Raw genomic sequence first — 72,089 nt, forward strand, 5'->3', positions numbered from 1 at the left:
TCCAGAGAATGCCAGACTTCGATGACGAAGTTTGATGACAAAATATACCCACAAGAAGGACTGCCGCGCCACCTTCCTGTTCAAGTGAGCACAGCACAACAAGTTGAGTCCAAAAATGTATTGTATGCTGCTGCATAAATGATGTAATATTTTATTGCATGACATAAGTATTTGATACATCAGAAAAGCAGAATTTAATATTTGGTACAGAAACCTTTGTTTGCAATTACAGAGATCATACGTTTCCTGTAGGTCTTGACCAGGTTTGCACACACTGCAGCAGGGATTTTGGCCCACTCCTCCATACAGACCTTCTCCAGATCCTTCAGGTTTCGGGGCTGTCGCTGGGCAATACGGACTTTCAGCTCCCTCCAAAGATTTTCTATTGGGTTCAGGTCTGGAGACTGGCTAGACCACTCCAGGACCTTGAGATGCTTCTTACGGAGCCACTCCTTAGTTGCCCTGGCTGTGTGTTTCGGGTCGTTGTCATGCTGGAAGACCCAGCCACGACCCATCTTCAATGCTCTTACTGAGGGAAGGAGGTTGATGGCCAAGATCTCGCAATACATGGCCCCATCTATCCTCCCCTCAATTCGGTGCAGTTGTCCTGTCCCCTTTGCAGAAAAGCATCCCCAAAGAATGATGTTTCCACCTCCATGCTTCACGGTTGGGATGGTGTTCTTGGGGTTGTACTCATCCTTCTTCTTCCTCCAAACACGGCGAGTGGAGTTTAGACCAAAAAGCTATATTTTTGTCTCATCAGACCACATGACCTTCTCCTATTCCTCCTCTGGATCATCCAGATAGTCATTGGCAAACTTCAGATGGGCCTGGACATGCGCTGGCTTGAGCAGGGGGACCTTGCATGCGCTACAGGATTTTAATCCATGACGGCGTAGTGTGTTACTAATGGTTTTCTTTGAGACTGTGGTCCCAGCTCTCTTCAGGTCATTGACCAGGTCCTGCCATGTAGTTCTGGGCTGACCCCTCACCTTCCTCATGATCATTGATGCCCCACGAGGTGAGATCTTGCATGGAGCCCCAGACCGAGGGTGATTGACCGTCATCTTGAACTTCTTCCATTTTCTAATAATTGCGCCAACAGTTGTTGCCTTCTCACCAAGCTGCTTGCCTATTGTCCTGTAGCCCATCCCAGCCTTTTGCAGGTCTACAATTTTATCCCTGATGTCCTTACACAGCTCTCTGGTCTTGGCCATTGTGGAGAGGTTGGAGTCTGTTTGATTGAGTGTGTGGACAGGTGTCTTTTATACAGGTAACGAGTTCAAACAGGTGCAGTTAATACAGGTAATGAGTGGAGAACAGGAGGGCTTCTTAAAGAAAAACTAACAGGTCTGTGAGAGCCGGAATTCTTACTGGTTGGTAGGTGATCAAATACTTATGTCATGCAATAAAATGCAAATTAATTACTTAAAAATCATACAATGTGATTTTCTGGATTTTTGTTTTAGATTCCGTCTCTCACAGTTGAAGTGTACCTTTGATAAAAATTACAGACCTCTACATGCTTTGGAAGTAGGAAAACCTGCAAAATCGGCAGTGTATCAAATACTTGTTCTCCCCACTGTATACTGTAGCTAAGAAAGTAATATTAAGTGTATGTTGTGTAGTAAGCTGTTAGTAGGCCATGTGCCTCATTCTAATAATTTGGTCCCTTTCCCCCTGTTTTGGTCCCTTTCTTACTGTTCTGACTTGGTGGTGCACATGTAGCCTATAGCCTGTTTTAGAGAAATGTAGTCATTGAATATTGTAAGAGCTTTCATTTTCTGCTTATATGCCCCCTTTATTTATCCTACGGTTCTGACTTTGTGTACAGGGAGAATACTGTAAGAACGGCCCATGTTCTGAATTCTGTCGCTGTACATTTCAAAAGTGCTGAACAAATAGTTATATTGACTACGTCCATCCTAGCTCGCTTATGAATTTCTTAATTGAAATTATGGATTGCCTGTTATCCGCTCGTCATCCCCTTATACCGTAGTTTGTACATCTTAATTGTCAGCCATATCAGCTGTTTTTGAAAAGGCAGTAAATGAGGCTGAATTAACAGACAGGATCCGCTGATAGCCAGGTGTAGCAGTGGTAAGGATTCACTCCATGGTGCTGAAAAAAAAGCTCTGCTGTTGGGACAGCTTTATGTAGGCCTTAACAGTTTGTGGGCACCGTTTGTCACCATTATAGTGCAATGAATGTATTGTTTAGTGTTGTGTTATGGCTTTGCTGGCATGCATCTAAAACATTTTTTAAAAATGTGCCCCACCAAGGTTGACATGCTAAAATCGCCACTGGTCAACGTTATAGTGCATTTAATGTATTGTTTAGTGGTAGAGAGACTGTTTGTCTTGGTCATGTGGCCCTCCGAGTATGTAGAGAGTCTCTCTGGCCCGAGTCCGAGGTACGGACCTGCTCATAGACCAGCTAGTACGGAAATTGTAATTAAGTTTACAGATAAATTTGTCTCGCGGGTCAGACCCTTTGAGCCTGGTGAGCAGATCAGTGATGTAGGGCAGAGACAGGCTCTCTGGACGCACCAGCTCCACCAACTCCATGAAGTCCTACTCCCGACTGGGGTCAAAGGTTGCCCAGCGTAAAGTCCAAGGCTTGATCCTCCCTGGGTACAAACAGGTCATCACTGGCAAGGAGGTCTGCCAAACTCTCCTTGGACAGGTACATGAAGTCCTCCTCTGTGGCGATAGCAGGTAAGTGGGTGAGTGCCATCTCACGTGCTGCTGTGTAGAGCTCTCGGCAGCCCAGCTGCCTAGCGTAGGCCATCATGCCCAAGCAGTTGCTCAGATGCAACTCTCTCTCCAGGAACTTGCGCATAGGATCCTGGGTCTCTCCAGCTTGAAGGAGTCTGCAGTCTCTAGGATCCTCAGTACATTCTCTCTGCTGAAAGGTAGCTTGGATGTCTGAGTGTATTCCATCAGGACACAGAACTGGTCCACACCCACACCTTTGATCTCAACGTGGCACTTGTTCTGGTGATGGAAACACATTGAAATAGATTTTTTTATTCGGTAGGCCTACATGAAAACTGAAGTGAAAAAGTAAATTTTGTGTGCATTATGTCAACACGCGCTGACTTTTATCAGCAACAAGTCAATGTGGTGGAAACACCACTGGTGGGAAAATTGGCATATTTTCTTTATGCAGATTTGAGAATATTTGCATGAAAATCTGTTGCCAATTGGATGGAAACCTAGCTACTGACCATGTTAAAGATGCTTAATATGTATCATTTTATTTAAACATCACTCCTATTAATAATATCCATCGTCTAGTGAAATTGATTGTGCATGTTTACTTCCAGGAAATTGCTTGTTTTTTTCTGCATTATTGTCAATGGCCTAGTTTGTAGTGATGTGCAGTTCGCTCAAACGATTAGTTAGTTATTTTTGAACAACTCTTTTTACTGACTCGAGAGTCATGATTTGTTTTTCTGAGTGACTCGTTGATTTTAGTCATTCGTTTGACCTGCTGGCTGGCCACAATTAATTCTACAACAGGATTAAAAGCAAATTTATGCTTGATCCGTAAATGTGGTCGGAGGCTTCATATGGAGGGTGTGACGCAATTGCAGAGCCTCCGGAGGCATGCAGAGGCCAAATCAAGGAGGCATGTAGAGGCCAAATCAAGATCTGTACCGGAGGCATGCAGAGGCCAAATCAAGATCAGTACCTCAAATTTTGTAACAATGTTGAGGGTATTGACATGATTGGTTGATGGTAGGTGGGGGCGGTATGTCCTGTATAAACACAAACTCACTTCCTTCACAATAACGCTCCACTAAGCGCAAGAAGTATGAAAGCCTTGACATCTGCAGAGGCTGCATTGCATTGTAGGGCCACTTAAGATGTCAGATTGACCATGTAGAGCCTTTAATACAAGCTCCTCCGTCTCCAGAGATGTGCTCTGACCAACAGCTGTCTGTCATATACACTCTCCAGCCAGTTTATTAGGTACACCACCGCATTCACGGAAATGGATCACTCCTACAGGCAGTGAGTCACGTGGCTTGCTATATATAGCAGGCAGACAGGCATCGAGGCATTCAGTTACCGTTCCGTTGAACGTTAGAATGGCCAAAACTAGTGACCTAAGTGACTTTGAGCGTGGTATGATCGTCAGTGCCAGGCGTGCCAGATCCAGTATCTCAGAAATGGCCGCCCTCCTGGGCTTTCACACACGACAATGTCTAGGGTTTCCCGAGAATGGTGCGACAAACAAAAAACATCCAGTCAGGGCAGTCCTGTGGGCGAAAACAGCTCGTTGATGAGAGAGGTTGAAGGAGAATGGCAAGAATCGTGCAAACTAACAGGCGGGCCACAAACAGTAACGGCGTAGTACAACAGTGGTGTGCAGAACGGCATCTCGGAACGCACAACTCGTTGATCCTTGTCACAGATGGGCTATTGCAGCAGACGAACACAACGGGTTCCACTCCTATCAGCTAAAAACAAGAAGAAGCGGCTCCAGTGGGCACGCGATCACCAAAACTGGACAATTGAGGAGTGGAAAAACATTGCCTGGTCCGACGAATCCCGGTTCCTGTTGCGTCATGCTGATGGCAGAGTCAGGATTTGGCATAAGCAGCATGAGTCCATGGACCCATCCTGCCTGGTGTCAACGGTACAGGCTGGTGGCGGTGGTGTCCCGCCGTCCAAACTGCAGCAACTGCATGATGCCATCACGTCAGCATGAACCAACATCCCTGTGGAACGTTTCCGACTTGTAGAATCCATGCCCTGAAGAATTCAGGCTGTTCTGGAGGAAAAGGGGGGTCCGACCCGGTACTAGATGGATGTACCTAATAAACTGGCCGGTGAGTGTATGTACGCAGGCAGGAAAATAGATCATGCTGCAGGCAGTCTAGAAAATAAAAATACATGTATAGAACTGATTATTGATCCTAAAAGCTCTCACAGTCTCACGGCAGAATTAGATGATCATCTCAAACGTCACATTTTGAAGTTGTTCAAAATGTCAAATTTCAAAGTGTTTACCATTAAGTTTAGGCATTAACTCCCAATTTTGACAGTTAGGGTTAAGTTTAGGCATTAACTCTGAATGGTTAAGGTAAGGGTTAAGTTTTGGGATAGGCTTAAAACAAAAATATCAACAACAAAAAAATCATATCGCTGGATTTGAACATGCAACCTTTGAAATCAGGGTCAGATGCTTACGCCCATCCACTGTCCCCATCCGCAACACTGCAACAAAACGGAGACCTACTTGAAGATAACAGCGCTCACTGTTGTGGCCGGTTTCCACGTCATCTCCCAATGTCCTCAGACACAGATGGACGTCGAATACGGACTTAAATCACATGTGACCTGCCTGAATTGATCGCATGGTGCAAGAATGAATGCAATTATTTGAATATTGAATGTTATGATGGACACAGCTTTGTAGAACCAAAACATACATACAGCCTTTGCTCAACAAACTCGAACTCGAGAACGAATCGCAAATCACCCTCAAGGCAGTCAAGCAATGCATTCTGCTAAGAGTCGTTCACAATCTAGCCCGGTTGCGGCCACAACTAGACCTCGTTTCAAATGCATCAAGAAATAATCTTATTTGAATGCATAGCAATCAACAAATGTACATTTTTACAAGTCACAAATGACAGCTCCAATAAACCCCATACGGTGAACGGCTTGTAGAATCATGACTCTTTCGAGTTTTTAGGTCATCGTTCGCCGGTAGGGGGTCCTGCGTGCTCTGGGCATTACTGACTCAAATTAACGAAATGAGTCAAAATGAGAAAAAATCTGTCAGTAAAAAGAGCCAAACTTCCCATCACTACAAGTTGGATGGAATATTTGGTTTCATGGTGGTTTATTTCTACTGATGGATTAACATTGGATGGGGACCCGTCTTTTTCTTTCCATGAGAGCCGCACCCATCATTGTTAAAAGTAATTGTGTGTAAAATATCCCCTCAGGTGATGACCTTAACAGTTATGAAATGTGAACATTATCTGGTCAAAAATAGACATCTGATGTAACTAAATACCACCACAAGTCTTAGTATTGTTGGGAGATAATGGTCAACCAGTAGAGTGTCGTATCGAGTGAGTGGTGGCAATTATTGCTGATAAACAAAGGAGTCCGCTCATACTGAATCCTTGATCATAAGTTTATTCAGATCACAAACTTCAGCATAAGTGACAGGTGACATGACACCCGGAGAACGGCGCCTCAGATTGGAATGGCCGTTCTGCCCTTTCTGTAGTCTAGCCCCTATTTATAAACAATGCAAAAAGATGGGTGGCTCCCTCTTCTGGCCAATCACCAGTCTCCCCTGGGACGTCACCCTCCAAACGGCTATATTTGACCTAACATAAACAACATTCAATTTCTTCAAGAAAAACATTTAACAAAGGCATAATCCGAATACACGACATATCCCCCCTTCGAGACGAACAGTCTTGAAAACAAACAGAATAGGATTATGACAAGTAACAATTTATCTTATTTAGTATCTTTAACCTTAAACCAAAAAACATTCTCCTCTAGAGTGTATATACCTTTCTATGAAATATGAATAACTGTTTATGAAGTATGAATACATTACTATCTTTATGAAGTGTGAATACATTACTATGAAATATGAACAAATCTCTATGGAGTGTAAGAGCGAAAAACTGTTTGGCAACCTTCCATCCATCAATCAAGACAGTAACATTCTCTCACGGTCCCTCTGCCCCAGGCAACCACCTCGGTACTCCAGATAACCTCATAAACAATGTAAATGCATTTGAAACTATGATGCACTTAAATACACATGTAAGCCCCTGCAAACAAAATCCTATCCAAAAACATCCACTAAGGCTGGTCAACCCATTGGACCCTAAAGTGGAACTCTCCCTGCTTAAACTCCCTGTCCCTAAGCATTCACGAAATAAACAAAAACATCTAAGATCCTCACATGTATTCAATAACATCAAACATCATTCTACAAAAATTAATACCTAAGAATATGACACAATTATGTATTACACATGTCTATATTTCATTGCAGACACTGGAATGTAGTCCACTACACTTCATCTCCCCGTAGTCTCCTCTTCCAATGGACTGTTGATGATGGAATCGGCCACACCCTCCTTGTTTCATCTCCTCCAGTCATATTGTCCCTTCATATTGTCGTTGTTTGAGTATTTCAATCTCCATATGTTCCCCCAAATGCTTCTGAAAGAAAAGGAAAGACCAAACAGTATCTTTTGCAAAACAACACTTTCAAATTGACCATCAATATCAACTAAGAATATAAAAATGATATATAAATGATATATGAATCACATTATCCTCTTCCCCCCCTTGATTCATAAAATCATACTAAAATCACCCCAATATTGAATTTTTTTTTTGAAAAATGATCAAAACATCAAAAATGATATTTATCCATTCAGTTCCACTTGTCCATCTTCATCCAGATCAGGAACAGTCAACACCGGCATCTGAGTGTTGTCTCCAGGCATCACTCTCCAACCTATCTCAATATCATAGCTTTCTCAAAGGTCAGTAACAAATTACAAACATCACACACAGTGCTATCAAAGCTGCAACTAAAATGTAACCCATCACTGCCCCTACTGGCCTACCTGATCTTGCAACCAAGTCTTCGCTGACTTCTGCTCCCTCATATCTCCCAAATGCATCCCTTATATTCTTCAATGCATATATAACTATCTGAACTATCTGGACTCAAAGTATAACTATTATCATCAATAGGATCTTCCCAAATGTTACACCATACCATGGAAAAAGTCCCCCCTTCTCCCTTAGATTCATCCTTCAATGATAGACTTGAAGACTATGACATGTAGCCATGTCTCTTTTCATCCAATTTCAAATATAGCTTCAGATTTCTGTGTCCGGTGCTACCCCTCTTATAATGGTAGAAACCTCATATGGAAGCTTCAACGTTGACATGTAACAAAATCCTATCCATCCATAGGGTAAGAATATATACGCTTTATCACCACAAACCCTCCAAATATCTCTAAAATTCCCCATAGTCACATTGTCAGGCAAAAGCTAATCTTTTAACCATCAAAGTCCTGCTGTTCTTACTACCTGGTACATAAAAAATAACATATTTCTCATTACTACCCTTAAGGTCATGCCTACCCAAAGTTATCATATAACATCACAATCTGATATTCCCATAAACATACCCCTTACCTCATATGTTTTATTAGAACAAAAACAACTTTTAGCCCTCAATGGTTACACCTCAAATGCTCCAGGGTTTGCTGTTACCTGAGTTTTCTTCCCATCTAACAAATTCACACAAGTTAATTCACTTAACCTAATAACACCTAACCCTAGGCTTAAACAAATGTTTTGACAATGACATTATTTTATCTGTTACTGACTGTTGCTGATACCACAGTCATGACAACGCATAAGATTGACACATACTTGATAGAGGTCGAGCGACCGTCTCTAACATGTTTGTTGCTGGAATTCTCAACAGACATGGACCCTCAAGATTCCTCACTGATCTTACAGAATGAGCTGCGGGAACCTGCCCATCTATCTCTAATTTTCACAACAGAAGAATCAAACCCATCCATTTAGTTTCTCTCTTCCCTAACGAGCGGTACTGCAGATACCTCTCCTTGTCTGTCATTAAAATCAAAGACCTCATCCTGTACCTCCATGATGAATCTATATTCTCTCTACTACTATCTGTTCTCCTATTTTAATCCTATTTGTCTTGCTACCCCCTTTAATTTCAGAAAAGTTGTTGTCGGTGTCATACTTCCTACATTTGCTATTGCCATCGTATCATTAATCCCTTCCAAAGTTACCATTAAAGTAGTTGATGTAGTTGATGTATTAACCTTAATTATTTCTAGTGGCAAAGCTACCGATATCCTATGTGTATTATTCACTGTTGGAGTGACTACTGTAACATATTCTTCCTGAACTCCCTCAATGACTGTGGAGGCTACAACAGACCTCAACTCTTCCATTATAAGCGTTACTTTATGAATTACATAGCCTTTTAACCCATAATTCTTAACCGGAACAAATTCTAATGCTTGCACTAGATAAGTATACTTCTTCTCCATAATTATCTCTCCATGTGGGAGGAACGTCCCCATCCTAACCCCAATAAGTATTTTTTCCCCTAAAATTGGTGCTGGAGCTATTGGTTCCCTTATAATCAAATGCGATATATTTATGGCTTTAATAACTATCAATGTTGAAAGAGTTAAATTGCTTCTCACTGTTGTTTTAATAGACTGAAGTGTTAATGTCATTATTGTTAATTCATCCATTTTCCCCAAAGAAAAGTTGTCTTTGCTTGTACTTCCATCTATCACCACTAGTGTCACTTTTTCCCAACTCTCAGTCCTATCTCTAATCCCTGACTTTCAAACTTTTGATTATAAAAAATACACCTATAATTACCTTGATCTCCCTGCTGGGAACTGTAACTATAGATACTCAATCACCCTCAATCTTCTCTTATCATTCAGCAACACATACTTTCTCAATGCATCTGCTCCTAACAGATCTAAACTCCTACCATATCTTCCCACTAAACTTTAAAATGTCCTTCACTACTGTTCTCTCTCTCTTACTACTAACTTTGAAACTTAGCTTACTGTCTTAGAGTTCCTTCAACCTAGTTCTCCTAACTTATTTTAATCTAATCTTTTCCTCCTAACCTTTTAAAAATCTTTTCCACTGATTTATTCACAAAATCCCTTTACCACCAATTTTTAGAATATGTGATTGGGAAAGTCCCCACCTGTTTCTGACTTTTTTACACACAGACTTGGCAAATGACTAAACACCTTTTAGCCTAGCCTGAAATCTCTTGGTGTAAGAATGTAACCCAGAATAACAGTCACCCCTTTTAACTTTATTTTTCAGACAGATTGTCTAATAGGCAGTCTAATATATTATCATCCTTCCTATGATATTATCTTTTTAAGCAAATGATTCCCAAAAACCCTACTTTTTTAAAATCTTCTACCAGACAGTCGTCTAGTGTACATCTTATTGTACAATTCAATTTACACCATGCATCTCTTCCCAACACTGCAACAGATTTATGTCCTAATATTAGTATGTCTATTTTAATTTCTCTTTGATTTTTATAGCAGAGCTCCATTGGTTCCCTAAGAGTAATTAACTGTTTTACTACCTCCAATCCCTATCCTAATTAGTTAATTTTACATAGTGATATGTTTAACCTCTTTAGGCTGAACACAGATAAGTTTTTCCACTATTCACCATCACTTCTAATGGTCGGTTGTTTTTACTTCAATTGTTGGATATTTTGTCTTCTTCTCTAATCGGTGCTATCAGCTGGCACCCCCCTTTGTATCTTCTAGGCACTAACAGGTGATCTTCACTTGCTCCTTTATCTTCCTCTGTTGTTTTCTCCTGGCGCATTTCCATCACAGGTAAAGTGACCAACCTGTCCATAATTATAACAGTCTTCTGAAAGTTGCTGGAAGTGTAGCTGAAATCTTCCTCCTCCTTCTAAGCCTTCTCGTCCTCTTCCTCTCCAATTCTGTGTCTGTCCAGAAACTGGCTGTGGATATGGAACACCTGGTACCCCCCTTGACTGGTACAATTGCATTTGATATTGTTCAGTTGAAGCTGTAACAGTGATTGTTGATTTGGTTCACTCTGATTCTTCATAACCAAAGCTTCTCTTCTCCACCAGTTGTATGATTGAGTTTTCTCAGAGTTTCTTCGTCCTGTTCTTTCTTGCTGTTGACATATCAGGATTCTTCAAAAGCTTATATTCTAAGTTCTGTCCTCAAAATATCATCTTCCATCATCTTCTTACTTCTCTTCTGTGCCAGTCCTTGTAGGACAAACTCCTTTTGAATACACAGCACCTTCAGTCTCCTCTTTCTCGCTGTCTTCATCTGAACTCTAATCTCTTGTATCCTTCTTCCTTCAACTTTCATCAGAGATCAAATCTCTAGTATCCTTCTTCTTTCCTCTCTTGCCAACTTCCTTCTGATCACAGAGTCATATCCACCCATGACCTCTTCTCGATCACTCTCATCTTCATCATCCTCGTCCTCTTTAACCTCACTCTTCTCTTCCAGACATCTCATTTTCTTCCTTCTGGAGTTTTGGATTCACCTTTATCGTCGTTTCTGCTTGTCCTCTATCTATTATTCATCTTCATCTCTGATGCAACAATCACCCTCCTGGATGATCCCTGGAAGCTGAGGATAAACATCCCTAAGCTCTACTTCCCTTAGCCTTATCTCTATAGCTTTGTTTATGTTATCGCTGGAATCTTTTATCAGTTTTTGTTTGAGAATGAAGGGCAACTTTTGTTTCACTTGCCGGATAACCTCGCAATACTTTAGTTAAAGGGTCACTATTTTGTACTATATCAATCGGTGTAATCACCTTCATATAGCCTTGCTGTCCTTTCTCCCCATTGTAACTACTCTTTTATATTCCTTTATTATGAATTATCTTATTTTAGCCTATATAGTCTATGGCTTTTTTTTAATTTTTTTTTTTTATAAATCAATTAAAAATCATGAATAATTAAAACCAATTTTTATTCCTATATCCTATGTCACCAATTTATCAATTAGTGTTGGCTATCTTACCACAACCCATCAAATGCAAGTAAATGTAAGTTAGTCAACTTCAAAGCAATCCCAAAAACAAAGCCTGTAACCCCTTGCTCTATAAGCCCTTGCTCTATAAGCACCTAATTATCTTAAATTTACAGAATAATGTCAGTCCTTGATTCCCAACACAATTCCAATCAAACCCCAGTGATGCACAGAGCCTCCCAAATGCAATTTTTAATGAATCATTTGCCAAGTCTATGTAAAATTGTCATAACATCAAATATTTTGTAAGGGATGATTTTGTGAACTAGCCTGATATCTGATCCTCTGCCTCTGCCGCGTCACGTGATGTCACGTCATCACTTCCTGTATCTCCTCTCTCCCCTCGCTTATCGTTCCTCTCATATGACAGAAGAACAGAGACACAGAATAACATTTTAGTAGTTAATGCAATCACTGAGTATTTCCAACCATTCAATATTCATTCGTTCTACATTATTCACTTTAAGACTTAATTTAATTCATTACGTATTTTATTTTAATCCGTCATTTAACTCAGGACTAAATAGATCGCTCAAAAACATTTTATTTAATTTTAATCGTCTTCTAATTCAATTTATTATAATCCGTCAACATATCTCTCTCATTTATCAATTCAATAGGTCACAAAACAAGTTTCATCTTTAACCAACCGCCGCTTTAAACTATAAGATTCGCGTTAAAATCTCTCTTCTTTGTTCCCACGTCTGTGTCTCTTCCTGCAGCACGCAGCCCCCCAGAAATATGACACGTTACCCACAATCCCGTTTTTGTAGTTTTACTATACCCTCGTGTTGTAGTTTAGTGCCGTAAACCAAAACGTGTCCTAATCTCGTGCCATAAACTCCCCCTTTCTGTAGTGTAGTGTCGCAAAATTAAACGCATGCGCATACATTCTAAAATACTTTTTCACCGTGGAAGGGAGATTCTTAGACCTCTCCCCAACCCAAATAGACGGTTAACAGTCCAGCTGTACCTCCCGTTTCCCCCTCATAGTCAAACAACATTTAACAGCGCTCACAAAACATATAACCTGACTTACACACACAGAGACAAGTTTAAGAGACTTTAATCCATCGCAATGGGGTCTCTAAGGATATCCGTTAGCATGTAGCACGCAACACAATTAGCATTAGCATTATCATTAGCCGCTATGTACCATGTAGCATGACCCACACTCCAGCATTTAGAATTAGCCTTAGCCGCTATGTACCATGTGGCCTGAAACACAATCAAGCACTTAGAATTAGCCTTAGCCTTTAGCTAACTGCGGCCTACCACGCCCTAAGTACCCTGCATTGTGCCCAAATCATTATCCATATATCTCCGTCTAACTTTATGCTGCCGTGAATGATGAATATCATATCGAGAGGTTACCCCCAACCAATATCCCGTCGGCTAGAAGAGGAGTATAACATAAATACAATCGTTCAATTCATGGTTCCCAGAACCAACCTGACAAAGTCTAATACGTCGCCCAGGATTTGTAGCCCACTCCTGCGAGTCGCCTCGTTTCGAGGTCTTTCCAGATTCACAATGCCCTAAATATGTATTCCTGACTTCATTCTGCCAATATCTGCCGTTAATATCTCTACCATCGATTGCTCTAAAATTCCAAGCCTACTCTCCCCCTTTTTGCCCTGTCTACCAGTGCAACAATTGATAATGATTAGCCAGACCCCCAGTAATCAGCAATAACTCCACACGAGGCACGGTCGTATGGTACACCTCTCCAGTGTACACAAGCAGTATCAAAACTAACAATCTCACAAAGCTTGTGAGGAAAAAACTCACCCTTGTCTGGTCATGACTTCAGACCGAGTTAGCTTGAGTTAGCTTGGCGGCTACAAATGAAGCAGAGGAGAGATGCAGACCAGCCCCACGTTGGGCGCCATTTGTCGTATCGAGTGAGTGGTGGCAATTATTGCTGATAAACAAAGGAGTCCGCTCATACTGAATCCTTGATCATAAGTTTATTCAGATCACAAACTTCAGCATAAGTGACAGGTGACATGACACCCGGAGAACGGCGCCTCAGATTGGAATGGCCGTTCTGCCCTTTCTGTAGTCTAGCCCCTATTTATAAACAATGCAAAAAGATGGGTGGCTCCCTCTTCTGGCCAATCACCAGTCTCCCCTGGGACGTCACCCTCCAAACGGCTACATTTGACCTAACATAAACAACATTCCATTTCTTCAAGAAAAACATTTAACAAAGGCATAATCCCAATACACGACAAGAGCTATATTTCCATTGCCCCCACATTTCATACTCATAATACCATTCATTATTCTTTATTATGTTCTGTTAAATGGGGTTTGATATGCTTCGTGTAGATTAGGCTACTATTAAAGGGTTTATTACAAGGTGTACAAGCTACTATTACAAGGTGTGCCAAAAAATGTATTCTCTGAAGTCAATATGGAGGTGAAAAAGGATAATGAGTGGCCACCAGGGGAGCCCCTTCCTACTCCCCCCAACTCTGTCTGCTGTCCTAGTCGTCCTAGTCGTCATCCTAGTCTTCATCATGATTGGGTTTTTGTGGGCCTGTTGATTGAGGAGTCACATAGCTTGCACAATCGTTATTATACATACTGTATTGGCTATTTTCTCTGTATTGTATGGAGCTATTTCAGTGCCAACAGAAATTGTATTTAAATTCCATAATTTATAATTTGTATTAGGATATTGAATTTAAATGGAAAATTTTGCATTTATAATGCACAAATTGAATAATTGAATTCATAAATTGAACTTGTATTTCATGATCTGAAACGGAATGGAATTAATATTGCATTCAGTTTTATAATTCTATTTCAATTTAATTGAATATTCAAATTCAATATTTATACCTGTATATTCAGTTTTAATATGGTATATATTGCATTCATTGTCTGTTTATCAAGTTTTCAAACTATCATTTCAAGTTGATCAAAGACTGATATATTCAACTTCTGAGATGCATTCAGATTCAGTTTCCAAATTAAGTTCTCTAAATTCAGAGTGAAAACCAGAGATAACATCCTAGGCTAACACAGTCTTGTGACAGCAGGAGACCTGGTTCAAACCCAGTCAGTCACAAGAGCAAGATTAAATAGAGAGTGGAAAGGCTATCCTTAGAGTTGCCAGTTCGTCTTGCCTTGTCAGGTCTTACCAGTGTGCTTTCCCGATTTCCTGTTCTCAAGTGTTTATTTCCTAGTTTCCCGGTTCTGACCATTCTGCCTGCCCTGACCCCAAGCCTGCCTGCCGTCCTGTACCTGCTTGACTCTGACCTGATTACGAACCTCTGCCTGCCCTGACCCCGAGCCTGCCTGCCGTCCTGTACCTGCCTGACTCTGACCTGATTACGAACCTCTGCCTGTCCTCAACCTGCCCTTTGCCTGCCCAGTGTTCTAATAAATTATTATTGAGAACTGTACTATCCGCCTCCTGTGTCTGCATCTGGGTCATATCCTCAGTTGTGATAGTACGAACTGGCCATGACTGACCCAGCAGACTCAGACCAGCTCCACAATGCTGTCTCCCAGCAAGGAGCCACCATTGGAAGACAACAGGAGTTACTCCAATGCCTTATGGAGGGACTCCATACCCTGGCAGAACACCATGACCATGCGTTCGATACATTGCTGGAGCAATTCCGTGGATTCCCTACAAGGCAGTAAGCCACACCAGTAATTCCCCAGACTCTCAGCAACCCCGCCACCAGTGGAGCTTCTTCCCAGCCTACCCCAGTGTCCCGAGAACCCCGCTTACCTCCTCTGGAGCGCTACGCTGGAGATTCTGGAATCTGCCGGGCCTTTCTCTTCCAGTGCTCCCTCATCTTCGGCTGAGAGTGTCTGGAACCCGGAAGCATTGTTCGACATGTTCCTTCATGGATTATCAGAGGTGATCAAGGATGAGCTCACAGACCGAGAGCTGCTCATGGACCTCGACTTCCTCATAGCCTTGACCATCTGGATCGATGGGCGGCTACGAGAACTTAGGTGGGAGAGGGAATCTGTTCTCTGTCGCCCTCGATTCCAACCTCGCCTCAGAGGAATCCCGGAAACCCAAAAAGTCATTTCCGAGAGAATCCGATGTTACCTGAGTGCTCACGGGAATCGCCGAGGGCGGGCGACTCACCTCCTCCCGAACCCAAGCTACTGGGAAGGGCTCGATTGTCTCCGGATGAACGTTTATGCAGACTGAACACAAGGAGCTGCCACAGTGAGTGTATGCAGTTCCTGCTCATAGAATCTCCCCATGTACCCGTAGTTTTGGGATATTCATGGCTCCAGAAGCACAATCCCCTGATCGACTGGGCTACTGGTTCTATCGTGGGTTGGAGCCCGTTCTGCCATGCTCATTGTCTTAAGTCGGCCCAGTCTGCCCCGGAACGTCTTCCTGCAGGCTTAAGAGAAGCCTCGGATCTCTCTGCCATTCCCACGGAGTACCTGGACCTCCGGGAGGTCTTCAACAAGGCCCGCGATACGTCTCTGCCTCCACATCAACCCTACGAATACGCCATTGACCTTCTCCCAGGCACTACACCCCATCGGGGGCGGCTTTACTCCCTGTCGGTTCCGGAGACCAAGGCTATGGAGGAGTACATTGAGAACTCTCTCGCTGCAGGGAGTTTTTGTCCATCGGCCTCTCACGCCTCTGCGCCCGTGTATCGACAACAGGGGCCTTAATGACATCACGGTTAAAAACCGTTACCCTCTACCATTCATCTCATCGGCTTTCGAACCTCTTCAGGGAATGACCATCTTCTCCAAGTTGGACCTTCGGAACGCCTACCATCTAGTTCGGATACAGGAAGGAGATGAGTGGAAAACAGCCTTTAATACGGCTAGCGGGCACTATGAGAACTTAGTTATGCCATTCGGACTGACCAACGCTCCCACTGTGTTCCAGGCCCTGGTCAACGAGACAGTGCTCCGGGACATGCTGAACCAGTTCGTGTTTGTCTACCTCGACGACATCCTTGTCTTTTCCCGTTCAGCTCAGGAACATGTCCTCCACATCCGACAAGTCCTTCAGCGTCTCCTGGAGAACCAGCTTTTCGTTAAAGCGGAGAAGTGTGAATTCCATCGCTCCACCATCTCCTTCCTAGGATACGTCATCGCTGCAGGACATATACAGATAGATCCAGACAAGGTGAGAGCGGTGGTGGATTGGCCTCAACCCACATCCAGAGTGCAGCTGCAACGTTTCCTGGGATTTGCTCATTTCTACCTCCGCTTCATCCAGGGTTACAGCATCCTGGCTTTCCCCCCCGTAAGACGGCTGCTATCCACTGCAGCGCCTGAATGCAATATCTACCATATTGAAATTTAATATATAAATATTGAATTTTAATATTGAATTAAATTAAATTTTTTAACTGAATCCAATATTTATTCGATTTAGTTTCAAATCATGTGTGCATTACAAGTTAAAAAATATTTTGAGCAGCAGCGTAAAGTACTTAAGTAAAAATACATTAAAATACTACTTAAGTAGTTTTTTGGGGTATCTGTACTTTACTATTTATATTTTTGACAAATGTTACTTTTACTTCACTACATTCCTAAAGAAAAGAATGTACTTTTTACACCATACATTTTCCCTGACACCAAAAGTACAGTGGGGAAAAAAAGTATTTAGTCAGCCACCAATTGTGCAAGTTCTCCCACTTAAAAAAATGAGAGAGGCCTGTAATTTTCAACACAGGTACACATCAACTAAGACAGACAAATTGAGGATAAAAAATCCAGAAAATCACATTGTAGGATTTTTAAGGAATTTATTTGCAAATTATGGTGGAAAATAAGTATTTGGTCCTCACAGACCTGTAACTTCTTCTTTAAGAGGCTCCTCTGTCACCTGTATTAATGGCACCTGTTTGAACTTGTTATCAGTATAAAAGACACCTGTCCACAACCTCAAACAGTCACACTCCAAACTCCACTATGGCCAAGACCAAAGAGCTGTCAAAGGACACCAGAAACAAAATTGTAGACCTGCACCAGGCTGGGAAGACTGCATCTGCAATAGGTAAGCAGCTTGGTTTGAAGAAATCAACTGTGGGAGCAATTATTAGGAAATGGAAGACATACAAGACCACTGATAATCTCCCTCGATCTGGGGCTCCACGCAAGATCTCACCCCGTGTGGTCAAAATGATCACAAGAACGGTGAGCAAAAATCCCAGAACCACACGGGGGGACCTAGTGAATAACCTGCAGAGAGCTGGGACCAAAGTAACAAAGCCTACCATCAGTAACACACTACGCCGCCAGGGACTCAAATCCTGCAGTGCCAGACGTGTCCCCCTGCTTAAGCCAGTACATGTCCAGGCCCGTCTGAAGTTTGCTAGAGTGCATTTGGATGATCCAGAAGAGGATTGGGAGAATGTCATATGGTCAGATGAAACCAAAATATAACTTTTTGGTAAAAAACTCAACTCAGTCGTGTTTGGAGGACAAAGAATGCTGAGTTGCATCCAAAGAACATCATACCTACTGTGAAGCATGGGGGTGGAAACATCATGCTTTGGGGCTGTTTTTCTCTAAAGGGACCAGGACGACTGATCCGTGTAAAGGAAAGAATGAATGGGGCCATGTATCGTGAGATTTTGAGTGAAAACCTCCTTCCATCAGCAAGGGCATTGAAGATGAAACGTGGCTGGGTCTTTCAGCATGATAATGATCCCAAACACACCGCCCAGGCAACGAAGGAGTGGCTTCGTAAGAAGCATTTCAAGGTCCTGGAGTGGCCTAGCCAGTCTTCAGACCAAATACTTATTTTCCACCATAATTTGCAAATAAATTCATTAAAAATCCTACAATGTGATTTTCCCCCCGTGTGGTTCTGGGATTTCTGCTCACCGTTCTTGTGATCATTTTGACCCCACGGGGTGAGATCTTGCGTGGAGCCCCAGATCGAGGGAGATTATCAGTGGTCTTGTATGTCTTCCATTTCCTAATAATTGCTCCTACAGTTGATTTCTTCAAACCAAGCTGCTTACCTATTGCAGATTCAGTCTTCCCAGCCTGGTGCAGGTCTACAATTTTGTTTCTGGTGTCCTTTGACAGCTCTTTGGTCTTGGCCATAGTGGAGTTTGGAGTGTGACTGTTTGAGGTTGTGGACAGGTGTCTTTTATACTGATAACAAGTTCAAACAGGTGCCATTAATACAGGTAACGAGTGGAGGACAGAGGAGCCTCTTAAAGAAGAAGTTACAGGTCTGTGAGAGCCAGAAATCTTGCTTGTTTGTAGGTGACCAAATACTTATTTTCCACCATAATTTGCAAATAAATTCATTAAAAACCTACAATGTGATTTTCTGGATTTTTTTCCTCAATTTGTCTGTCATAGTTGACGTGTACCTATGATGAAAATTACAGGCCTCTCTCATCTTTTTAAGTGGGAGAACTTGCACAATTGGTGGCTGACTAAATACTTTTTCCCCCCACTGTATACAGTGGGGAGAACAAGTATTTGATACACTGCAGGTTTTCCTACTTACAAAGCATGAAGAGGTCTGTAATTTTTATCATAGGTACACTTTAACTGTTAGAGACGGAATCTAAAACAAAAATCCAGAAAATCACATTGTATGATTTTTAAGTAATTAATTAAAATCCAGAAAACCATTAGTAACACACTATGCCGTCATGGATTAAAATCCTGCAGCGCACGCAAGGTCCCCCTGCTCAAGCCAGCACATGTCCAGGCCCGTCTGAAGTTTGCCAATGACCATCTGGATGATCCAGAGGAGGAATGGGAGAAGGTCATGTGGTCCGATGAGACAAAAATAGAGCTTTTTGGTCTAAACTCCACTCACTGTGTTTGGAGGAAGAAGAAGGATGAGTACAACCCCAAGAACACCATCCCAACCGTGAAGCATGGAGGTGGAAACATCATTCTTTGGGGATGTTTTTCTGCAAAGGGGACAGGACGACTGCACCGTATTGAGGGGAGGATGGATGGGGCCATGTATCGCGAGATCTTGGCCAACAACCTCCTTCCTTCAGTAAGAGCATTGAAGATGGGTCATGGCTGGGTCTTCCAGCATGACAACAACCCGAAACACACAGCCAGGGCAACTAAGGAGTGGCTCCGTAAGAAGCATCTCAAGGTCCTGGAGTGGCCTAGCCAGTCTCCAGACCTGAACCCAATAGAAAATCTTTGGAGGGAGCTGAAATTCCGTATTGCCCAGCGACAGCCCCGAAACCTGAAGGATCTGGAGAAGGTCTGTATGGAGGAGTGGGCCAAAATCCCTGCTGCAGTGTGTGCAAACCTGGTCTAGACCTACAGGAAACATATGAACTCTGTAATTGCAAACAAAGGTTTCTGTTCCAAATATTAAGTTCTGCTTTTCTGATGTATCAAATACTTATGTCATGCAATAAAATGCAAATTAATTACTTAAAAATCATACAATGTGATTTTCTGGATTTCTGATTCTGTCTCTCACAGTTGAAGTGTACCTATGATAAAAATTACAGACCTCTTCATGCTTTGTAAGTAGGAAAACCTGCAAAATCGGCAGTGTATCAAATACTTGTTCTCCCCACTGTATATATATATATATGTGCACTGTCATCACAGTTTTTTTTATCTGCAACAAGTCCGTTTGATGGGAATACACCTCTGGTGGGAAAATGCACACATTGGTCTCATGCAGATTTAGTTCATAGGCACCAATTGGATGGACACCTAGCTACTGTTGACAAATTTACATTTAGTCTGTATGGTGACAAACATGAAAAAATCAGGTGACTTATTTTTGTTCTTATGCTCTTATCGACCTTCCCAGGACCAATGCACATTTTGAATTCTCTACCGCAAAGTTCTCAATCGAGGTCTTTCTCCCTTTCTGAAAACCAGGGAGATTCTGGTGGCCCCCTAACGTGTCATGAAGCCTCTGGCCAGTGGTTTGTTGCCGGGGTGACCAGCTGGGGACATGGCTGCGGATAGACTGGTTTCCCAGGAGCCTACATGTGGGTCACTGCCATCAGGGAATGGATATCCAACTATCTGCCTTTCTGAGGCTATGGAAAAGAGGAGGAATTGAGACATCATACAATACTTGACACAATGGGTTTTCTACTTTGCAGCCACCACTGGTATTTCTTGTGCGCTACTGGTCAAGGATGATGTATGTCCTCTACCATCATGAAACTACCAGGAGATTCAGATGAAATCTTGGACTAATGTGTACAACGATAGTCTGTGGACATTTTACTAAAACATGCATTTGGGATGTTGTGTATTTATTTTATCGTATTTGTTGAGAAAACATCTATACGGTGTAAGCATTTTGATTTCTGTGGGTTCAAAATGCATTATTGTAATTATTCATTTGCAGCCAACCAGCTTTTTAATGTAAATTATGTGGGCTAACTAACTAAAAGTTGGACAAAGCAACATTTTTATAGCAGATGCTCAGGAACTGAGCCTTGCATGAAAGCATCTTTATGTAGTGTAGCTAAATCTACATTTCTGGAAGGAGTTCAGGCCCTACAAGAAATATGACCCAACGACACAGTTTCCACCAGCATGGAAGAATGTATTTTAAATATGCAAGGAATAGAAAACAGGGCACAAATGCTTGATCTGAATTTATTTATTTACGTCTCACAAGTGAAAAAGGCCATTCCAGTCAGTCACAAACACACCTCTGAGCAGGAGCACCCACCTTTAAGCACTCACAGGCCATTTCTTTTTACTTCCCTACACAAGTCAAAGGGATGAATGAAGGAGTGTTGTTCCCAGAAATCTAGCAAACCAAGCCAGCCAGGTTCAATACAAAGTCTGCACCACAGCAGACCCTGTTAAACAGATCCACTAGGGCAGATATTGACAACTGGAACGCAAGTCTGACAATACTGTTTTGTTCTCGACACGTATTCTGATATAGGATTGTTTAGCTGGTCCGAGTGCCTGGTTCACAATTATGAAAACAAAAAAAATTGTTCCTCAATTCTTCCACAGGGAAGAAACTAGGTTTAGGAAGGTGGTAAAAGAAGCCTTGCCTAATCCCCTCAGGGAACTGGTGTTTCACCCACACTCACAGCCAGTAACCAACTGAAGAATAGGTAACTGGCACTGAACTTTTAGGGGACGGTTACAGAGTAGACTTGAAAATGACACATTATAATTGCACAGAATATTTTCTTGTTAACATTCATTCATGTGTCTTTTAATAATAATGAAAAACAATAGAAGATATCCATTTGTTAAAATATCCTTTTAGTGAAAGGAAAATGTCCACCATCATTATTGTTGCCGTTCACAGGATCTCCAAACATGTCCGTTAGGAGTTCTCACAGAAGTTTGTGTGTCATTGTGCTACACATGCTCTTGCAGCCTCAGCCACTAACACCTTCCCTGCCATACGTTTTGGCTTTGCAAAGGTATGGCTGGCAGAGTAGGATGATGTTCATATACGAGCTCTTTCCCTCTGTAGTCTGGAGTTGTAGGCACGGGACACGGTATTCCATGCATCCATATATCGATCCATGCACATAGCGATGCATTTCTGCAATAAACAGAAAAATATATCAGTGAGCATTACCCTGTTCCACAGCATAATATTAGCATTTTCAAATTTGCACCTTATCTGAGGTCTCAAATTAAAAATCACTGACTCAAGGTAGGGGTCACAATTCCTCATATACAGTTGAAGTCGGAAGTTCACATACACCTTGGCCAAATACATTTAAAATCAGTTTTTCACAATTCCTGACACTTAATCCTAGTAAAAATTCCTGTCTTAGGTCAGTTAGGAACACCACTTTATTTTAAGAATGTGAAATGTCAGAATAATAGTATAGAGAATGATTTATTTCAGCTTTTATTTATTTCAATCACATTCCCAGTGGGTCAGAAGTTTATATACACTCAATTAGTATTTCGTAGCATTGCCTTTAAATTGTTTAACTACGGTCAAACATTTTGGGTAGCCTTCCACAAGCTTCCCACAATAAGTTGGGTGAATTTTGGCCCATTCCTCCTGACAGAGCTGGTGTAACGGAGTCAGGTTTGTGGCCTCCTTGCTCACACACACTTTTTTCAGTTCTGCCCACAAATTTTCTATAGGATTGAGGTCAGGGCTTTGTGATAGCCATTCCAATACCTTGACTTTGTTGTCCTTAAGCCATTTTGGCACAACTTTGGAAGTAAGCTTGGGGTCATTGTCCTTTTGGAAGACCCATTTGCGACCAAGCTTTAACTTCCTGACTGATGTCTTGAGATGTTGCTTCAATATATCCACATAATTGTTCTTCCTCATGATGCCATCTATTTTGTGAAGTGCATGATGCTGCCACCCCCGGCCTTCACGGTTGTGATGGTGTTCTTCGGCTTGCAAGTTACCCCCTTTTTCCTCTAAACTTAACGATGGTCATTATGGGCAAACAGTTCTATTTTTGTTTCATCAGACCAGAGGAGATTTCTCCAAAAAGTAAGATCTTTGTCCCCATGTGCAGTTGCAAACCGTAGTTTGTCTTTTTTATGGCGGTTTTGGAGCAGTGGCTTCTTCCTTGCTGAGCGGCCTTTCAGGTTATGTCGATATAGGACTCGCTCTACTGTGGATATAGATACTTTTGTACCTGTTTCCTCCAGCATCTTCACAAGGTCCTTTGCTGTTGTTCTGAGATTGATTTGCACTTTTCACACCAAAGTACATTCATCTCTAGGAGACAGAACGCGTCTCCTTCCTGAGCGGTATGACGGCTGCGTGGTCCCATGGTGTTTATACTTGCGTACTATTGTTTGTACAGATGAACGTGGTACCTTCAGGCGTTTGGAAATTGCTGGCTGATTTCTTTTGATTTTCCCATGATGTCAAGCAAAGAGGCACTGAGTTTGAAGGTAGGCCTTGAAATACATCCACAGGTACACCTCCAATAGACTCAAATGATGTCAATCAGAAGCTTCTAAAGCCATTACATAATTTTCTGGAATTTCTCAAGCTGTTTAAAGGCACAGTCAACTTAATGTATGTAAACTTCTGACCCACTGGAATTGTGATACAGTGAATTATAAGTGAAATAATCTGTCTGTAAACAATTGTTTGAAAAATTACTTGTGTCATGCACAAAGTAGATGTCCTAACCGACTTGCCAAAACTATAGTTTGTTAACAAGAAATTTGTGGAGTGGTTGAAAAATGAGTTTTAATGACTCCAACCTAAGTGCATGTAAACTTCTGACTTCAACTGTACATATACCATCCCATCAATAATCTGGATAACACATCGAGGATAACACAGTGCCACTGACGAGGCCCACTACCAAGGACTGAGGCCTCCTTCTCCATGGCCGACGACGTGATTAAGACATTTAAGCATGTTAACCCCCGCAAGGCTGCCGGCCCAGACGGCATCCCTAGCCGCGTCCTCAGAGCATGCGCAGACCAGCTGGCTGGTGTGTTTATGGACATATTCAAATCTCTCCGTTTCCCAGTCTGCTGTTCCCACATGCTTCAAGATGGCCACCATTGTTCCGGTACCCAAGAAACCAAAGGTAACTGAACTAAATGACTATCGCCCAGTAGCACTCACCTCTGTCATCATGAAGTGCTTTGAGAGACTAGTCAAGGATCATATCACCTCTACCTTCCCTGTCACCCTAGACCCACTTCAATTTGCTTACCGCCCCAATAGAGCCACAGACGATGCAATCGCCATCACACTGCCCTATCCCATCTGGACAAGAGGAATACCTATGTAAGAATGCTGTTCATTGACTATAGCTCAGCATTCAACACCATAGTACCCTCCAAGCTCATCATTAAGCTTGAGGCCCTGGGTCTGAACCCTGCCCTGTGCAACTGGGTCCTGGACTTCCTGACGGGCCGCCCCCAGGTGGTGAAGGTAGGAAACAACATCTCCACTTCGCTGATCCTCAACACTGGGGCCCCACAAGGGTGCGTGCTCAGCCCACTCCTGTACTCCCTGTTCACCCATGACTGCGTGGCCAAGCACACCTCCAACTCAATCATCAAGTTTGCAGATGACACAACAGTAGTAGGCTTGATTACCAACAATGACGAGACCACCTACAGGGAGGAGGTGAGGGCTCTGGGAGTGTGGTGCCAGGAAAATAACCTCTCACTCAACATCAACAAAACAAAGGAGATGATCGTGGACTTCAGGAAACAGCAGAGGGTGCACCCCCCTATCCACATTGATGGGACCGCAGTGGAGAAGGTGGAAAGCTTCAAGTTCCTTGGGGTACACATCACCGACAAACTGAAATGGTCCACCCACGCAGACAGTGTGGTGAAGAAGGCGCAACAGAGCCTCTTCAACCTCAGGAGGCTGAATAAATTTGGCTTAGCACCTAAAACCCTCACAAACTTTTACAGATGCACAATTGAGAGCATCATGTCAGGCTGTATAACCGCCTGGTACGGCAACTGCACCGCCCGCAACGGCAGGGCTCTCCAGAGGGTGGTGCGGTCTGCCGAACGCATTACCGGAGGCAAACTACCCACCCTCCAAGACACATACAGCACCCGATGTCACAGGAAGGCCAAAAAGATCATCAAGGACATCAACCACCTGAGCCACTGCCTGTTCACCCCGCTATCATCCAGAAGGCGAGGTCAGTACAGGTGCATCAAAGCTGGGACAGAGAGAATGAAAAACAGCTTCTATCTCAAGGCCATCAGACTGTTAAATAGCCATCACTAGCACATTAGAGGCTGCTGCTGCCTATTGAAATCACTGGCCACTTTAAGAAATGGAACACTATTCACTTTAATAATGTTTACATATCTTGCACTACTCATCTCATATGTATATACTGCATTCTATTCTATAATATTCTACTGTATCTTAGTCCATGCCGCTCTGTCATTGCTTGTCCCTATATGTATATATTCTTAAATCCCATTTCTTACTAGTTTTGTGTGTATTGGGTATATGTTGTGAAATTGTTAGATATTACTGCACTGTCGGAGCTAGAAGCAAAAGCATTTCGCTACACCCGATATAACATCTGCTAAACACGTGTATGTGACAAATAAAAGGTGATTTGCAAATAAAATACACTGGCATACCTGTTCAGAGTTGTCCAACGTGCCTCCTGGTTTGCCTATGCATTTCTTGAAACATTTGTCTGTCATTCTCTACAACAAAAGAAAAAAGAAAAAGGTTTAACCCACCTTCATTCAGCGAGCTAGATAAAGTAATGATCACCTCAAGGTTCAGGCTCCATGACCTCTGACAGGCAGTTTAGCTAATAACTGCATTGATAATAATAGGCCTGGCCTACCAACCAATCTTGGAGTTTTAAGTTAACTATGATAGAAAAATACAGTAGAAGATAGCAAGTTGAAGGCCAGCAATTACACGCATTAGCTGGATATGCCCAGTTTGGATATGCATATGGCCTATTGAGCTAACTAGCTAGGTAGCTAACTAACTAGTTGTTGCTTTTGCATTAGCTAGCTAGCTATTTCAACTTGCTAGACTCGCCAATTAGCTAACCAGTCAGCTGTATACCTGGATACAAACAATGTCAATATCTCTACTACCTAGCTAGCTTGCTTGCTTGCTTGCTAGCTCAAAACAATTTAACGTTACCTGCAAGAGTTCTTGCGCATTAGCCACCGCAATCTGGACCTTTACTTGCTCCATGATTGTCCCGGTGTCCATTTTACCGGATCCAGCACCTGATGAAAAATCGGAACCAAATCCGTCCATATCTAATTGTGATAATTTTATCCTTAAGAAATTAAACTGTAACTAGTAATTACACGTGTAGCTCATGTAACCAGTTCGAAAAATTGCCCTTGAAACAATATTGTTCGACGACGTGACTTCCTGTAATTGTCTTATTCTTCTTCTTCAGTGGGGTTTATCGGCAGTTGGCATCCAACGTTATGGTGCATTACCGTCACCTACTGTATTGGAGTGTGGGCCAGAGACGGGGAGAAACTAAATCCTACCTGCCAGCCCCGTTGCTCTTAAAAAATATAACAATATATTTTAGACTATTTCTAATGACGTTCTCCTCAATATACTCCTTAAACTAATTTCCTGTATCCCCTTCTCCCTCATACTAGATCTCATCCTCTCTCTTTCCCGCTGATACTGCCCACACTGTAGCAATACCTGCTCCAATGTCTCTGTTTCCTGACAATAATCACACTTTCCTGATCATTTTATCTTGATTCACTTATTGAAATAAAAACATAACAAATAAAATATGTCAGAATTGTGTTTTGGCCCATCTGAAAGTTTTTGAGACACATGGGTGTGTTATATTCCAACACATAGATTTGACTGACACAATGTTTGTTCATTATGCATTATGCAACTATTTCACAATTTCTTCCAGCATACTGCCACACTGGTGTACATCATGTATATGGAATATATAGGGATATTTCAGAGGGAAGCAAAAAAATACAGTTTGCTGGGGATCATGGAAATTGGGACTTCCAATGATAAAAGTAGAATGAAAACACGTTGTACTCCAAATTGTCCCATTATTCCAACTGTTACACCAAGAAGATTGAATAACTGATAAAACTAGCAGTCATTCAATCTTCTAGGTGTAACAATTGGGATAATGGGACAATTCGGAGTACCACACATTTCTCATCCCTGGATTGAGGTAAAGTTTCCGAACCATATCTTGCGGCAGCTGTAAGCAAGCGTTGGGTTTAAATCTATTCTGGCTAGGGCCAGTTAGGTCATTATTTACTGTATTTTTTTTATTGTTCAAGTGTAGCCTGTTCACTGGCTAGCAGATTGTAACCGGCATTTTGAGTAAAGCACCAACCAGGTGAACAGGAAGCAGCAATACTGTCTTCGTTCTCGATTTGGGGAAACATTTATCTTATAAATGTCAGTGTCCAGTTGCAGGTGGTTCTACACAAACCAGAGAAAACTCAGAAAGATATTAAATCCATGTTTTGTACCTCGCGAGGAGGTTCCTCTGCATTTTAGCTGCCACACATCTAGAATTTCCCAGCATCTTTGCAGGAACTAGTCGTTTCTATGAGACGCGGCTGCTGCCACGTGTAGAAGGAGATGACAGAGTCACACAGTGTGACCAAAACAAAGATCTACACAGATGCAAGAGGCATTTCTCACGCAGTACAAAATATGGATTAAATATCTTTCAGAGTTTTCTCTGGTTTGTGTATAACCACCTGCAACTCGACACAGACATTTATAAGATGCAAGTATCGCTGCTTCCTGTTCACCTGGTTGGTGCTTTACTCATAATGCCAAATTACACTTAGGAATGTTGAAATCAATTTATGAATGTTGATATCCATTGTTCTGCAGGAGCTCCACAGAGTTGACTGATGTGTTTGAAGAAGAGGACTGTATTGAGGACGAAGTGTGGAGTCCCCCTGTTGTAGACCTGAAACAGAAAATTGCCACTCAACTAGAAAACTATCTTACCAATGAAAGCCTTTCTGAAGATGTCTTTTTTCTAAAACATGTTCAGAGCAACAAGATGGGCTATGTCAGCGTGAAGTTACTAACCTCGTTTAAAAATGTAGGATTTATAGATGGCTTATGTTGTTGAAAACTATCCTGCTCACAGCACTATGGCCTGCATTGACATTTCTCTTGTTAACAAGTATAACCTTTGTAAATATGACTTAACCTAAACATTCTGAGTTGTAGATTAGGGAGCACACAACGCAATTGGCGAACCACGCTGGCTGCGGCACGCACCACACGGCAGCTGGAAGTCAACGAGGAGGGAACCAAGGTACGACTGAGGGACGCAGTGCCTGACTGGCTGCGGTGTTCCCACCAGCAAGCTGCTGCTGGCCTGGAACCTCCTGGAAGGAGAGGCCAATAATGACGAGGAGGAGAGCATAGCCCTGGGAGTGGAGCAGCCGAGCCTGATGGAGACAGCCATGAGACTGTTTGATTGCCACGGCACCATCACCTCCCTCCGCATTCGCCGCCCAGGGAAGGAGATCCTGCCGAGCTCAAGAGGTACGCCAAGAAGTACACGGAGCTGAGGCATATGGTGTGTGCAGTGGTGGAGTATGAGTAGCTGGAGGAGGCACAGAGGGCCTATGAGGCCCCGCAGGCTGAGGAGTAGCTGCGAGGAACAGGGCAGCGCGTGTGGTGCTCCTAGGCTGCAGGTGTACCAGGAAGCCAGGGGGCAGCCAGGACAGCACAGAGGAGGAGTCTGAGGATGGCATCGAGAGTGTGTGCTCCAGGAAGCCCAACTGCAAGAGCAGGCGCTACCCGCGTTACTCCCTGGAGGACTCTGCCCTCTACAGCTAATTTGAGTCCGACTTTGCCCCCGCCTCGAGAAGGCCCAACCACAGGGTCACCCGGCCTCAGGCTCTGTACTGCAGCCACCTGTCCTTCCCCCGGGTGTCCTCCTTCTGCTCAGACCCTTACAGGAACCCAGTGAGTAGCCCTATGGGGAGCCCCCTCCTGCCTCACAAACTGGTCCCAAGTGGCCACACTCTCTCCCCGCTGGCTGCTCCAGTGTTCAGCAGCAGCCCTGTGACCAGTGGCAACGGGACCTTTGTCAGGAGCAAGTGCTCTGGGGACTATTCCCAGGATAGTGTGGGATCCAGCGCCGGAAGACTGCTGCCCATTCCTTCTTTCCTGACAGAGGTGGGCCCTTCTCGCCTGGCCTGCCCAAGAGGCCACTGGGCGTGGTGGAGATGCTGCGCCAGCCGCTTGGCCCTGATGGTGCTAAATGCTTCTACAGCTGCATTGGCAGGTGGAAGCTAGTACTGCAGCAATGATAAAGCCTGGCCAAAATTATCGCTATTGCCCAAAGCAAATAATTATTGGAATCTTATAATGTAACAAACCATATATTGTGCAAAATGACTTTTTATTGTCTCAATGTTTATCTAAATGAATGGAAAAAAATAAGTCACATTGGTCACGCCTGCTATGAAAATGTTATTTTATATTGATATTAATAAAAATGACTATGTACTTTCAACAGTGTTACATGTTGTTCTTCTTTCCCTTGATATTCCCAGTATGAATTTTTCTAATATCCTTCCCAGAATATACAATATAATCTCAGTACATTAGTATTCTGGGGTAAGAAAATAGGCTCACATTCCTGTCTATAGGTGTCTTGAGCAGTTATCTGAACTTCCCATGCATAACTTCTAATGTATGCATCTCCACAGGGATAATGTTGTCAAAATAACATTGCCACCATAGCCTTTGTGTCAGGCACCATTCCCTGTGCCTGCATGTCTTCACTAGTGGGGTATGTTTGACAAAGATTTAAGTATAGTTTTTCAGTCACATTATCCCTGAAGTAGGAAGAGTAGCTAGTGACACAGCAAAGCTATTAGTAAATATTGTATAAATAAATAATTTATTCATGTAGCAGACTGGTCTGTTGCTAAAAAAACATTCCTCATTGAATCAAAATACCTCTTCTCAGAAAATATTAATTTCTTAAATGAACAGAGCAACACACGTTTGACAGTTCAGAGGCGAAACAGTTCCCGTGCTAAAGCACAGGTACAATGATCACAAGAGGAACAGTTTAAGCTGCACAATCATGCAGTTGTACTTAAAGACATAGCAGACATAACACAATACTTTTAGCCACCTGATGATTTAAGCCAACACAATATATAATATTGCTTATATAATGACTAAGCAAAACAGTATAGTATTATTATAATGAGAGCACAACAAGGCATGATTTCCCCTGCTTTTGACCCTACTGGAATGTGACATTATGTAGCATCTTACGTAATGCAAGAGTGAGTGTACTGTAAGAGTGACACAAACTTCAATATTGCATAGACTTTGCTTCACTGAAGCAAATATTGACGCCAACAAGAGGCAAATGTATGTCTTAGATTAACCATTAAATGTGTCACGTTTACATGGGATACGTGTAGAGTAAGTACACTCACCGAAAATAACCTAAAGCACTTTAAATTGAATTGTCACTTTTAAAAAACGTTGTTAGTGCAGAATGACTGAAACGTGTATACTACAGTCAAATGCATGGGATGGAGTAGAACCTAGCCTTGCATGTGCGACAGATGTACTTTCTGAACTCTGACCATCTCAACACTTTTTGACCTTCTGAACACTTTGAGCTGAACACAAACAGCGGTCATTTTTACACCATTTCCAAATGTTACATATTACAGTACAAAAAAACAGCAGTTAACACAGTAACTTATCTGAAATGTATGGACACCTGGTTATTGTCAGGTTAAGATGTGGAATCAAGGCAGATTAGTTTCCCTCTATTTGGATAAATCAAAGGCTTTATAACATGTCAAGCAGTTCCCCTACGTGACGTCATGTTAACTTGTAAGTTATCTGCTTAACATACAGAACTACTTAGAGCACAAATGTTTCCTTTGAGATAAAAAAAATTAAATAACACAACATGCATGATGTTTTGAAATCTCATGCCTCTACTTCAAGTACCATCCTCTTCACTAACCTAACTCTTCTCAGGGGCCTTGTACTATACAGTTGTTCCAAACACTATCTCATCCAGCTCCTGGTCATCCTCACTGAGAGAGAAGTCTTTGTGGTTAGAGATGCGGTTGGGACTGCAGTTTGACTCCCCGTCTGTGAGGGATGTTTTGGCAGTGGGTTCACCCATCCCCACCACTGGCCCAAGTCTTTCTGCCTCAGCAATATGAAACAGCATACTGTCTAGTAAAGGCCTGCTCTTACAGATGTTGTCCAGGAGCTGGCAGCGATGTTGCAACTGGCCTATCATAGCATCCCTCTCCTTGACCATGTTCTGAAACCTCTGGATGGTCTCATCTGACTTGCACAGCTTCTCGTGGAGGTAGTACATCTCTCTAGAGAAAAAAAATAGATAAAGGTTATCATCGATTTATCTTTTTAAGCACATGTTTCTGCAGTCTCGAGCACACAACGCACATGTGAAACAGCAATATTTGGTAAATGAAAGGGGAGCTTTGGCAATGCCTGAAGAGACAAGACCTCCATCACTTACTTATTCTTGGCCTCGGTGATCTCCTGGGTAGCAGCCCTCAGTTGCTCGTCCTTCCTGATGAGACTCTCTGCTTGCTCCCTCACGGTGTTCTCTGCTACCTCGAGCCGCTGCTCCAGTTCTACTACCCGCCTGTGCACAGCGGCCAGGTGTGCGTTCGCCTCCCGAATTTGGACCGGTGATGGCGAGGACATGTCACATGAGGAATATGACACGACCTAAAAGTCCATTTACACTAACGTTAGCTCACCGTAGAAGAATGATCGTGACGATTGCCTCATTGCTCGTGAACAAGCATTTCACCGGAGGGCTGGTGTTTACTCTACCTGCCATGGCTGCACTTTCTTCAGCGTTTGGTATAGGTCCTCCTAGCTCGGTAAACAACTGTACAATTGCACAAAAACACATTGTTCCGTGTTATGATAGAAACCAAAACAGCTAGTTAAATAACGTTAGTTAGCCAGCTACCGATACGTCATTCTACGATATATCTAATCTCTGAAACTCATGAGAAATGTAACAATATATATAATTCCATGTGATAATTACGAACAACATGACTCGTGCAATATAATCGCTCGTTACCTGCAATGTTTTTATATAAAAGGCTGGATAATTTGAGTGAATTTCGCAACAGCTTTATAACCTGTGGATTAAACTCTGCCCCGGAAAGTGTCACTGGTTATTTTTTCTTCCTCTTTAAAGTTTTTATGGCAGACTACACCTATTGGTGTATTGCCGCCATCTACTGTATGGAGTATTTAAACAAAAAATATTACATTGTATAATACAAAAACAAATCAAACAATAAGCCATTTGGCAGACGCTTTTATCCAAAGCGACTTACAGTCATGTGAGCATAAATTTTTAAGTATGGGTGTTCCCAGGGATCAAACCCACTATCCTGGCATTACAAGCGCCATGCTCTACCAGCTGAGCTACAGAGGACCACAAACAACCTACAAACAACCATCCCACACATTCAAATCACATCACTACACAGGCTCAGGTACCTGTGAGGCCAGAGCATTCATTGACAGGAGTTCTATGCATTGTCACTTGACCTCTACCCACATGTACAGTGGGGGAAAAAAGTATTTAGTCAGCCACCAATTGTGCAAGTTCTCCCACTTAAAAAGATGAGAGAGGCCTGTAATTTTCATCATAGGTACACGTCAACTATGTCAGACAAAATGAGAATTTTTTTCGAGAAAATCACATTGTAGGATTTTTAAGGAATTTATTTGCAAATTATGGTGGAAAATAAGTATTTGGTAAATAACAAAAGTTTCTCAATACTTTGTTATATACCCTTTGTTGGCAATGACACAGGTCAAACGTTTTCTGTAAGTCTTCACAAGGTTTTCACACACTGTTGCTGGTATTTTGGCCCATTCCTCCATGCAGATCTCCTCTAGAGCAGTGATGTTTTGGGGCTGTCGCTGGGCAACACGGACTTTCAACTCCCCTCCAAAGATTTTCTATGGGGTTGAGATCTGGAGACTGGCTAGGCCACTCCAGGACCTTGAAATGCTTCTTACGAAGCCACTCCTTCGTTGCCTGGGCGGTGTGTTTGGGATCATTGTCATGCTGAAAGACCCAGCCACGTTTCATCTTCAATGCCCTTGCTGATGGAAGGAGGTTTTCACTCAAAATCTCACGATACATGGCCCCATTTATTCTTTCCTTTACACGGATCAGTCGTCCTGGTCCCTTTGCAGAAAAACAGCCCCAAAGCATGATGTTTCCACCCCCATGCTTCACAGTAGGTATGGTGTTCTTTGGATGCAACTCAGCATTCTTTGTCCTCCAAACACGACGAGTTGAGTTTTTACCAAAAAGTAATATTTTGGTTTCATCTGACCATATGACATTCTCCCAATCCTCTTCTGGATCATCCAAATGCACTCTAGCAAACTTCAGACAGGCCTGGACATGTACTGGCTTAAGCAGGGCGACACGTCTGGCACTGCAGGATTTGAGTCCCTGGCGGCGTAGTGCGTTACTGATGGTAGGCTTTGTTACTTTGGTCCCAGCTCTCTGCAGGTCATTCACTAGGTGCCCCCGTGTGGTTCTGGGATTTTTGCTCACCGTTCTTGTGATCATATTGACCCCACGGGGTGAGATCTTGCGTGATCGAGGGAGATTATCAGTGGTCTTGTATGTCTTCCATTTCCTAATAATTGCTCCCACAGTTGATTTCTTCAAACCAAGCTGCTTACCTATTGCAGATTCAGTCTTCCCAGCCTGGTGCAGGTCTACAATTTTGTTTCTGGTGTCCTTTGACAGCTCTTTGGTCTTGGCCATAGTGGAGTTTGGAGTGTGACTGTTTGAGGTTGTGGACAGGTGTCTTTTATACTGATAACAAGTTCAAACAGGTGCCATTAATACAGGTAACGAGTGGAGGACAGAGGAGCCTCTTAAAGAAGAAGTTACAGGTCTGTGAGAGCCAGAAATCTCGCTTGTTTGTAGGTGACCAAATACTTATTTTCCACCATAATTTGCAAATAAATTCATAAAAAATCCTACAATGTGATTTTCTGGATTTTTTTCCTCAATTTGTCTGCCATAGTTGACGTGTACCTATGATGAAAATTACAGGCCTCTCTCATCTTTTTAAGTGGGAGAACTTGCACAATTGGTGGCATACAAAGCTCTCCCTCGCATACAAAGGTCTCCCTCGCCCTCCATTTGGCAAATCTGACCATAACTCTATCCTCCTGATTCCTGCTTATAAGCAAAAACTAAAGCAGGAAGCACCAGTGACTCGGTTAATACAAAAGTGGTCAGATGACACAGATGCTAAGCTACAGGACTGTTTTGCTAGCACAGACTGGAACATGTTCCGGGATTCTTCAGATAGCATTGAGGAGTACACCACATCAGTCACTGGCTTCATCAATAAGTGCATCGATGATGTCGTCCCCACAGTGACCATACGTACATACCCCAACCAGAAGCCATGGATTACAGGAAACATCCGCACTGAGCTAAAGGGTAGAGCTGCCGCTTTCAAGGAGCGGGACTCTAACCCGGATGCTTATAAGAAATCCCGCTATGCCCTCCGACGAACCATCAAACAGGCAAAGAGTCAATACAGGACTAAGATTGAATCGTACTACACTGGCTCTGACGCTCGTCGGATGTGGCAGGGCTTGAAAACTATTACAGACTACAAAGGGAAGCACAGCCGCGAGCTGCCCAGTGACACAAGACTTCCAGACGAGCTAAACCACTTCTATGCTCGCTTTGAGGCAAGCAACACTGAAGCATGCATGAGAGCACCAGCTGTTCCGGATGACTATGTGATAACGCTCTCCGTAGCCGATGTGAGTAAGACTTTTAAGCAGGTCAACATTCACAAGGCCGCAGGGCCAGACGGATTACCAGGACGTGTACTCCGAGCATGTGCTGACCAACTGACAAGTGTCTTCACTGACATTTTCAACATGTCCCTGACTGAGTCTGTAATACCAACATGTTTCAAGCAGACCACCATAGTCCCCGTGCCCAAGGACTCTAAGATAACCTGCCTAAATGACTACCGACCCGTAGCACTGACGTCTGTAGCCATGAAGTGCTTTGAAAGGCTGGTCATGGCTCACATCAACAGCATTATCCCAGAAACCCTAGACCCACTCCAATTTGCATACCGCCCCAACAGATCCACAGATGATGCAATCTCTATTGCACTCCACACTGCCCTTTCCCACCTGGACAAGAGGAACACCTACGTGAGAATGCTATTCATTGACTACAGCTCAGCATTCAACACCATAGTGCCCTCAATGCTCATCACTAAGCTAAGGCTCCTGGGATTAAACACCTCCCTCTGCAACTGGATCCTGGACTTCCTGACGGGCCGCCCCCAAGTGTTAAGGGTAGGTAACAACACATCTGCCACACTGATCCTCAACACGGGGGGCCCTCAGGCGTGCGTGCTCAGTCCCCTCCTGTACTCCCTGTTCACCCATGACTGCATGGCCAGGCACGACTCCAACACCATCATTAAGTTTGCCGACGACACAACAGTGGTAGGCCTGATCACCGACAACGATGAGACAGCCTATAGGGAGGAGGTCAGAGACCTGGCCGTGTGGTGCCAGGACAACAACCTCTCCCTCAACGTGACCAAGACAAAGGAGATGATTGTGGACTACAGGAAAAAAAAGAGGACTGAGCACGCCCCCATTCTCATCGACGGGGCTGTAGTGGAACAGGTTGAGAGCTTCAAGTTCCTTGGTGTCCACATCACCAACGAACTATCATGGTCCAAACACACCAAGACAGTCATGAAGAGGGCACGACAAAGCCTATTCCCCCTCAGGAGACTGAAAAGATTTGGCATGGGTCCTCAGATCCTCAAAAGATTCTACAGCTTCACCATCGAGAGCATCCTGACTGGTTGCATCACCGCCTGGTATGGCAACTGCTTGGCCTCCGACCGCAAGGCACTACAGAGGGTAGTGCGTACGGCCCAGTACATCACTGGGGCCAAGCTTCCTGCCATCCAGGACCTCTATACCAGGTGGTGTCAAAGGAAGGCCCTAAAAATTGTCAAAGACTCCAGCCACCCTAGTCATAGACTGTTCTCTCTGCTACCGCACGACAAGCGGTACCGGAGTGCCAAGTCTAGGTCCAAAATACTTCTCAACAGCTTCTACCCCCAAGCCATAAGACTCCTGAACAGCTAATCATGGCTACCCGGACTATTTGCACTGCCCCCCCACCCCATCCTTTTACGCTGCTGCTACTCTGTTAATTATTTATGCATAGTCACTTTAACTCTGCCCACATGTACATATTACTTCAACTACCTCACTAGCCGGTGCCCCCGCACATTGACTCAGCACCGGTACCCCCCTGTATATATAGCCTCCCTACTGTTATTTTATTTTACTTCTGCTCTTTTTTTCTCAACACTTTTTTTGTTGTTGTTTAATTTTTAATTTTTTGTTAAAAATAAATGCACTGTTGGTTAAGGGCTGTAAGTAAGCATTTCACTGTAATGTCTGCACCTGTTGTATTCGGCGCATGTGGCCAATAAAATTTGATTTGATTTTGATTTGATTTGATTTGACTAAATACTTTTTTCCCCCACTGTACATATTACCTAAATTACCTCGACTAACCTGTGCTCCCGCACATTGACTCTGTACCGGTACCCCCTGTATATAGCCTCACTACTGTTATTTTACTGCTGCTCTTTAATTATTTTAAATGTTTCTATTTTTCTTCTTTTTTTAATTTTTACTTATCTCTTTTTTACTCAACACTTATTTTTCTTAAAACTGCATTGTTGGTTAAGGGCTTATAAGTAAGCATTTCACTGTAAGGTCTACACCTGTTGTATTCGGCACATGTGACAAATACAATTTGATTTGATTTGTAATGCCACTGCAGAAAAATCCCTGAGTCCCAAAAAACGCTAAGCCACACTCACATTGATGCCTGTTTTCTCAGATTTCTTCTCCGTTTGCACTGTGCAGTTGATAACCAAAGTAATAAATGCTACAAAGTCCATCTTCTTAACATGCAACATGTCAGGAGCCCTCTGTTGACAATGAATATCATTTTGTGCTACTCCTGCTACCATTACTTCTTCAACTTCACTCCTTTCTTACACTGTTCTCAACGCTTCCGGATAGGAGACATTCTGGACAGCCCTTATTCTTGCCACCTCCGTCTCCTTCACCCTAACAGGACACTTCAGAAATTCAGGGGCATGTTCACCCCCACAATTGCAGCATTTAGGCTCAGTTGGCATATTTTTACATTTTACATTTTAGTCATTTAGCAGATGCTCTTATCCAGAGCGACTTACAGTTAATGCATTCATCTTAAGATAGCTACGGGGGACAACCACATATCACAGGCATAGAAAGTACATTTTTCCTCAATAACGTTTATTTTATTTAGGGCCAAGAGGCTTGAGGTGGCAGAATGGAGCGCTCGGGTTGGGGTGTAGGGTTTGAGCATAGCCTGAAGGTAGGGACGGGCAGTTCCTCTTGCTGTTCCGTAGGGAAGCACCATGGTCTTGTAGTGGATACGAGCTTCAACTGGAAGCCAGTGGAGTGTGCGGAGGAGCGTGGTGACATGAGAGAACTTGAAAAGGTTGAAAACCAGACGGGCTGCTGCTTTCTGGATAAATTGCAGGGGTTTGATGGCACAAGCGGGGAGCCCAGCCAACAGCGAGTTGCAGGAGTCTAGACAGGAGAGGACAAGTGCCTGGAGGAGCATATAATACTCCTCCCATCTACATACACCTGACACATTGCAAAAATCTCTGAAGCTGGAGACTCTTATCTCCCTCAATAACTTTAAGCATCAGTTGTCAGAGCACCTTACCGATCACTGCACCTGTACACAGCCCATCTGAAATTAGCCCACCCAACTACCTCATCCCTATATTGTTATTTATTTTGCTCTTTTGCACCCCAGTATCTCTATTTGCACATAATCTCTTGCACATCTAGCATTCCAGTGTTAATACTATTGTAATTATTCTGCACTATAGCCTATTTATTGCCTTACCTCCATAACTTGCTACATTTGCACACACTGTATATATATTTTCTGTTGTATTTCTGACTTTATGTTTTTTTTTACCCCATATGTAACTCTGTGTTGTTTTTATTGCACTACTTTGCTTTATCTTGGCCAGGTCGCAGTTGTAAATGAGAACCTGTTCTCAACTGGCTTACCTGGTTAAATAAAGGTAAAATAAAATAAATAAAAAAAATAAACACATTACCAAATTATTTACATTTCTCACACTGTATGGGTTTGGGCATGAAGGCTCTCACAGGGAATCTCATATAACCCAAATACACGTGAGAAGGGAGAGACTCTTGATCAAAAAACAATAGAATGGATGGAGTGGGCTTGCGCACTCCATCTACCATGCGGGTCAGTCATTGTGCACCAACCACTTGATCCAATTCTTCACATATATCCTTCGCACATTTACTTCTAGTGCCACCCCAGAGATAACACCCTTGATAGGCGCCCTGCTTTGAAGATCCACACAAGACACATTCCAACTCGACATCTTCTTGAGGCACAGAGCACGCTCCTTCAGTTCCATAGAAACACAAAAAAACTAAATAAGCCCACTTCTCGTTATTCACATCGACGCCACCTCATCCAACGCATCCACCATTTTAATAGAGACTTCAAACGGATCTCCCAGGTAACAACATCAATCCAAAACCCTTATTCCAACCAAAGAAAAATCAGAACTAGGTTTGGATTTACTAGTTTCCACTACCACTTTAATTCTCTTATTTCCTTACACATTCGCCACAATACTCCAATTGTTCTCACTCTCATCTCCACTCGACACGCCATCTGATTCAAACAGAACATCCGCTTCCGCCATTTCAGCGTCTTCTTCCCTATATTCTACCTGTTGCGTGTTAGCCCCCCCCGTAAAAAAAGCCACTCTTCATAGGATGTTTGTTTAATAGATGTGTATCAATATACTCCCGCCTCCAGTAGTTGATCTTGAAGTGTTGGATAGACTACAGAATGATAGGGAGTGTTGATCCATCTGATTTGTTTAAGAGACGTCTGGATACTGTGTATCAGGATTTTGTGGCCATTTACACAGATGGTTCAAAAGATCCAAGGAGAGGACGTACTGGGTCAGCATTTGTAGTGCAGGAATGTGGAGTGGAAGTCAGGAAACGTATTACAGATCATCTGGCTGTATATAAGGCAGAGCTGATGGCCATACTGTTGGCCTTGCAGTGGGTGGAGGAAGTTAAGCCAGACAGAGTAGTTATTTGCTCTGATTCATGTGCAGTGTTAATGAGTCTCCAGTCCTTTAGCTTATGTAGCAGACAAGACCTGCTTTATGAGGTGCTACAAACCCATGGCAGGATTAGACAGATGGGTATACAGATAATATTTACTTGGGTCCCTGCCCATGTGGGGGTGGAGGGGAACGAGGCAGTTGATGTACTGGCTAAACAAGCACTTAGTAGTGGGGATGTTGATGTCGTAGTTTCAATGAGCAAGGCAGAGGGGAAAAGCCTGATATGGACAGTGATGGTGCAGAGATGGAAGGAGCAGTGGAATAGCGATACTAAGGGCAGGCATTTATTTCAAGTACAGAGGAAAGTCGGGGAGGGGAGGATGGCAGGAAGGAACAGAAGAGAGGAGGCTATTTTTTACAAGATTAAGGGTGGGACAGCCAGTTGAATAAGACCTTAAATGTGATAGGAAAGCATCCAACACGAAAGTGTGATTATTGCCAGGAAACAGATACCGTGGAGTATGTATTGCTACAGTGTGGACAGTATCAGAGGTAAAGAGAGAGGATGAGATCTAGTTTGAGGGAGAAGGGGATACAGGAAATTAGTTTAAAGAGTATACTGAGTAGAATGTCAATAGATATAGTCTCAAATATTTTGTTATATTTTTTAAGAGCAACGGGGCTGGCAGGTAAGATTTTGTTTCTTCCTGTCGCTGGCCCACACTCCAGTACAGTAGGTGGCGGTAATGCACCATAACGTTGGATGCCAACCGCCGATAAACCCCACTGAAGAAGAAGAAGCTGCGTGTCAATAAAGTTTTACAATATCAATTCTCGTCTTCATCTTTTTTTCATCTCGCGATGTTTCCCCACTCGTTGTCCTTCATGTGAAATCAAAAATGGGTTATTGGGATCTGCAAGAGGGTAAGGATTGTGTCGAGAAAACATGGATCACCACCAAATTGGGCACAGCTCTAGGTAAGTCTTACACAAAGGAAAACATTATGGAAGTTAGCTAGCTAACTGTTGGTAAAGAGCAGTAAAGCTAACTAGCCATAACATAGTTAGCTGCCAATGCCATGCTAGCTACTGCTAACTTATTAGCAAGCAATGTGTTGTTTTCAACTAATTTAACGTCAGTTAACGGTTAGCCAGTTGTTTAGCAAGCAGCTGTTGTAAGACAGGCCAGCTAACTAGGACAGTGAACATTGGAATTTGAAGATGTTTACCAGTTAGCTAGCAAGCTAATCATAGCTAACATTGTTGTGACTAAATACTTGGCAAGTAAGTAAGTAAGTAGCTAGCTAGTCAACTGTGTGCACAGTAGTCTTAACATCCTCTTTATTTTACACACAGGGTTGGTGGGTTCAGCCTATCACATTGTTGCATTCCAGCCTGATTCTGCAATCCAAGCTGTTCAGAGAGCCACAAATGTCACAGTAACCATGGGTATGTCTGTCTCATACACAGCAGTAATAATAATAACCTGGCTTACTGCCATGAAGATATCAAGCTTACACCTGAAATCGGAATACACAGCTACCCCTCCTAGATCAGTAGCCAATAGTGTTCAGGCTAGAAGGTGATCTCAGATTGTTACATGACATTTATGTCATGAGGATTAGTCCAGGGCCCATATCCACAAAGCATCTCAGAGTAGGAGTTCTGATCTAGAATCTGACCATATAATCTTAATCAGTATGATCTAGAAGGCAACACTGATCCTATATCAGCACTCCTACTCTGAGACACTGTGGATACGGGCTCAGGTACCCCCCTGTCCATGTAATCTTATACATTGTGATCTCAAAAGCAAAACTGATCCTAGATCAGCGATCCTACTATGAGAGGCATTGTGGATACGGGCCCAGGTCACAATGCTGCAATTCACCTAATAATGCACCTGAGTCTATATAGTTTCCTCGTGTGAGTGATGGTGAAAGTGTGCTGTTTGATGTTAAAGGGTTTCAGTGGTGATAAGAAACATTTATCTGTGATTAGATGTTTGTTATAAGGACTTGTAAACAACATACAGTTAAGGTGGGTTTATGCTAGTCTGGGTACCAGTCTTTTTAGCTAACATTCCACTCCTGTCATTTGCCAAAGAGACTGGCCTTTTGGCAATCTCAATGTTCAATATGCAGCTGGATTTACGGCGCAGTTGCTGATTGGTAGTTGGAAACCACATACAATTTTACCATGACAACGTTATGGAACATGGGCGGTGAGTACAATTATAACATTTTAAGAACAACAATAAACAATACCATTATGACCTGCTGCAGTCATTCCCTTGTGAGAAGGCAGTGTCAATACAAGATCATGTTGTTCAAAGTGGCTAGAGAGGACTCCGAATGAGTGAGAGAAATGATACAGAACATTTTAGGCTACAAGATTAAATCGAGATACGTTTGCTTCAGTTGCATCCCATTAATGAGAGGAAAGAAAAGCAAAACTTGCACCTGTTATCATTCCTCGCACATATGCTGATCATCATGACTTGCTTACATCTTTAAAATGTTGTTATAGGCCTACTCATTTCAGTTATATTATTTGTCCCTCCTCTCTTATTAAGCGATGGAGTCTAGACAGGCTGCTTTAGGAAACTTTCTGAATGGACATCTCAAACATCTGACACAGAAATCACATTTCTCCTTTCCTAAAAAAGTATTCAAAACCAATGCTCGCCTATAAATCTTGGCTGTAGTAGGCCTAGGCTACATTATAGCAATAAGTTGTTTTGTTTAGTCATACATGTGGTATACGGTCTGATATACCACGGCTGTCAGCCAATCAGCATTCAGGGCTCAAACCACCCAGTTTATAATATATCATAATGTAGCCTATCAAATTAATTGACAGGGAAAGTTTGAAGGGGAGAGACGGCTATAGTATTACTAGAGACGTTGGTTATGTAATTATCCCAGCATGTGGGTTATTGCAGAGGAAGATAAGCACGGGATTAGTTTTTCCAAAGTTCCCCATGTAATTCTTACTTTTTTTCCCATTCAATTGAGTCTATGACGGAAGCCTGGTGGTTTTTATTCTAGGCGTGAAGATATTTCAACATGTCTAGACGATAATAGGCTACACTGATCACTCGTGTTTGGCTGCCTAATGTATAGGTGTCCATGTCCCCATAGGCCTAATATTTAAATAGAGGAAATGTGATCATAGTCATTATTTTAGTGATACATGGTAGTCGTCCTCCCGATGTGAGCTGCTGGACAGCGCACTTGCACTTGATATGCGTTTTATGGATGAGAAAGTGAACTTGCCATTTCCAAAAAGGAGTGGGGGCATCGGGGATTCCCTGCTTTGCGATCTGTTGCCTACGTCAACAGCCAGGGTTTCATTAAATAGGCCTAGGCACTATACTTAAAAGAATAATCACATTGAATTAAGCTGACACATTTGGCAATGTACAACTTAAATTCATTTGCACAAAATGTGTCAGACAAAAATAAAACATTTTGTCTTGCTTGCACAGCACAGGTGGTGGTTGCCTAAATTCACTGTAGTAGGCTAGGCCTAATACAGTGCCTTCAGGAAGTATTCACACCCCTTTTTCAACATTTTGTTGTGTTACAGCCTAATTAATTAAAAATGAAAAGCTAAAATGGCTTGAGTCAATAAGTATCCTATCCTTTTGTTATGGCAAGCCTTAATAAGTTCACAAGTAAGAATGTGCTTAACAAGTAACATAAATTGCATGGACTCACTCTGTGTGGAATAATAGTGTTTAAAATGATTTTCTAAAACTACTACCCCATCTCCATACCACACACATACAATTATCTGTAAGGGCCAGTGAATTTCAAGCATAGATTCAACCACAAAGACCAGGGAGGTTTTCCTATGGTTTGCAAAGAAGGGTACCTATTGGTAGACATTGAATATCCTTTTGAGCATGGTTAATTTATTAATTTTACACTTTGGATGGTGTATCAATACACCCAGTCACTACAAAGATACAGGCACCCTTCCTAAATCAGTTGCCGGAGAGGAAGGAAACCGCTTGGCGATTAAACCATGAGGCCAATAGTGATTTTAAGACAGTTACAGAGTTAATGGCTGTGATAGAAAATAACTGAGGATAGATCAACATTTACATTTACATTTACATTTTAGTCATTTAGCAGACGCTCTTATCCAGAGCGACTTACAGGAGCAATTAGGGTTAGGTGCCTTGCTCAAGGGCACATTTACGTCATTTAGCAGACGCTCTTATCCAGAGCGACTCACCAATTGGTGCGTTCACCCTATAGCCAGTGGGATAACCACTTTACAATTTTTTGGCGGGGGGGGGGGTAGAAGGATTACTTTATCCTATCCCAGGTATTCCTTAAAGAGGTGGGGTTTCAAATGCCTCCGGAAGGTGGTGAGTGACTCCGCTGTCCTGGCGTCGTGAGGGAGCTTGTTCCACCATTGGGGTGCCAGAGCAGCGAACAGTTTTGACTGGGCTGAGCGGGAACTATGCTTCCGCAGAGGAAGGGAGCCAGCAGGCCAGAGGTGGATGAACGCAATGCCCTCGTTTGGGTGTAGGGACTGATCAGAGCCCGAAGGTACAGAGGTGCCGTTCCCCTCACTGCTCCATAGGCAAGCACCATGGTCTTGTAGCGGATGCGAGCTTCAACTGGAAGCCAGTGGAGTGTGCGGAGGAGGGGGGTGACGTGAGAGAACTTGGGAAGGTTGAACACCAGACGGGCTGCGGCATTCTGGATGAGTTGTAGGGGTTTAATGGCACAGGCAGGGAGGCCAGCCAACAGCGAGTTGCAGTAGTCCAGACGGGAGATGACAAGTGCCTGGATTAGGACCTGTGCCGCTTCCTGTGTAAGGCAGGGTCGTACTCTCCGAATGTTGTAGAGCATGAACCTGCAGGAGCGGGTCACCGCCTTGATGTTGGCGGAGAACGACAGGGTGTTGTCCAGGGTCACGCCTAGGCTCTTCGCACTCTGGGAGGAGGACACAGCGGAGTTGTCAACCGTGATGGCGAGATCATGGAACGGGCAGTCCTTCCCCGGGAGGAAGAGCAGCTCCGTCTTGCCAGGGTTCAGCTTGAGGTGGTGATCCGTCATCCATACTGATATGTCTGCCAGACATGCAGAGATGCGATTCGCCACCTGGTTATCAGAAGGGGGAAAGGAGAAGATTAGTTGTGTATCGTCAGCGTAGCAATGATAGGAGAGGCCATGTGAGGATATGACAGAGCCAAGTGACTTGGTGTATAGGGAGAAAAGGAGAGGGCCTAGAACTGAGCCCTGGGGGACACCAGTGGTGAGAGCACGTGGTGCGGAGACAGCTTCTCGCCACGCCACTTGGTAGGAGCGACCGGTCAGGTAGGACGCAATCCAGGAGTGAGCCGCGCCGGAGATGCCCAGCTCGGAGAGGGTGGAGAGGAGGATCTGATGGTTCACAGTATCAAAGGCAGCAGACAGGTCTAGAAGGACAAGAGCAGAGGAGAGAGAGTTAGCTTTAGCAGTGCGGAGAGCCTCTGTGACACATCGAAGAGCAGTCTCAGTTGAATGACCAGTCCTGAAACCTGACTGGTTTGGATCAAGAAGGTCATTCTGAGAGAGATAGCAAGAGAGTTGGCTAAAGACGGCACGCTCAATAGTTTTGGAAAGAAAAGAAAGAAGGGATACTGGTCTGTAGTTGTTGACATCAGTGGGATCGAGTGTTGGTTTCTTGAGAAGGGGAGCAACTCTCGCTCTCTTGAAGACGGAAGGGACATGGCCAGCGGTCAAGGATGAGTTGATCAGCGAGGTGAGGTAGGGGAGAAGGTCACCGGAGATGGTCTGGAGAAGAGAGGAGGGGATGGGGTCAAGCGGGCAGGTTGTTGGGCGGCCTGCAGTCACAAGTCGCAGGATTTTATCTGGAGAGAGAGGGGAGAAAGAAGTCAAAGCATAGGGTAGGGCAGTGTGAGTAGGACCAGCAGTGTCATTAGACTTAACAAACGAGGATCGAATGTCGTCAACCTTCTTTTCAAAGTGGTTGACGAAGTCATCCACAGAGAGAGAGGAGGGGGGGGTGGGGGGGGGGAGGATTCAGGAGGGAGGAAAATGTGGCAAAGAGCTTCCTAGGGTTAGAGGCAGATGCTTGGAATTTAGAATGGTAGAAAGTGGCCTTAGCAGCGGAAACAGATGAAGAAAATGTAGAGAGGAGGGAGTGAAAAGATGCCAGGTCGGCAGGGAGTTTAGTTTTCTTCCATTTCCGCTCCGCTGCCCGGAGCTCTGTTCTGTGAGCTCGCAATGAGTCATCAAGCCACGGAGCTGGAGGGGAGGACCGAGCCGGCCGGGAGGATAGGGGACACAGAGAGTCAAAGGATGCAGAAAGGGAGGAGAGGAGGGTTGAGGAGGCAGAATCAGGAGATTGGAGGGAGAAGGATTGAGCAGAGGGAAGAGATGATAGGATGGAAGAGGAGAGAGTAGTGGGAGAGAGAGAGCGAAGGTTGCGGCGGCGCATTACCATCTGTGTCAACAACATTGTAGTTACTCTACAATACTAACATAAATGACAGTGAAAAGAAGAAAGTACAGAATACAAATATTCCAAAACATGTATCCTGTTTGCAATAAGGCACTAAAGTAATACTGCAAAAGATGTGGCAAAGAAATTAACTTTTTGTCCTGAATACAAAGTGTTATGTTTGGGGCAAAATCCAACACATCACTGAGTACCACTCTTCATATTTTCAAGAATGGTGGCTGCATCATGTTATGGGTATGCTTGTCATTGGCAAGAACTAGGGAGTTTTTGGGGGGATAAAACGGAATGGAGCTAAATTCCTAGAGGAAAACCTGGCTCAGTCTGCTTTCCAACAGACACTGGGAGACAAATTCAGCAGGACAATAACCTAAAACACAAGGCCAAATATACACTGGAGTTGCTTACCAAGACAACATTGACTGTTCCTGAGTAGCCTAGTTACAGTTTTGACTTAAATCAGCATGAAAATCTGTTGCAAGACTTGAAAATGGCTGTCTAGCAATGATCAACAACCAACTTGACAAAGCTTGACCATAAAAAAAAAAAAGAATAATGGGTAAATATTGTACAATCCAGGTGTGCAAATCTCTTAGATTTACCCAGAATGACTCACAAATGTAATTGCTGCCAAAGTATTGACTTTGGGGAGGGGGAATACTTATCTAATCAAGATATATTAGTGTTTTATAATCCCACTTTGTAACACAACAGCATACAAATGGTGGATTAATAGCCCAGGCTATGAATTAACTTCTAATTTACACATCTGTTTTCACTGTTCCCTTCTTGCACAATTCATGCATCTCCAATGGCCTCTCTCTCTTCATTCCTCTCTATTTTCCTCTTATAGCTTTTGAACCAGTAGCCTAGCCCAATTATTTATATATTCGAGGTGGTGGTAAAAATGCAATAAACGGGAATCCTCTGTTCTTCCCGTGCCCTGTGTTTACAATGAAATGTATTATGTCAGAATGCCCAATGTTAGGTTTCCATTCAAATGTATAGATTAATTTGGAACATTTTCTTATCAGTCTAATTTGCATAAACATTGGATGATAACTGTGAGGGTTATCGAAAAGAGACGACATCTGGGCAAGGTTTATGCCAGTGTAAGTTCATTTAATTTGTTTTGTCCTTCCTTCCTTAACAGCTGCCTTGGGGGCGATTTTTGGAATGACCACTTGTCTAGCTGCACAGGCCCGGGATGCACCTGATGACCCGGTGAACTACTTCATCGGAGGCTGTGCATCAGGAGTCTTTCTTGGAGCTCGTAGTGAGTAGGCTATATATTGCACAGTATGCTGAAGATCTGGGTTGCATTCAGTAGGAACAAACGGGGGCAAATGTTTTGAAACAAGGAAAATTTGTATTCTCATTGGGAAAGTCAATTTCAAAGCATTTTCTTCCAACGTTTCATTCCAAAAAGCAGTCTTTTCCCTTCAGCGCTTTTTAACTTCCTTATACATATCTAAGATGACTGGTTGCATAAGCAAATAGCTCCACATAGTTACCATCATATTGCTGTCATCTTTTAATCTCTAAGATCTTTGTAGGGCAGTGAACTTCTTCTCATCGCTAGATGTTTGCTAGAGATACAGAGGGGCATCACAGAGAATATCCTATCTCTCCATATCTTTTCCACAAATAATATGTATTTTGTGTCTCTTTGATCCACAGCTCACAGTGCAATGACAGGCACGACAGCATGTATTGGGCTGGGGACACTGGCCATGTTCACCAAGGTGGGCAAGATGGAGGGCTGGAAATTAGCGGGACCACCGAGGATGTAAACAGCCTGAGGGGGAGACTATATATTGACATGTATATTGTATATTGAATATTCCTTGAATAAACTTGTGTAAAAGAGTGTAGGTCTATTAGTCTGTATCCTGCACCTCCTTGTTTTAGCCACAGGGTGGAGACATTGGCTAACATCCCAGCCAATTTGCACCAATCAACTCCAATTTGCAATGGCCTCTTAATCAGCCATTTAGATCAAAGTTAATCTGAGAATGAGATCAGAAGTCATTAGCCTCCCAAACAAACAAATAAAGTACCACAGTATGAGTCATAATACCCATAAAACCTATTGGTCAAACAAGGAAATGGTTCCAATTGTTTTTCCACCATTAATTTTTCCCATATGAGATTTCAGAAACACTTAAAATAAGGGCTGTGTTTCGTGTAGGCTTACCCTGGCGTGATGTTTTGATAACCGTGTAAATCGCTCTAGGACAAGGTGACTTCTATCAATATATTCGCCTGTATTTACCGCCCAAAATAAAATGCTAATTAGCTGCTAATGTGGCTATCAAATGCCATGGTGAGCTGGACAAGACTGTCGAATCTGAGAGGAAATGGAGCCAAATATATTGATCAAAGTCACAATGTCCGAGAGATTTACATGGTTATCAAAATGTCACACCAGGGTAAGCCTACATGAAACACAGCCCTTATTTTAAGTGTTTTAAAAATTCCCAATGAGAAAAATGAATGATGGAAAAATGATTGGCACTGTTTGACCACTAGACTTTATGGGTATTGTGGGGCTCTATTGTAAAACATTTATTGCTCTTGGACACTGCTAAATTGGTGAATAACTGGTTGAGCAAATTCATTTTTAACTCATTCCTACACTGGTTGCCAACATCAGTGCAAAATAATGTATTGGGGAAATGTGGTGCAATTAATGTGATTGCCTAAAATGTATGAGAAAAATAATGTTTTTTTTTTCTCCACTCTTTTAACACTAGATTGGGCAGGGTAACCATTCTGGACACCTCAAATATAGACCTCATCAGGGTTGTTATTTTGCATCTGGATATTGAGACTCTAGGTCAATCGTCCATGGCGGTTTTAATTTTCACAATGTGTAAAATAAACAATAGTACGCAAGTATAAACACCATGGGACCACGCAGCCGTCATACAGCTCAGGAAGGAGACGCGTTCTGTCTCCTAGAGATGAACGTACTTTGGTGCGAAAAGTGCAAATCAATCCCAGAACAGCAAAGGACCTTGTGAAGATGCTGGAGGAAACAGGTACAAAAGTATCTATATCCACAGTAAAACGAGTCCTATATCGACATAACCTGAAAGGCCGCTCAGCAAGGAAGAAGCCACTGCTCCAAAACCGCCATAAAAAGCCAGACTACGGTTTGCAACTGCACATGGGGACAAAGATCATACTTTTTGGAGAAAATTCCTCTGGTCTGATGAAACAAACTGTTTGGCCATAAATAATATGCCATTTAGCAGACGCTTTTAACCAAAGCGACTTACAGTCGTGCGTGCATACATTTTTGTGTATGGGTGGTCCCGGGGATCGAACCCACTACCTTGGCGTTACAAGCGCCGTGCTCTACCAGCTGAGCTACAGAGGACCCCATAATGACCATCGTTATGTTTGGAGGAAAACATCTCAAGACATTAGTCAGGAAGTTAAAGCTTGGTCGCAAATGGGTCTTCCAAATGGACAATGACCCCAAGCATACTTCCAAAGTTGTGGCAAAATGGCATAAGGACAACAAAGTCAAGGTATTGGAGTGGCCATCACAAAGCCCTGACCTCAATCCTATAGAAAATGTGTGGGCAGAACTGAAAAAGCGTGTGCGAGCAAGGAGGCCTACAAACCTGACTCAGTTACACCAGCTCTGTCAGGAGGAATGGGCCAAAATTCACCCAACTTATTGTGGGAAGCTTGTGGAAGTCTACCCAAAACATTTGACCCAAGTTAAACAATTTAAAGGCAATGCTACCAAATACTAATTGAGTGTATGTAAACTTCTGACCCACTGGGAATGTGATGAAAGAAAGAAAAGCTGAAATAAATCATTCTCTACTATTATTCTGACATTTCACATTATTAAAATAAAGTGGTGATCCTAACTGACCTAAGACAGGGCATCTTTACTAGGATTAAATGTCAGGAATTGTGAAAAACTGAGTTTAAATGTATTTGGCTAAGGTGTATGTAAACTTCCAACTTCAACTGTATTATGTGATATAGATTCAGTATGGATGTAGGGGCTACAAGCCGGTCTCTTATTCTATTGGTGAAGGTCATCTAAACGAAGTACATCTGTGTCAGTGGAGATTGCTGAGGGGAGGACAGCTCATAATAATGGCTGGAACGGCGCGTATGGAATGGCATCAAACACATGGAAACAATGTTTGATGTATTTGATACCATTCCGCTCCAGCCATAACCATGAGCCTGTCCTCCCCAATTAAGGTGCCACCAACCTCCTGTGATCTGTGTCCCTTATGTTCTACAACCTTTGTTTTACAATGTATAGCAATTATACTATAAGGGTATTAGATGACACCAGATTTATATGCTTGGTTTTAACAGTAGTAATATACATTTTACTTTCTATCCCACTTTGCTTTCATTTAATTGAATGAAGGATGTTTGGCCTCCGGAAACATTTTATGTTTCTTTCAAAAGGCTCACCTGATTTATTAATTGAACAGGATTTTGAGGGGAAGCATTTGTAAATCATATACAGTTATTTTGAGAGAATCCAACCAGGATTGACAGAGTAGTGTGTGTGTGTGTGTCAAGATGGAATGTGACCTTCCGCATCCTGCCATTCCCAGTCTGTGAGTCAGCTGTGACTCAGTGGTAGACCATCACCACTCAATAGGGCCGCCCTAAATCCCCTCATCATACCTAGGTTGTGTTATAATACTTTGACCTGGTTCTGACGTTTTCCCACTACTCTTGAGTAATCACTGATCTGACTTGGCTGGGATAGTTTAAGCTATGTAGTGGAATCATTTCCGCTTCACCTACCTGACTGGGTCCGCTTGATCAGTTAGTAGTTTAGTCTTATGCTGGACCTTTCTCTCCATCCATCAATGCTTGGAAGTCAACTTCCTGTGACAGTCCCTGGAAAGGATCCCTGTGATCAATCTGTTATTTCTCCTTTGGCCCAAACATTTTCATTAACACAATGCAATCATATGTGTAAACAATTCATGGCTTCAAGGTTTACATCTTTGGGTAGCCTAATTATTTACAGCGATGTGAAGTATCTTGCCTGTTGATCTGCATTGTTTATAAGGCAGGTTTTCCCTCAGTGGCTGAATCAGGCTGAGCATTCAGTCAGGGGTGGTCTGGCTTTGGCAGTGGGACGGTGGAGGGAGGGCAGCAGAGGGGCTTTAAAGGGGATCAAGCGCTTTCAGAATGCCCAATTACACATCACGTTTGGCAGCCATTTCCCTAGCGTTTAAGGAAAATTAAAGCCTTGCACCTTACTATTGGCATGTTGGAGAAGGCCTTCATGGTGTTCAACCTTTATTGATGTAGCCTGTAAGTAAAGGAGCCTCCCACCAAACTGTATTTACAGGCAATTACTATAAGTAATATGGTTCAGCACATAAGCACAGTGAATGACATGCAAAAACCAGCTGCATCTTGTTTGTTTTCTGAGGTAACCTCCTGACAGGAAAGACAATAGAGGATGATGGAGGAATTTGGAAGAAGATTGAGTGAACATTTGGCTATGCTTTAATCTCAGACATTATGGAGGTAGTATGTGTGTGTGAGAGACAGACAGACCGAGAGAGAGGGCCCAAGGAAAACCTGGATGCATAACTGGAATTGTTTAGAAGACACAACAATGATGGAGCACTTGATTTTGCCCAAATTTGCTGCAAGCAGGTTGTCCATCAGTAGTGCTCAGAGAGTTGCGATAGGCAGAGGTGAGTAGAGCAATAATCCACCCGGCTACTGGTACAGTAGGACAGTTGTTGACCCACGTTATGATCCCAAATCACATGACCCTGTCAACCAGGATTTCAGAGATGGGTGGGCAAAAAGAGGGGGAGAGACGGAGTGGCTCAGATTTCCTTTGCTAATAGCTGTCTTTAATGCAGACAGTTTGGGCAGATCTCATCTATCTGTTTGTCTGAGAGATGGGGGTTGTCATTAAGCATTAAGCCGTGACTGAAAGAGATTGCTTCATGCAACACCCTCAGATCACATGGGACATCTAATAAACCTGGCCAGTGGAAAACTGCTAGGACCAGAGCAGTGGTGTCATTAGGCCTGGGCTTCCGAGGCTTCAGCCCCAGATGTGTTTGGTCCAGCCCTGAACCTTCTGATGGTCCAGTGTGATCTTAAGTATGCTCCCTCTAATTCCCCCATCTCTCGCTCTCTCTCTCCCCTCCCGGAGGACCTGAGCCCTAGGACCATGCTTCAAGACTACCTGGCCTGACGACTCCTGCCTTTCCCCGTCCCCAGTCCACTTGGTTGTGCTGCTGATCCAGTTTCTGCTGTTCTGCCTGCGGCTATGGAACCCTGACCTGTTCACCGGACCTGCTACCTTATCCTGGACCTGCTGTTTCAACCCTCTCTCTCTCTACCGCACCTGCAGTCTCGACATCTGAATGCTCGGCTATGAAAAGCCAACTGACATTTACTCCTGAGGTGCTGACCTGTTGCACCCTCTATAACCACTGTGATTATTATTTGACCCTGCTGAGGCTAGGAAACACTATCACCACCGATAAATCTACAATAATAGAGAATTTCAACAAGCATTTTGCTACGGCTGGCCATGCTTTCCACCTGGCTACCACTACCCCGGCCACCAACTCTGCACCCTCCGCTGCAACTTGCCCATGCCCCCCCCCGCTTCTCCTTCACACAAATTCAGACAGCTGATGTTCTGAAAGAGCTGCAAAATCTGGACCCCTACAAATCAGCTGGGCTAGACAATCTGGACCGTTTCTTTCTAAAACTAGCCGCCGAAATTGTCGCAACCCCTATTACTAGCCTGTTCAACCTCTCTTTCGTAACGTCTGAGATCCCCAGAGATTGGAAAGCTGCCGCGGTCATCCCCCTCTTCAAAGGGGGTGACACTCTAGATCCAAACTGTTACAGACCTATATCCATCCTGCCCTGCCTTTCGAAAGTATTTGAAAGCCAAGTTAACAAACAGAACACCGACCATTTCGAATCCCACCGTACATTCTCCGCTATGCAATCCGGTTTCCGAGCTGGTCATGGGTGCACTTCAGCCACGCTCAAGGTCCTAAACGATATTATAACCGCGATCGATAATAGACAGTACTGTGCAGCCGTCTTCATCGACCTGGCCAAGGCTTTCGACTCTGTCAACCACCGCATTCTTATTGGCAGACTAAATAGCCTTGGTTTCTCAAATGACTGCCTCGCCTGGTTCACCAACTACTTCTCAGATAGAGTTCAATGTGTCAAATCGGAGGGCCTGTTGTCTGGACCTATGGCAGTCTCTATGGGGGTGCCACAGGGTTCAATTCTTGGGCCGACTCTTTTCTCCGTGTATATCAATGATGTCACCTCTATGCAGACGACACCATTTTGTATACATCTGGCCCTTCATTGGACACTGTGTTAACAAACCTCCAAACGAGCTTCAATGCCATACAGCACTCCTTCCGTAGCCTCCAACTGCTCTTAAACACTAGTAAAACTAAATGCATGCTCTTCAATCAAACGCTGCTGGCACCCGCCCACCCGACTAGAATCACCACTCTCGACGGGTCTGACCTAGAGTATGTGGACAACTACAAATACCTAGGTGTCTGGTTAGACTGTAAACTCTCCTTCCAGACTCACATTAAGAATCTCCAATCCAAAGTTAAATCTAGAATCGGCTTCCTATTTCGCAACAAAGCCTCCTTCACTCATGCTGCCAAACATGCCCTCGTAAAACTGACTATCCTACCGATCCTTGACTTCGGCGATGTCATTTACAAAATAGCCTCCAACACTCAGCAAATTGGATGTAGTCCATCACAGTGCCATCCGTTTTGTCTCCAAAGCCCCATACACTACCCACCACTGTGACCTGTACGCTCTTGTTGGCTGGTCCTCACTACATGTTCGTCGTCAAACCCACTGGCACCAGGCCATCTATAAATCACTGCTAGGCAAATCCCCACCTTATCTTAGCTCATTGGTCACCATAGCAGCACCCACCTGTAGTCTGCGCTCCAGCAGGTATATCTCACTGGTCATTCCCAAAGCCAACACCTCCTTTGGCCGCCATTCCTTCCAGTTCTCTGCTGCCAATGACTGGAACGAATTGCAAAAATCTCTGAAGCTGGAGACTCTTATCTCCCTCACTAACTTTAAGCATCAGTTGACAGAGCACCTTACCGATCACTGCACCTGTACACAGCCCATCTGAAATTAGCCCACCCAACTACCTCATCCCTATATTGTTATTTATTTTGCTATTTTGCACCCCAGTATCTCTATTTGCACATAATCTCTTGCACATCTAGCATTCCAGTGTTAATACTAATTGTAATTATTTTGCACTATAGCCTATTTATTGCCTTACCTCCATAACTTGCTACATTTGCACACACTGTATATATATTTTCTGTTGTATTTTTTGACTTTGTTTTTTTACCCCATATGTAACTCTGTGTTGTTGTTTTTATCGCACTGCTTTGCTTTATCTTGGCCAGGTCGCAGTTGTAAATGAGAACTTGTTCTCAACTGGCTTACCTGGTTAAATAAAGGTGAAATAAAAAATAATAATAAAAATAAAAATACATCTATGGATGTTTAAACATTTTGAAGAATGATCTAGCCTTAATGGCCATGTACTTTTATCTCCACCGGCACAGCCAGAAGAGGACTGGCAACCCCTCAGAGCCTGGTTCCTCTCTAGGTTTCTTCCTAGGTTCCTGCCTTTCTAGGGAGCTTTTCCTAGCCATTGTGCTTCTACATCTGCATTGCTTGCTCTTCAGGGTTTCAGGCTGGGTTTCTGTATAAGCACTTTGTGACATCTGCTGAAATGAAAAGGGCTTTATAAATACATTTGATTGATTGGTAGCTAACTAGCTAGTCTCCCTCAGCATAAGGGTTGGCTAATAAGCTAGTGTTAGCGCTCAGCATCCTTATTAAGCAATTGGGTGTCAGTTATTTAACAGTATACTTAGTGAATGGGCAAGCTAAGGATGTTAATATAAGTCATGTAATTAGGAAAAGTGTTCATTTCCAGCGAGTGTATTGATGGGTTTCATTTCTGTAGTTAGCTTGGCTGACTAGACACTTCGGTAGCTACTGGCTGGCTTGCTAGCTGAGACCAAAAAGATGAGAGAGATATGTTTTCTGACAGAAGCACGTATCTTCTGACAGTGACACATAGCCACCCTGTGTACTGAAGCTGAACTATACTACAACTTTATATTAACCTGTTTAAAATGGGCAAGGTTGTTATGGCAGAAAATGAAATGAATCATAGAGGTCTTATAACGTATTCCACAGGTAAACATGCTTGGCTCATGTCTGTTATTTCCATATAGGTCATTATCAGTAAAACGTCACAATATGGTGCAGAGCGTTCGATTTGACTGCTGGAAGGCAAGGAGACCCCCAGCTCCGCTAAAACCATTGACAACTACGTGCCGTTTTCAAGGGATTGTTAAATAAATGTTATAACTATTTGGTTTTAATATCATCACCTCTTAAAGAGCATAGTCAGAACAACACATTTCCGATTATAACACATTTAGTGCTATCATCAGAGTTATACAACAAGTAACTACATGCTTTTCTTAATCAATAAACAAAAATGTATCATGTCATTTCAGATACGTGAGGATAGCCTATCCATTTGGCATGTAGCTAGCTAGCTAAGCAAACAAGGTGTCATTTAGTTTGCTTCATCAGAGATTAGGCTTTTGGAAAGAGCTTGACATCGGTAAGTCTTGGACTGGGAAAGTTGTCAATCGGACTACTGTCATCACCACTTACCGACCAGTTTATTAGGTACACACACCTAGTACCGGGTCAGACCTTTGCCTCCAGAACAACCTGAATTCTTCTGAGCATGGATTCTACAAGTCGGTAACATTCCACAGGAATGTTGGTCTATGATGACGCGATGGCATCACGCAGTTGCTGCAGATTGGACGGTGGTGCACGAACGCCACCAGCCTGTACCGTTGACACCAGGCAGGATGGGTCCATTTATACATGCTCCTTACGCCAAATCCTGACTCTACCATCAGCAGGATGCAAAAGGAACCGGGATTCGTCGGACCAGGTGATGTTTTTCCACTCATCAAATGTCCAGTGTTGGTGATTGCATGCCCACTGGATCCGCTTCTTCTTGTTTTTTGCTGATAGGAGTTGAACCTGGTGTGGTCATCTGCTGCAATAGCCCATCCGTGACAAGGATCGACGAGTTGTGAGTTCATACCACGCTCAAAGTCGCTTTGGTCACTCGTTTTGCCCACTCTAACATTCAATCGAACAGTAACTGAATGCCTCGATGCCTGTCTGCCTTCTTTATATAGCAAGCCATGGCCACGTGACTCACTGTCTGTAGGAGCGATCCATTTTCGTGAACGTGGTGGTGTACCTAATAAACTGGTGTAGAGTGTAGATGGCAATCAAATCAAACAATATTTGGATATAGCCATACAGTTTATCCCCTGAAAGTTAGCTTGTTAACTAACCATATTGACGCGATCTGTTATTAGCTAGCTATCTAGCTAGCCATTTTGACGTGGTCCATCAATCAATGTAACCTATCATGTCTGTCAGCAGCAATCGTGATTAAACACTCTTAAAAACAATGTTAAAAAAGGAACGTTAGCTAACTTTGCTAGGTATTCCTACATTGGTTGGAGAAAAAAGTACATTAAGTCTACTTACCACTATATGTTTAGCCAACTGTAGCCTACAAAGTTTCTACTGATAGCTTGAAATATAAACATTAGTAGTTAACAGTACATTGGCAAATGCACCCTTCTGCTGCTTGACAGGTAGAGCCCACAAAGGACGGGAAATGAACCTAAACCCCTCATACTTGTCAGGTATAGTTCACTTTTATATCACTCAAATATCCAATTAATGGTGGCCAATATTGAGAGATATCGTGAGAGGCTACCCTCACATATCTGAAATTACATGATCAATTAATGTTTACTGATCATGAAAAGCATGCAGTTACTTGCTGTATAGCTCTGATGATGGAGTTAATGGTTTTAGCGGAGCTGGGGTCTCCTTATTCTACTCTCAAAATTGACTACAAAGTGTAAATAAGATTTGTCACACCCTGATCGGTTTCACCTGTCTTTGTGCGTGTCTCTACCCACCTCCAGGTGTTGCCCATCTTCTCCATCATCCCCTGTGCATTTATACCGGTGTTCTCTGTTTGTTTGTTGCCAGTTTGTCTTGTCAAGTCTTACCAGCGTGCTTTCCCATCTTCCTGTTTTCTCAAGTTTCTGTTTCCCCGGTTCTGACCATTCTGCCTGCCCTTACCCTGAGCCTGCCTGTCGTTCTGTACCTGCCTGACTCTGACCCGATTACGAACCTCTGCCTGCCCTGACCCCGAGCCTGCTTGCCGTTCTGTACCTTACTGACTCTTCCCTGGATTACAGACTTTTGCCTGGCCCCTGTTTGGTCAATAAACATCTGTGATTCTAGCTGTCTGCATCTGGGTCTTATCCTGAGTTCTGATAGTACGAACTGGCCATGACTGACCCAGCAGACTCAGACCAGCTCCACAATGCTGTCTCCTAGCAAGAAGCCACCATTGGAAGACACGAGGAGTTACTGCAATGTCTTATGGAGGGACTCCATACCCTGGTAGAACGCCATGACCAGGCGTTCAATACATTGCTGGAGCAATTCCGCGGATTCCCTACAAGGCAGCAAGCCACACTAGTAATTCCCAAGACTCTCAGCAACGCCGCCACCAGCGGTGATTCTACCCAGCCTACCCCAGTGTCCCGAGAACCCCGCTTACCTCCTCTGGAGCGTTACGCTGGAGATTCTGGAACCTGCCAGGCCTTTCTCTCCAAGTGCTCCCTCGTCTTCGAGCTGCAGCCTTCTTCGTTCCCCTCGGACCGCTCAAGGATAGCGTATATCACAACGCTGATGACCGAGAGGGCACTCGCCTGGGCTACGGCGGTGTGGGAGCAACAGTCCGCCGTCTGCATCAGTCTGGAGGACTTTGTGGCGGAAGGTGTTCTATTCTCCGTTGTCCGGATGGGACGCTGCTCGTAAACTGCTCCAGCTACGTCAAAACTCCCGTAGTGTGGCAGACTATGTGGTGGATTTTCGCACGTTGGTGGCTGAGAGTGTCTGGAACCCGGAAGCATAGTTCAACATGTTCCTTCACGGATTATCGGAGGTGATCAAAGATGAGCTCACAGCCAGGGAGCTGCTCATGGACCTCGACTCCCTCATAGCCTTGACCATCTGGTTCGATGGGTGGTTACGAGAACGTAGGAAGGAGAGGGAATCTCTTCCCTGTCGCCATCGCTCGCCCTCGATTCCCACCTCGCCTCCGAGGAATCCCGGAAACTCTCGAAGGAATTTCCGAGAGAATCCGATGTCACCCGAGTGCTCACGGGAATTGCAGAGGGTGGTCGCCTCGCCTCCTCCAGATCCCAAGCTACTGGGAAGGGCTCAATTGTCTCCGGATGAATGTTTACGCAGACTGAACACCAGGAGCTGTCTGTATTGCGGTACTACAGGACATTATATTTCCACCTGTCCATTTAAAAAGACTAGGCTCATCAGTAGGTACTCGCACCCCTCTCCATGCCACCCTGTTATGGGGTGACTAAGCCAAATCTCCCAGGGTGCTTATTGACTCTGTGGCCGATGAACGCTTTATCGATGCTACCTTGGTGTTGGAGCTTGGTATCTTCACTCAACCCCTCTCCATTCCCATGGACGTCAGAGCGCTGGATGGGGCGCTTTATTGGCAGAGTCACCCGCAATACAATTCCTATCGACTTACGAGTATCAGGAAATAACAGTGAGTGTATGCAGTTCCTGCTCATCGAATCTCCAAATGTGCCCGAGGTTTTGGGATATTCTTGGATCCAGAATCACAATCCCCTGATCGACTGGGCTACTGGTGCTATCGTGGGTTGGAGCCAGTTCTGCCATGCTCATTATCTCAGGTCAGCCTAGCCTGCCCCGGGACGTCTTCCTGCAGGGTTGAGAGAAGCCTCAGATCTCTCCGCCATTCCCGCGGAGTACCTGGACCTCCAGGAGGTCTTCAACAAGGCCTGCGCTACGTCTCTCCCTCCGCTTCGTCCTTACGACTGCGCCATTGACCTTCTCCCGGGCACTACACCCCTTCGGGAGTGTCTTTACTCCCTGTCGGGTCCGGAGACCAAGGCTATGGAGGAGTACATTGAGAACTCTCTCGTTGCAGGGAGTATTCGCACATCGGCCTCCCCCGCTGGCGCAGGGTTCTTCTTTGTGGAGAACAAGGACAAAACCCTGCGCCCATGTATCGACTACCGGGGCCTCAATGACATCACAGTAAAAAAAATGTTACCCTCTACCACTCATCTCCTCTGCTTTCTAACCTCTTCAGGGAGTGACCATCTTCTCTAAGTTGGACCTTCGGAACGCTTACCATCTGGTTTGGGAAGGAGATGAGTGGAAAACAGCCTTTAACATGGATAGCGGGCACTATGAGTACTTAGTTATGCCATTCGGGCTGACCAACGCTCCCGCTGTGTTCCAGGCCCTGGTCAACCATGTGCTCCGGGACATCCTGAACCGGTTCGTGTTTGTCTACCTCGACGACATCCTGGTCTTTTCCCGGTCAGCTCAAGAACACGTCCTCCACGTCTGACAAGTCCTTCAGTGTCTCCTGGAGAACCAGCTTTTCGTTAAAGCGAGAAGTGTGAGTTCCATCGCTCCACCATCTCCTTCCTTGGATGCGTCATTGCTGAAATACAGATGGATCCAGACAAGTTGAGAGCGGTGGTGGATTGGCCTCAACCCACATCCAGAGTGCAGCTGCAACGTTTCCTGGGGTTTTCTAACCTCTACCGCCGCTTCATCCAGGGTTATAGCATCCTGGCTTCCCCCCTCTCAGCACTCACCTCTCCCAAGTTGCCCTTCACGTGGTCTCCAGCAGCTGACCAGGTGTTCTCGGACCTCAAACATCGATTTACTACAGCCCCCATCTTAGTCCATCCGGACCCGTCCCGTCAGTTTGTGGTGGAGGTCGATGCCTCGGATGTCGGGGTGGGGGCCGTCCTGTCCCAACGTTCTGCCCAGGACCAAAAGCTGCACCCCTGCGCTTTCCTCTCCCATCGTCTTACCCCTGCTGAGAGGAACTATGATGTTGGAAATCAAGAACTCCTCGCCGTCAAGATGGCGTTGGAGGAGTGGAGGTACTGGTTGGAAGGGGCGGAACACCCATTCTTAGTGTGGACTGACCATAAAAACCTGGAATATCTCCGCACCACCAAGCGCCTCAACTCTAGGCAGGCTCGTTGGGCCCTGTTATTCACCTGGTTCATTTTCACTCTCTTCTACCGTCCGGGGTCCAGGAACGTGAAGCCGGACGCACTCTCACGGTTGTATTGCCATGCTGCTACTCCGTCTGACCTCGAGACTATCCTTCCTACCTCTTGCCTAGCGGCTGCAGTTGTCTGGGGTATAGAGAACCTGGTCCGTAAGGAGGGGTTCCGGCAAACCAGATGTTTGTCCCGGACTCTGCCCGTTCCTCGGTCCTGGAATGGGCACATTTCTCTAGACTGACCTGCCATCCAGGCTCCCATCAGACCCTGGCTTTCGTCCAACAACGCTTTTGGTGGCCTTCCATGGTGGCGGAGGTCTCCGCATTTGTTGCCGCCTGCACGGTGTGTGCACAAAATAAGACTCCACGGCAAGCTCCGGCTGGCCTTCGTCAACCACTCCCTGTTCCTCACCGCCCCAGGTCCCATATATCCCTGGACTTTGTTACTGGGCTTCCCCCGTCAGACAGCAACACTACTATCCTGATGGTAGTGGATAGGTTGTCTAAAGCTGCCTATTTTATTCCTCTTCCCAAGTTACCCTCAGCCAAAGAGACGGTTCAGCTCATGGTGCAGCACGTCTTCCGGATCCATGGACTTCCGGTTGACATGGTCTCCGATCGTGGTCCCCAGTTATCGTCCCGGTTCTGGAAGGCGTTCTGCACCCTCATTGGGTCGTCGGTCAGCCTGTCCTCTGGTTTCCACCCCCAATCTAACGGCCAGTCGGAGCGAGCCAATCAGGACCTGGAGACGGCCCTTCGTTGCCTCGTCTCCGCCAACCCCACCACCTGGAACCAGCAACTCATGTGGGTGGAATACTCCCGCAACACCCTTCCCTGCTCGGCCACTGGTCTCTCGCCCTTGGGATATCAGCCCCCGCTCTTCCCCGAGCAAGAGGAAGAAGTCAGCATACCCTCTGCCCAGATATTCATCCGGCGCTGTTGCCGTACCTGGACGAGAGCCGAGGCCGCTCTTTTGAAGACCACATCCAGGTATTGCGACAAGTGGATCGCCACCGGACCCCTGCTCCCTGCTATCGGCTCGGGCAGAGGGTATGGCTCTCCACTTGGGATCTGCCCCTCCGGGTGGAGTCCCGTAAACTTTCCCCCCATTTCATCGGCCCATTCCCCATCTCTAAAATCCTTAGCCCCTCTGCTGTTCGCCTTCTGTTGCCCCGCACCCTCCGTATCATCCTACATTTCATGTGTCCAAGATAAAACCTGTGTCTCATTGTCCTTTGTCTTCTGTTTCTCTGTTCGTCTGTTGCCAGTTTGTCTTGTCTTGTCATGTCTTAGCGGCGTGCTTTCCTGTTTTCTCTAGTTTCTATTTCCTAGTTTCCCCGGTTCTGACCATTCGGCCTGCCCTGATCCCGAGCATGCCTGCCGTTCTGTACCTGCCTGACTCTGACCCGATTACGAACCTCTGCCTGCCCTGACCCCGAGTCTGCCTGCCGTTCTGTACCTTACTGACTCTGCCCTGGATTACAGACTTTTTCCTGCCCCCTGTTTGGTCAATAAACATCTGTGATTCTAGCTGTCTGCATCTGGGTCTTCTCCTGAGTTCTGATAAAATGTGGTCATAAAGTCAGTCATGTCCAAAACAGAGTTTTGTAAGACTTGTGATCGTGACTGCATCACAACTTAAATGAAGGTTGGGTCTGCCCACATACCCACAGTTGGCAGCACACAGGTAATCATCAATTCGGAGTGCAGCTGTTTAGTGTACGTCACATTGGGGATGGTTACAAGTACAATATTTATGCCAATTTACATCGTTTATACAACATGTATAGGCTTCCACACCCCCCTAAAAAAATATACATACAGAGAAATGATCATATTGAACACACTGGATTTTGTAAAATCCTAAAAATAAAATAAATAAATAATAAAAATTGGTATGTAAAGAAAAGAGAAACAAGAAGAGGTGGGCCTACACCCCAAATTCCCCATCCCACTCCCCCAGTCCAACATGCCTCCATCCAACCCCCCACATTTTGTTGTGTTATTGGATTAAAATTAGATTTTGTGTCACTGGTTTACGCACAATATCCTATAATGTCAAAGTGAAATTATGTTTTTTAATTAATTAAAAATGAAAAGCTGAGATATCTTGAGTCAATAAGTATTCAACCCATTTGTTATGGCAAGCCTAAACAAGTTCAGGAGTAAAAATGTGCTTAACTCACTCTGGATAATAGTGTTTAACATGGTTTTTGAATGTGTTTAACATGGTTTTTGAATGACTACCTCATCTCTGTACCCCACACATACAATTATCTGTAAGTAAAGCTGTTACAGTGACCTTATTACCACCACACCGGCAGTAAGGCGTCATGACCATAGTCAAATTCCATGTGACCATTGCATCACGGTAACTAGGCTTCTCCAAAACTGCGCTCTGATGCCTCTGATGGTCATTAGTAGCCTACCAAACTTGCTAACGGCCAGTCGCTAATGGCCGGTACTCAGCGCTGTCACGGTTTCGGCCGAGGCTGCCTCTCTTCCTTGCTCGGGCAGGCTTCGGCGTTCGTCGTCTCCGGAATACTAGCTGCCACCGTTGCATGTTTCTATGTTCGTTTGCTTTTGTCTGATTGTTGTTACACCTGTTATCGTTTAGTGTAATTAGTGTCCTATAAGTTCTCGTTGTGTTTGTCTAGTGTTGTGTGTGATTGTTTTACTGTCGTGCCGGTAGGCTGTATTTCTACTGTTTGCTCGGTTGAGCTATTTTCTCCATATTGTTTGGAGTGTTTTGTCGCACCTGTTAGTGCGCCCGTTATTTTCGCCTACGTGCGGAGTTTCGCCTCAGGGCGTTTATTTGTGATTGTTTTCGTGTGCATCAACTAAAGTCTGTTGGACTAACGTTCTGCGTCCTGCGCCTGATTCCACCACCACACCCACCTACATCTACCTTGACAAGCGCTCTATTTTCCCTCTAATCACTTTGACATAAATACAAATGCAATCGAAAATCAAATCAAACACTTAATGAGAGCCAAATCAAACGTTTCATGATTACGTGAGAAAACAGAGTTTTGATGGCCTCTATTAAAAAGAGGATGATCCCATCAGCTTTCGATAGGCTAGGCCTACTATATTTACTTCACAACTTACCTATACGCGTGCTGAAAGTATGTTGCCAATTTGCTTACTGTAAAATAACATTGTATCTGGTCAAACACAATTTTTTCCAAAACTTTACTAAGGGTTGGTAACAGGCTGATTGGTCGGCTATTTGAGCCAGTAAAGGGGGCTTTACTATTCTTAGGTAACATAATTACTTTTGCTTCCCTCCAGGCCTGAGGGCACACACTTTCTAGTAGGCTTAAATTGAAGATATGGCAAATAGGAGTGGAAATATCGTCCGCTATTATCCTCAGTAATTTTCCATCTAAATTGTCAGACCCCGGTGGCTTGTCATTGTTGATAGACAACAATACTTTTTTTACCTCTTCCACACTCACTTTACGGAATTCAAAATGACAATTCTTGTCTTTCATAATTTGGTCAGATATACTTGGATGTGTAGCGTCAGCGTTTGGTGCTGGCATGTCATGCCTAAGTGTGCTAATCTTGCCAATGAAAAAATCATTAAAGTAGTTGGCAATATCAGTCAGTTTTGTAATGAATGAGCCATCTGATTCAATTAATGATGGAGCTGAGTTAGCCTTCTTTCCCAAAATGTCATTGAAGGTGCTCCAAAGCTTTTTACTATCATTCTTTAGTAATTTATCTTTGTTTCATAGTGTAGTTTCTTCTTCTTTTTATTCAGTTTAGATTTCTCAATTTACAGTATGTTTGCCAATCGGTTGTGCAGCCAGACTTATTTGCCATTCCTTTTGCCTCATCCCTCTCAACCATACACATTTTTAATTCCTCATCAATCCACAGGGATTTAACAGTTTTACAGTCATTTTCTTAATGCTTATTAGTAACTGGGATAAGCAATTTCATAAATGTGTCAAGTGCAATGTCTGTTTGCTCCACGGACCAACAAATATTATTTACATCAACAACATAGGAATCACTACAAAACGTATTGTATGACCTCTTATACACTATATTAGGCCCAGCCTTTGGAACTTTGGTTTTCCTAGATACGGCAATTATATTGTGATCACTACATCTGATAGATCTGGATACTGCTTTCAAGCACATTTCTGCAGCATTAGTAAAGATGTGATCAATACATGTTGATGATTTCATTCCTGTTCTGTTTGTAACTACCTTGGTAGGTTGACTGATAACCTGAACCAGGTTGCAGGCACTGGTTACAGTTTGAAGCTTTTTCTTGAGTGGGCAGCTTGATGAAAGCCAGTCAATATTTAAATCACCCAGAAAAGATACCTCTCTGTTGATATCACATACATTATCAAGCATTTCACACGTTATCCAGATACTGGCTTTTAGCACTTGATGGTCTATAGCAGCTTCCCACAAGAATGGGCTTTAGGTGAGGCAGATTAACCTGTAGCCTTATTACTTCAACAGTATTTAACATGAGATTTACAGGAATGTGGTTCTGAATATAAAACAGCAACACCTCCACCACTGGCATTTCTGTATTTTCTGTAAATGTTATAACCTTGTATTGCTACCACTGTATCAACAAAGGTATTGTCTAAGTGAGTTTCAGAGATAGTCAGAATGTGAATGTCATCCGTTACTAGCAAGTTATTAATTTCATGAACCTTGTTTCTTAAGCTACATATGTTAACATGGGCTATTTTGAGCACTTTTCTGGGATGCTTTCTTGTTTTCATTGTTTTACTGGGAAGCTTAGCAGAAGTAGATAATCTCATGTTATTTATGTTAGTGCAGGGTTAGCTGCACACAGTGGACTTCCTACTGGGGCACACCGCCTCAGTGCTAACAGCATAAATCTGGTTCATAGGCACATGATTGCTGCATACAATAGCTGTAGGATCAGCAGAGGCATTCAGGGCAGTTAGAGGGATATAAATTAGGTTACTTACATTGTGCCTACCAATGCCCCTGGTTTAATGGTAGGGATTAACTGAGCTGGGCTTGGGTCATTGATAAGTCATTGTTCAGCGCAGCCTTATAATGCTGTGAAAGGATCCAGGAACCCAAATGATTTGGGTGGATCCCATGCTCCTTATACAACGTGTTTTGTTTCCAAAAGGTATCGAACTTGTCAACAAAAGTTACACCCATTGAGCTGCAGTAATCACGTAGCCAGTTGTGAAGAGAAATAATCCTGCTAAAGCGTTCAATGCCACGATTCAGAGACGGCACAGGGCCAGATATGATGGGTATTTTATTAGTGTCTAGCAGAGAGTCAATCAACTCTTTGAAATCCAGTTTAAACTGTTCAGAGCTGCCCTTCATAATGTCATTAAAACCCACATGAACTACGATAGAATCGATGTCCATATCCTGGCGTAGTACATTCGGGAGCAGCTTAGTAATATAATTTACTCAAGCTCCAGGATAGGACATTTGTTTTTGCATCAGGAACAGTCACATTTCTTACCATGGCGCTGCCCAAAATCACGGCTGGCGAGAAGAACAAGGAAATCCGCCCACTCCCACGCTTCACAGGATGGTGCAGGCCTCCGTCAGATGGAGAAGCCCCGCTCAATCCAGAGCAGGGACGGAAGGTTGTCCGACGTCGACTTTGAAATCGTAGGGGAAGGAGTAGGAGTAGGCACAGTGGCCGCAGACACAGGTACCCCCAGCGACGAAGGTGCAGGAAGATCAGGCTCCAGGGCGGCGAAACTATTAGTTGTTTGTATCCGCTCCGGGTCTCTCGTTGAGAGTGTAGACTGCTTTGCGGTAGGCTGCTGTCTTCGGCTTCCACGGCTTGTGACATGCGACCATCATTGATTGCCAAGCTCCTCTTGCTGTGCTCCTTCGACTCCGCTATCAGATTGGGGAGGAGAGGCAGGAGATGGCTCCTCTGGCAAACGAACTCCGGGCAACACCGGCCAGTCGGATAATGACAAACGACAAGACGGAGATGCATCCAACATGCGCGAACGCCGTCCAGCCACCGGCGTAGAAAAGGTAAACATTCCACTCTGCGTTTTCCCCAGTTTCTTACGTAGGCTGGCGACCTGCGTGATCAAGGAAGCTACTTCAAGCCTATAATCCCCGGCAAGCAAACAATTGCCGCATTGGAACTCTGAGTGATACAGTTTGTCCCGAAACAAAGCATAGTAGATACAGCTCCAACAGTGCTGGAACCGTTCATTTACTTCTCCAGACAAAGAGGGCTCCATTGGAAAACTCATCTGAGACATAATTCGCTAGCTTGACGGCTAATGTTAGCAGCTTAGCTAGGTTAGCGACTCTTTCAAGCAGACTTTAACCTGTCAGTTAAGTGGGATTCCGGGACAAGAAATAGCAGTCCTAGCTGTTAAAAGCTAACCACGTTGCGGAATCCATGCAAAAACAAGTTTGGTATTTATGTTTAACAAAGATTGGTTAGGTTTTAGTTAACATAACAAACCGAGTGTTTCCAGCATACAGTGTTCAGCTGCGCACTCTGATGACGCAGTGCTGCCTGCTAGTAGCAATCATCTCTGATTGATTGAGAGATTCAAGAAACTATCATTGTTAATTAACGTAGTAGATGCAACGCATTTAATATTTATATTCATGCACTTCAACTTTGCCCCAGAAGCATTTAACTGCAGGGCACTCCCACATCATATGAAGGAATGTGCCTCCCTGATTTAGGGGACACATTGAACAGTTTGGAGTTGGGTCCAATTTCATCGTAAAACTTTTCATTGGTGTTAAATACAGTCTTTGAACAAACAAATGTTAAAGTTGATGGTTCGGAGTACGGGATGCCAAGGTCATATTTTTTCATATTCTGTTCCAGTTTTGGGTTGATCATACTTTGTTAATGGCTAGCTTATAATATGAGCTTTCCAAAAGTTGTTTATATATTATAGAGATCACTCTTCCCACATGTGAACACACACACACACAAGATACTCACATCAAACCACACCCCGAAACCAACTCACGTTAGAATTCAGTCATGGCCGCTAGCATTTCTTAATGAACCAAATCTAAAATGAGGCCAAATCAGGAAGTGCAGTTGTCCTTTAAAACTAACTAATGACATGTTGTACCGCTACCTTGCAGATGAGCCAAGGCAGATGACAGGTGAGAACAGCAGGCAAGTGGATCACGTAGAACAGCAGCAACCAGGGGCAACGGGTAGGGAAAAGGATGATTTAAGTGACCCAGACACAGGCCCAAAACATGTTTTTTTTTTAAAGTAAGTAGTCTTGCACAAGCCATGGTGTGTGTGAGCCAGAACAGCTCATAGGAGCCTATCTCCTGTTTCTGTAGCGTGAGGCAACTTAATGTGCACCCCCTGGACAGGAAGCTAGTCTATCCCAGGACCTCACCCCCCATCTATCTCCTTAATGCTGAGTGCCAAGCAGAGACACATTGGGCCCCATTCTTACAGTCTTTGGTTTGACTCGGCCGGGGACCCGAACTCCCAACCTTCCAATCTCAGGTTGGACACTAACCACAAGGCCAAAAGTTAAGCTGCCCCAGTAACCCCTTGACCGTTTTGGATTGCAAAACTAAAGAGACAACAGACAAGAAACAGCAACAGAAGAGTAGATGATGGAGAGCGACACCAGATAAGACACAGAGATAGCAGCAGAAGAGCGGGTTATGATGGAAAAAGACACCAGAAGAACAGTACAGGTCATAACAGAAGAGGATAGACAAAGGAGACAGTAACAAACACAAACCTGAGACAGCAACAGACAAGACACAGAGAAAGTGACAGAAGAGATGGAGAGATAACAGAGGTGGGCTGAACACACAGTAGACTGTATCACTTGAAGCTGCTCTATAGATTGTAATTACTTTGATTTATTTGCACAAATTATAACAGGTGAAATACAGACATGGTTTACAATGAATTTGCAGGTGAGGAGAAAAAGCCTGGGAAATTACTATTAAAACAATTGTTTAATTTTACACTTTTTACGACCAGGAAAGGACGCGAGAGAAGGGTAGACAAAAGAGACTGCAACATAGAAGAATAAGAGACAGCAACGGAAGAGTGCAGACGAGAGACAGCAACAGACAACACAGAGAAAGCGATGGAGAGAGGCAGAGGAGGGGTGAGCACACAGAAGACTATCACTTACAGCTGCTCTATGGATTCTAATTACTGCACAGTGTGCGTGTGAGAGAAGGTGTTGGGGTACTGTGGGATTCTTTAATCAGTTTGGCTCATTGGACAGGTCAGAGTCTATGTTTGAAGTTGTTGAGTGGTATGGAGGTTTTTGGCAATACACTGATGTATGTGTTCCAGAGTAGAGAATAGAGTGTTCCAGAGTAGAGAGAGCCACTGTAGCTACTGTAATGGAGTACTGGCAGTGTCGGCTGTGGCAGGTGGGAAGGTACAAGTTACTTGAAAAATATCTAAATCTCTCAATGTTCATCACAAAGTGCACCAAATTCATGCATTTGGCTGTTGAAATTCATTTTTGTTGCCGGGGGATGATGCCCCCGGACTCTCCTACTGGCTTTGGGAAAAGCCCTGAATGTCTTCAAATCCTAGAAACTCATCTGGACCAGAGGAGACCTACTGAACCTCAACAAACTATAATGAGAAGACATTCTTAACCAGGTCCAATCCTATCAGTCCTAAATTGAACTCTGTAGGATTAAGCCATCAGGATGAATTTGGGAACAGAACATTATGTTATGCTATGGAAAGGCTCATACCTACAAGAGCATAGCTAATTTGGTGAGTGTTCTAACATGAATCCCTTATTGGCAGAATGAAAGACATTGGAGAGGAACGGAACCCAGATATGTTCAGACTGAAGTTGTGACCCATGGAGTGTGTGTGAATGGATAATGTTGACCCTGGTTTGGCTGGGTAGGAGAAGGAAGAGATCCATGGAGGTCCTGGCATTGTTGATGTATCAGAGGAAGTGAAGGCTTGTGCCTGACAGGTATTCTAAATGAAAAAAAGGTCACATCGTGATGAATGGAGTTCCATATAGGCTCACATGTCTGCGTGCCGAGCGAGAATGTGAAATCCCAGGTTCCACACGAATAGCAACGACTTCCACACAACTTTGTGGCTTAATTGTTCCAAAAGGATAAGCCTATTAGCATGTAAAGAGATTCAGAGAAGGTCATTGCAAGTACGGTATGTCCTTTTTTCTCTTTAAATTCAAACCTTGACATGGTTAGGATGGCGTAGCCTTCAAATGAATTACACTTTCAGTCAGTCATAAAGCAATAGCAATAATTCATGTCACGTTTACAGCAACGTGAGTGACTCCAAAGAAAAAGAGACACAAATTCCAGTAAATGCGAGTGGCAAGTGCAGACAGAGCCAACATACATAAATACACACTTTAAGACCACCTTAGAAAAACAATATTAATACTGTTTGTTGAGTGCATGTTTTTACTAGTAAAATTAGCTGCTCCCCAGTTTTCAAGCTCAGAGATAATATGGCATGGAGCACAGGGGCAGATTTCAACAGGCTTTTAAGATAATACAGGGAGTCAGAGATGTGCTCCTTCTCAACACTGATTCAAGTATCAATCTAAAACTCCAGGGGTAATTTTGCAAATGCTGCTTCATAAGCCTTTCTTATACAGTGCATTCAGAAAGTATTTAGACCCCTTGACTTTTTTCAAAAAAATTTATGTTACAGCAGTCTTCTAAAATTGATTAAATTGTTTTTTCCCCTCATCAATCTACACACAATACCCCATAATGACAAAGCAAAAACAGGTTTTTAGAAATGTTTCCAATTTATACAAAACTGAAATATCGCATTTACATAAGTATTCAGACCCTTTACTCAGTAATTTGTTGAAGCACCTTTGGCAGCGATTACAGTCTTGAGTCTTCTTGGGTATGACGCTTCAAGCTTGGCACCTGTATTTGGGAAGTTTCTCCCATTCTTCTCTGCAGATCTTCTCAAGCTCTGTCAGGTTGGATTTGGAGCTTCGCTGCACCGATATTTTCAGGTCTCTCCAGAGATGTTCAATTGGGTTCAAGTCCGGGCTCTGGCTGGGCCACTCAAGGACATTCAGAGACTTGTCCCAAAGCCACTCCTGCATTGTCTTGGCTGTGTGCTTAGGGTCGTTGTCCTGTTGGAAGGTGAACCTTCACCCCAGTCTGAAGTCCTGAGCGCTCTGGAAGCAGGTTTTCATCAAGGATCTTGCTGTACTTTGCTTTGTTCATCTTTCCCTCGATCCTGACTAGTCTCCCAGTCCCTAACGCTGAAAAACAACCCCACTGCATGATGCTGCCACCACCATGCTTAACCGTAGGGAAGGTGCCAGGTTTCCTCCAGACGTGACGCTTGGCATTCAGGCCAAAGAGTTCAATCTTGGTTTCATCATAGCAGAGAATCTGGTTTCTCATGGTCTGAGAGTCTTTAGGTGCCTTTTGGCAAACTCCAAGCAGGATTTCATGTGCCTTTTACTGAGGAGTGTCTTCCGTCTGGCCACTCTACCATAAAGGCCTGATTTGTGGAGTGCTGCAGAGATGGTTGTCCTTCTGGAAGTTTCTCCCATCTCCACAGAGGAACTCTAGAGCTCTGTCAGAGTGACCATCGGGTTCTTGGTCACCTCCCTGACCAAGGCCCTTCTCCCCAGATTGCTCAGTTTGGCCGGGCGGCCAGCTCTAGGTAGAATCTTGGTGGTTCCAAACTTCTTCCATTTAAGAATGACGAAGGCCACTGTGTTCTTGGGGACCTTCAATGCTGCAGAAATTTTTTGGTACCCTTCCCCAGATATGTGCCTCGACACAATCCTGTCTCGGAGCTCTACGTACAATACCTTCGACCTCATGGCTTGGTTTTTGTGCTGACGTGCACTGTCAACTGTGGGACCTTATATAGACAGGTGTGTGCCTTTCCAAATCATGTCCAATCACTTGAATTTACCACATGTGGACTCCAATCAAGTTGTAGAAAGATGGACATCTCAAGGATGATCAATGGAAACAGGATGCACCTGAGCGGAATTGAGTCTCATAGCAAAGGGTCTGAATACTTAAGTAAATCTGTTTTTGTTTTCTTTATAAATTAGCAAACATTTAGAATAAGGCTGTAACGTAACAAAATGTGGAAAAAGTCAAGGGGTCTGAATACTTTCCGAAGGCACTGTATATCAAGCGAATACAGAAGACAGGCTTTTAAGCCGTGGTTACACCTTGCATTTATATGTGGTTATCGTCATCTGATCAAGGTGATCTGATCACTATCTGATCGAGATTTGTTGCGTCTACACATGGTAATAAAATGTGTCTCTAGCTGCGCACTGTGTCCGTATTGTGACCAGATTTCCTGGTCCCTCCATTCATTTGCAAATTAATCCAACCTGCCTTGAACCTCCCCCTTTGACACAAGCTGTATAAATCGACAGAAAACTGCACACTTTTATAGTGAATAGTTGTATACTCTCATCATTACAGCCTACCTTTGTTATCGAACGATTTAAGACTGGGCATAATAGTCTACTGTCCCGATAACCTCGACCTGTCCACAGCCGTACAAATAAATATTAGGAGAATCTCTCACATCCCTAAAAAAGTCACCTCACAAACGAGCTGAGTATGTGTGTGCAACATGCAATTAATGCACAGTATAAATAAAAATGACACTTAAGCCCTAATGCACACAGTAGAACAGAGTAGGATACAAAGCGCATCTCCGAATGGCGCAACACATTTATTCAAACCGGTCTGGACAGGGTTGATCTTGACACCTGGATGTTTACATACGTTGTCTTTTTAATACCGTTCATATTTTACCCTCTAAAGAAACTGGCATGTTTAGGCCTACAAAGGAGCACAGATGTAAAGCAAACACTATGGAGGAATAAAGTGTACATCTAAAAGTAGCCTAAAGAGTCCTACGTATTGTACATTATATTGGACAGTTGCCGCACTCATACTTACAGAAAGCTATGTGCCTTTACGCATCAG

General features: G+C 43.8%; 3 protein-coding genes and 1 pseudogene across 4 annotated transcripts; 2 read left to right on the forward strand and 2 right to left on the reverse strand.

The window, feature by feature from the left end:
• Positions 1–21,220: 21,220 nt before the first annotated feature.
• Positions 21,221–26,460, reverse strand: LOC121532724 (mitochondrial import inner membrane translocase subunit Tim13). The gene is made up of 3 exons (XM_041838509.2): positions 26,205–26,460; positions 25,679–25,747; positions 21,221–22,151 (listed from the first exon to the last, which is right to left on the reverse strand). The coding sequence occupies exons 1-3, from the start codon at positions 26,322–26,324 to the stop codon at positions 22,053–22,055; spliced, it is 288 nt and encodes a 95-aa protein (XP_041694443.1). The 5' UTR covers positions 26,325–26,460; the 3' UTR covers positions 21,221–22,052.
• A 1,242-nt stretch (positions 26,461–27,702) lies between these two features.
• LOC121532916 lies at positions 27,703–29,362 on the forward strand (annotated as a pseudogene).
• Positions 29,363–29,512: 150 nt separating this feature from the next.
• Positions 29,513–32,250, reverse strand: LOC121532725 (vimentin-type intermediate filament-associated coiled-coil protein-like). Of its 2 annotated transcripts, XM_041838511.2 has the most exons (4): positions 32,167–32,250; positions 31,908–31,965; positions 31,585–31,799; positions 29,513–31,426 (listed from the first exon to the last, which is right to left on the reverse strand). In XM_041838511.2, exons 3-4 carry the CDS (start codon positions 31,773–31,775, stop codon positions 31,081–31,083), a joined length of 537 nt encoding a protein of 178 aa, XP_041694445.1. In that variant the 5' UTR covers positions 31,776–31,799; positions 31,908–31,965; positions 32,167–32,250; the 3' UTR covers positions 29,513–31,080. The 2 variants fall into 2 exon arrangements, with proteins under 2 accessions (XP_041694445.1, XP_041694444.1); XM_041838510.2 differs by having other exon boundaries at positions 31,585–31,965.
• Positions 32,251–40,190: 7,940 nt separating this feature from the next.
• Positions 40,191–47,696, forward strand: LOC121533594 (NADH dehydrogenase [ubiquinone] 1 alpha subcomplex subunit 11). Its single transcript, XM_041839677.2, has 4 exons — positions 40,191–40,318; positions 40,697–40,789; positions 46,980–47,102; positions 47,507–47,696. Exons 1-4 carry the CDS (start codon positions 40,240–40,242, stop codon positions 47,617–47,619), a joined length of 408 nt encoding a protein of 135 aa, XP_041695611.1. The 5' UTR covers positions 40,191–40,239; the 3' UTR covers positions 47,620–47,696.
• Positions 47,697–72,089: the final 24,393 nt, after the last annotated feature.

Source organism: Coregonus clupeaformis, chromosome 20, assembly GCF_020615455.1.
Source record: "Coregonus clupeaformis isolate EN_2021a chromosome 20, ASM2061545v1, whole genome shotgun sequence".
Classification (NCBI taxonomy): Eukaryota; Metazoa; Chordata; class Actinopteri; order Salmoniformes; family Salmonidae; genus Coregonus; species Coregonus clupeaformis.

Bases quoted from the DNA above. Each gene is read 5' to 3' on its own strand.
- LOC121533594 (XM_041839677.2), top strand. From the start codon at position 40,240: ATGGGTTATTGGGATCTGCAAGAGGGTAAGGATTGTGTCGAGAAAACA. The intron at 40,790-46,979 runs GTATGTCTGTCT...CTTCCTTAACAG, and splicing joins AAATGTCACAGTAACCATGG to CTGCCTTGGGGGCGATTTTT. The intron at 47,103-47,506 runs GTGAGTAGGCTA...TTTGATCCACAG, and splicing joins AGTCTTTCTTGGAGCTCGTA to CTCACAGTGCAATGACAGGC.
- LOC121532725 (XM_041838511.2), bottom strand. From the start codon at position 31,775: ATGTCCTCGCCATCACCGGTCCAAATTCGGGAGGCGAACGCACACCTG. The intron at 31,427-31,584 runs GTAAGTGATGGA...TTTTTTCTCTAG, and splicing joins ATCACCGAGGCCAAGAATAA to AGAGATGTACTACCTCCACG.
- LOC121532724 (XM_041838509.2), bottom strand. From the start codon at position 26,324: ATGGACGGATTTGGTTCCGATTTTTCATCAGGTGCTGGATCCGGTAAA. The intron at 25,748-26,204 runs GTAACGTTAAAT...CTTTTGTTGTAG, and splicing joins ATGCGCAAGAACTCTTGCAG to AGAATGACAGACAAATGTTT. The intron at 22,152-25,678 runs GTATGCCAGTGT...TGTTTATTGCAG, and splicing joins CGTTGGACAACTCTGAACAG to AAATGCATCGCTATGTGCAT.